The sequence below is a fragment of the Humulus lupulus genome, chromosome 4 (genome assembly GCF_963169125.1).
Source record: "Humulus lupulus chromosome 4, drHumLupu1.1, whole genome shotgun sequence".
Taxonomy (NCBI): Eukaryota; Viridiplantae; Streptophyta; class Magnoliopsida; order Rosales; family Cannabaceae; genus Humulus; species Humulus lupulus.
Window position 1 is genome coordinate 81,355,120 of NC_084796.1, and position 72,089 is coordinate 81,427,208.

Here is a 72,089-nt window from a genome sequence, read left to right on the forward strand (position 1 = left end):
CACTATGGCAAGGCAAATCCCAACACCGATGCTCACCCAGACATTCGCAAGTCAAGGTAGCATGTGTGGCTAAGAGCCCACCAAGCTGACGTGCCAACACCTCCCATCATGTCCCATTCGATACTATCCGATTAGTTCACGTCATAGACCAAGGACTCCCATACGTCCATGGTCCAATCCTCAAGGCACCATACCATCATGCATGTTGGCAGGCCCTCGAGACTGGCTGCCAGACTAGTAGCACACACTAGACCTCTGTCCTACTCAAGCATAGTGCACCCTCCTATGCTTGCATGCTAACAAGTCCCACGAATGACTTCCCGTGCCATCTCGTGTCGAGATTCGTGGCCATGGCGCACCATGACATCTCTCGAAGGTTTGGGCCACGTTCCATGCAAGCGGCATCCGGGCAAGCCAAGGGAACCGTACCCTTAGACCTCTAGCAGCACACTTCGACGCACTACCGGGGCGCCCCGATAATGTCCATGAGTACTCTTACTCATGGAGACCTATGAGTTCCCTCGTTTTCCTCATATGCCCGCCCTACTAGTCCTACCAACTAGTCGTAGCTCACTTGACGCACCTGCGCCAGGGGGTGGTGGAGAGCTGACACCAGGTGCTCCCCCTACAAAGAGCCTTCTGAGCTTTTAGCCTTCTACTAGGAACACATATGATTTTCTCTTGGGAGACATATTTGGCTTCCAGCTCGCCAATTCTCCGAATCTCCCAAATCCGATCATACCATTGCGTTCATTGACCCTTCAATATGGAACCTACCAAGTCCCGTCTATTTCCGGGGAATATTGAAGATATTTATGAAAATGCCACTGCCGTACGAAAATGATCTTTTGGTATGTGAATTGACTCACTAAAAGCCTATAGATACAATGTAATAAGTAGAGTCTCTCTTCCTTTCTCCTTAGTCGGTTGGCACACCTTCCCTTAGTGAGCATTGAAGCTAGACGAGTAGGTTGGTAAAATGGCTGAGGAAAAGGTTGAGGAATGAATGTTTGGAAAGCAAAGTTGAGAGTTGAGGCTTGGAATGGACAAGTAGCTGCTGAGGGATCAAGCTAGGAGTATGCAAGGACTAGCTCAAGGTTTAAAACATCTCTGAGGTATGGTTTCAAAGTTCTAAATCATTGAATTCTATTGTGTTACTATTAGAGTTTAGAGTTGTAGAAATTATAGGTTGTGACTGGTTATGGGTGTAAGGGAAATGTTTATAAATCTACTTCTGTGTTTTAATGGTAATTTGGGTTGGTTTTTAAGGTTTAGGCTCGAGGGAAACACTAGGAAAAAGGTGGAATTTATGGGTTTGGGGCCTTAAGTCACGGCCCTCTTCTTCAGGCACCACGGCCCGCGTGCAGGAAGAGGCTGGAATGTCTCTGTTTCGCATAGGGTGCTGCGACCTAGGGGGTGCAATTCACGGCCCGTGTCCTCTAGCAGGGAGGGCCTGACCTCTAACTAAGGGGTAGGCCGCAGCCTTTTAGGGCAAGTCGTAGCCCTAAATGGAAAATAAAGGGAAGCCATGGTTTTAGGCTCGGGGCAGCTCGGGGATTCATCTCGGAGCGCTTGGGACGAATTCTACTGCCCAGTTTAGTAGAATTCGAGGTCCCGGAGGCTAGTATTTGTTTAAAACATTTAATTGTTTAGAATCTTATGCTTATCCATTATCTCATATGACAAGGTTTCACCATAAGGGATCATGAATTAAGGGTCAGGCTTGGGGGCGTCGTATGTTTACTCCTCGGGACCAGAGGTAAGAAAATTGCACCCGAGGTGTTGGTGGGGCTTAAACCCCTTGCTTGAATATATTATGAACATGGATATATCAGTTGTTGAGAATATTTGATAGGGCATGCTGGTATGCGTTGCCATTGATTACTTGCTATGCATTGTGCATTTGTGATTATATTTTATTAGAGGGTCTCGCCCTAGCGACCTTCATTCCTCATGCTTAATGTCCATCTCGGCCTTTTGCTTCTACCAACCTTTGTCGTTCTTAACCTTTGTCGTTCCCGGCCTTCGTCGTTCCCATCCTTTGCCGCTGTCGGCATTTTCCGTTCCCAGTCTTTGCCGCTCCATGCCTTTGTTTTTCCTAGCCTTTGCAACTCCCGACCTTCGTCGTTCCGTTACAAACACACATATGAAATAATAGTTAAGAACAATACACATAACACTATGAGTACATACAGTTTTCTTACCTGAGTGACAACTCTCCCAATTAAGCAATAAATAACGACATGTTACCCAATAAACCCCGAATACATGCTAAGTTACTAAAATAACCCTAGGCTAACCCGAGCCGAGCATTCAACCCTGTTGTGACTATTCCAATAATCCACTCACGAGGAGCGCCTCAGACTACACGTCTCAAAATATATCCCCATATCACTAGGGTCTCACTCTTAACGCATACATAATTACATTTATGCCCTCAAGAGGCAACTATAAGCCCCAATAACATAAAAGTGTTGGGGTTTGCTATTTAAGCAACTATAAGCCCCAAAACACATATATATCATAACATATAAAAACATATTATAGCATAATCATATAATCATATAATAACTATCCTATTGTTCTTACCAATACAGGGATGTGAGAACAAGGACAAGATTTTGGAACACTCCTAAAAACCATTAATGAGAAGGTGAGTATTTCTAAAAGAAGGAGATGAAAAAGAAATGAATCTAAACCACCGAGAAGAAGAGCTTACCAAAATGAAACCTCAAGTTCAAAGAACTTAATTGCCTAATCATGAATGGAAAATAATGAGTTAGGATTTGAGTAGAGAAAACTAAAAGAAACTAATGAAACATATAGAAATGAACTAGGGATAGGAATACCTTTGAATGCACTAGAACCGAACTACATCTTTATAGAAAAACACACTATTAACCATACTTCCCAAGTGTTTAATAAGCTTAAGACGATAAAGCTTATTACCCCAACCCAAGTGTTTAACACTCTAAAGTAAGCCTAGCTGCTTGAAGGCTGTGAACTCAGCTTGAAGAATGGAAGAAATGACTGGGTACTAGGTCTTATTTATAGAGTTCAAGAATGAAAAGATCTTCTTTTAGCTTGAATAAAATAATGAATATTTAATTGAAAAATATTTGAATATTCGTTCAGTAGAGGCTTGAAACTCGGTCAAAAATATTAAGAGGCTTGCTAAGAGGTTATGGGTTTAATTTAGCTTGGTTTCAAAATTATTTGAAAAACTTGCCCTAGGGCCGATATATCGCCCATGGTAGGCGATATATCGCTTGAGCTTATATTCCTGAGACTCGTCGAAATGTTTGTGCGAAGTTACGTGTAACGCCCTACTACCTCAAAGATGTTACTAAGTGAGTTTATAATGTGCAATTAACTATCTAATTGAGGTTTTAGGACAAAAGTGTAATAAAACCATAATCAGAGTCATAAATTTGAAAATAAACGTTTCATTGAAAATTATAAAGCATTTAACATTTGGGATCCCAAAAACATTGTTTAGAAATATTTACAATTCAATATAAAACCAGAGTGGACTAAACGACAAAATTTAAGTTTAGTACAATCATCCCCCAAAGGTACCCCTGGCCGTGGCAGCGAGGCAAACCAGACATGTACACGCCGCTCATCATGCTCACCATACTCAAGGTTGATCGACTTTCCCCTTGCCATTACCTGCACCATAGAGCACCCATAAGCCGAAGCCCAGCAAGAAAACCCTCATAAGCAGAAAATATATATATACATATTAAACACTTAACATAAAATCAAGCCATCATCACGCTATACACGTACGACCGTGTCGTCTCAGGCGCTTTACCAGGCCTTGGGTTCGCGGTATATACAATAAGGATATCCCAGGTATCCCTTGGGTTCTCGCCCTGGCAACTCGTACTCCGCGTGCTAAACGCTGCTCCCGGTCCCTTGCCGTTCTCGGCCTTCGCCGTTCCCCGACCATCGTCGTTCATTCAACTATATGAACACATAATATAACTAGACAGATACTTAAACACATATAAATTTAATCAAAGGGCCCTGCCCAGCAACATAGACATATAGGACCGAGCCCTGAAACCAATCATATAGGGCCAAGCCCTGCAACTCAAGCTCTATGGGAACAGTAGTTTTCTTACCTGTGTTCCAAGCTTTTCAAGCACCAATGTCACGAGCACAGTTCCCTAGTTCGAGCCTCGCCGAAACCCTAGTCACAACGCATTAACAATATCCACCCATCAAGTTCTTATCCATTAAATTGCTTTGGGTCATAATTCTAATCTCCAGAACGTTGAATTCTATCAATCCGGGTGACAAAATCCATCCCGAGCCTTAGCTATTGAATTCCCGAGCCTAAAACCTCTCCAGAACCCAAAAATACTCTAAGCGCCGCAGTCCTAGGGACTCATGTCGCGGCCCCCAGCTCAACCCGAGGCCCTGCCTCAATTTAGCCTACACTCGTCGCGGCCCTTCCTGAAGGGCGCCGTGGTGTGCCTTCAATTCCAGATGCCCCTTGTTCTAAGGGGCCGCAGCTCAGCAAGAACAGCACTGCGGGCTGACCCCTCGAGCCCGAAATAACTCACCATTTTTACCTCAAAAACCAGTCCAATTAACCCCAGAATCAAGCCAACAATCCAAACTAATCATCACAGAGGTTATAATATAGATTCAGCAACAAAACCCAGCAAGAACTTAAGCCAAAAACCTTATCAAACTAAAAGTTAATCCTTCACCAACACACATGCATGCTCTAAGAAAAATCAGCAGTTACTCAATATAATTTTCTGAAATTAAAGCTTACCTTAAGCTGAAGTGAATCCCTAAATAAATTCTCTAAACTCCAAGCCTCTTGCTCCCAAAATCCCAGCTGAATTTCCTTAGTTTTTGAGTACTTCTCCAAGGTTTCCCCAAGCTTCCAAAGGGGAGAAGTCAAAAGAGAGATAGAGAAGGAGACAGGGTCGGTTTAGAGCTTTCTGTGGGTTTCCCATATTTATTTTATTTAACTTAAGTCTATAAGGTTACCTCAAGGCTCGGGGCACCAAAAACGTCCCCAAGGGCAACATGGTAAATTTCCCTCATATTCTTTTCTAAACATACTAACGTCAAATATATCTCCAAATATTTATTCCCATATCCCGATAAACCCTAAAAATTTCTAATACTCGAAACTCCTCTCGACTCGCCACGAGGAGGATATTCAACCCCATTGTGACTTTCTACCTAACCGCTCCCTAGAACTGTCTCGGATCGTGTAACACAGATATATCACAAGTATATCACACTTATCATATCTATACCCTAAATGGCCTAAAATTACAATCATGCCCCTAATAACCAGACGGGGCCCACATGCATATTTAATTCACCTAAACATGCATCACTAACCACATATTCACACAAATTCACATATTATATCAATAATTCACTTATTGCCCTCCAGGCACGCTAATCAAGGCCCTAAGCCTTGTTAGCAAATTTGGGGCGTTACATTACGTGTTTTTTGTATTCCCCGATTGGTGATATATCGCCCCTTAGAGCTGCGATATATCGGCATACGTTGAAATATTATACACGTAATTGAACTTTTTCAGCCTAATTTGAATTGAGTAAATAACTTTAATTGAGTTGTAATATGATTTTAAAGCTGCTGACAGATTCTGGGGTTTTCAAATATATCTCTTATAAAAAATTTCATAAAAAATGCTTAATTTCTCAATAAACATGCACATGACAAGTGTCATGATCTTATTGTTTCTATCTAAACCTTATAGTATAATTAAATAACATATTTATAATATGTTATATTAATCAAACCTTACATTATAATTAATATTCTTAAACTATAGGTTAAACTTATAAAATCTATAAGTGTTGATACGAGTGTTCAACAAAGTCCCGGCTTGAACCAAAATCCACGGTAATAAACATACTATAACTTACTACTAGCTATTACTACTACTACTACTATTACTACTATCTAACTAGCTAAGTAAAGTTCATGGGCTCTACAATTCTCCCCTACTAAAAAGAATTTCGTTCTCGAAATTTACTTACCAATCAATTCCGGATACCGGGCTTTCATGTCCTCCTCCAACTCCCACGTCACCTCTCGTTCAGAACTATTGCTACATAGGACTTTGACTATTGGAATAATCTTGGACTATAACCGCTTCATCCCTCTATCTAGGATGCTAACCGGTCGTTCCTCGTAACTCAAGTCTTTCTGGAGTACTATCGCATCGTTCTTGAGGACGTGAGATGAGTATGACACATACTTTCGTAGCATCGAGAGGTGGAACACATTGTGGCTATCTGCTAAAGCTGGCGGTAGGGCTAATCTATATGCAACTGCTCCCACATTGTCCAATATCTCAAAAGGACCTATAAAATGGGGACTAAGCTTGCCTTTCTTCCCAAATCGCTTCACACCTTTCATAAGAGATATCTTCAGGATGACTTGATCTCTGACCTTGAATTCCACATCACGCCGCTTGGCATCTGCATAGCTTTTCTGACGGCTTTGAGCAGCGAGCATATGCTTTCTAATTTGCGCTACTACTTCTTGAGCTTTTCTAACAGCTTCAGGACCAAGGAGTTGCCTTTCTCCTACCTCGTCCCAATGTAACGGTGATCTGCACCTTCTTTCATAAAGTAACTCAAAAGGTGCCATCCCGAACTTTGACTAGTAGCTATTGTTGTAGGATAATTCTCTCAGCGGTAAGTACTTATTCCATGATTCTCTGAAATCAAGTACACAAACGCGCAACATATCTTCTAGAATCTGTATGGTGCACTCGGATTGACCGTCAGTCCGAGGATGAAATTTCGTACTAAGACTTAACTTAGTACCCATGGCTTGCTGTAAGCTTCCCCAAATTCTCGATGTAAACACCGATCCTCTATCGGACACTATTGTCTTAGGGATTCCATGCAATTGTACTATCTCTTGGACATAGATGTCTGCGTATTGATCCGCTATGTATGTAGTCTTAACAGGAAGGAAATGAGCTGAATTGGTTAGTCTATCTATTACTACCCAAGCCAAATCATGCTGCTTATATCTTCTAATAGATTTGACTGGATAAACAAATTAGCCAGCTTACCGATGACTACTTCTATTATGGCACTGATCAGCTTTTGCTGTAGCGGCTTTTCTATTTCGGCTAGTGCTACTAGACTTCCATAACTCTTCCTACTTAGCACATCGGCAACGACGTTTTCCTTTCCTGGGTGGTATAGGATTTCACAGTCGTAATCTTTCACTAGCTCTAACCACCTGCGCTGCCTCATGTTTAGCTCCTTCTCAGTGAAGAAGTACTTTAAGCTTTTGTGGTCCATATAAATCTCACACCATTCTCCGTAAAGATAATGGCGCCAGATTTTCAATGCAAAGACCACCGCTACCAACTCCATATCGTGAGTTGGATAGCGCTGCTCGTAGTCCTTCAACTACCTTGAGGTGTAGGCTTTTACCTTGTCATTCTGCATCAGCACGCAACCCAACCCTTGTTTCGACGCATCGCAGTAGACTACAAACTTGTCGTTGGGTGTCAGTAAATAGAGTACTGGTGTTGAGCACAGCTTATCTTTAAGCAATTGGAAGCTTTCTTCACACTTATGAGTCCAGTAGAACCTCTGCTATTTTCGGGTCAGGTTGGTGAGTGGAGTGGCTATCTTATAAAAGCACTCTACAAACCTCCAAAAATAACCTACTAATCCCAGAAAGCTCCTTACTTCTGATGCGTTCTTCGGTCTTGGCCAATCCTTCACAGCCTCTACTTTAGATGGGTCTACTACAACTATGTCCTTGGATATAATGTGCCCGAGGAATGCTACTTTCGAAAGCCAAAACTCGTACTTCTAGAACTTAGGGTAAAGTTGATGCTCCTTTAATTGTAACAAGATCAATCTTAGGGGCTCCTCGTGCGTAACTTCGCCCTTGGAGTATACTAAGATGTTGTCGATGAACACTACGACGAATTTATCCAAGTATTCCTTAAAGACTCTATTCATTAAGTCAATAAACGTGGCTGGAGTGTTGGTAAGACCAAAAGACATAACTAAGAACTTGTAATGTTCATAATGAGTTCTAAAAGTTGTCTTAGGAATGTCCTCTCCCCGCACATTGAGCTGATGGTACTCAGACCGTAAATCAATTTTTGAAAATACGGTCGCACCTCAGAGTTGATCAAACAAAACGTCAATCCAGGGTAACAGGTACTTATTCTAAATCGTCACCTTATTCACCTCACGGTAATCTACGCACATCCGCATGCTTCTGTCCTTTTTCTTAACAAATAACACTGGTGCTCCCCATGGGGAATGACTCAGTCTAATGAAACCCAACTCTAAGAGTTCTTGTAGCTGCGTCTTTAAATCCTTCAGTTCGGTAGGTGCCATCCGATATGGTGCCTTGCAGATTGGCTCGAAGCCCAGTACTAATTCGATTGTGAAGTCAATTTCCCGAGTCGGCAGCAATCCTGGCAAGTCATCGGGAAATACTTCTAGAAATTCTCTTACAATGCGGACATCCACAACTTTAAGTGGTGTTTCCTTTACCACAACTTTAAGTCATCGGGAAATACTTCTAGAAATTCGCAGCGAATCAACTCGTAAAGTCTGAAGTATGTTTCAAGACTAGACATCGAGCCTGCAAAGCTGAGACGACTTCGAATATGGTAACCTCGAAATCCACACGATCTCGAAGGGGAGCTCCCGAGATGCATCTACCCTCAGGGATGACCTCGGATCAGGGGTTCCGAGCCTGACGCGCGAATGATCTCGAAAGCCATGTGACCTCGGGAGATGTCATTAGCTCGAACGTTGATGAGAGACCTAGGAGAATAAGGCCTTGGAGATATATGATAATAATCTTGAACATCTACAAGTGTTTTCCATAAGAGACGTGGTCTAAATTTATCACTGTAAATCCCCTAAAATAATGGGATATTATTTGATTAGTTATACGCCCCCTGGTCTTCAGGGGACGTTTCCTTTTATATCGGATTATAGGCATTTAAAGCCATTTGATTTATTTGCACAAAAAGAGTAACTACCCAAAATATGTGGGATAGTATTCTGCAATCTTCTCTATAAATAGACAGGTCATGCACCATTGTAAAGGACCGAATTTTTGAATCTTGAGAGAAAACTCTGAAGATTTCATCCTTGAAGAATTTTCATAGATCATCTTGAGCTTAATAAAAAAGACTTGTGGACTAGGCAGATTTAACTGCTGAACCACGTAAAAAATCGTGTTTTGTATTATCATATTTTTATTGGCCATTACTAGTTATTGTTTATGTGCTCTTCTTTCACTGTTGACGAAAAATGGCGTCAACAGTTTGGTGCTTTCATTGAGAGCCTTATGCATTCATTCCTGAAAAAGTCATGGCCACTAATAATCAGAACACACCTGAAGAGAATTATCCAAGACGTCCTGGGAAACAGCCAATGGAAAACCCGGATGTTGAAGAAAGAAGTGGATCTTCCGATTCCCGGGGACCACCTGCTCCACCAAGGGATGAGGATATGTATTACAATTTTGAGCGGTATGTTCCCATTGTGGAACTTGAAAACCGGCAATTGAAGCAGCAGTTGGCAGAGGCCAACAAACAGAATGAGGAGTTGGCAAGGATAGCCGCAGAGGCGCAGGTGGCTCAGCCCCCGCCTTCGCGCGAAAACCAAGTCCCTCCTCCAAGGGACGTACACGTTCCTCCCCGTAGACCCCGTGGGCGTCCACAAAAAGATGCTGCCACAAGGAGGCCGGCTCAACCTCCGGCACCAGCAGAGCCATCCGCTCCACCTAGGCCTCAGAGGAGTACTCGGGCTCGGGCCCCGGCTAACTCGCCTGTGGAACTACCTGCAGGAACTGAGAACAACCGAACCCCTGCAGAGGCTCGGACTCAGATACCTGGGAGCGCACCAAATGCGACTGACCCATCTCGGGCAAATTCTGGACCGTCTAGGCCGCGACATGGATGGCAGCCACCGTCGCCTATACGGTTTCCTCCATCACCTATAAGATATCCTTCGCCCCCCCGCAGGAATGCTCAATCCGTTCGAGACCAGGGCGAAAGGTGTGCAGGAGGAAGAAAAGGAAACGGGGAGGCTTTCCAGGAGCGGAGAGGCGCCCCATCTGAAAAAAGTCAAACATCTCGGTCTCGCACGGTGGAGACGAGGTGACATGGAAAGAATCCATCACGAAATAACCAGGCGATGAGTTTTACCAGTGATGAATCTGGAGATACCAGGTCGGTCAGCAAGCATGACCGAGGTCGTAAGAATACTGGAAACCACAGAAATCGTCCCGACCTGCGAGAGCACCTAAATCAAAGTCGGGGTAATGGTGACCCAATAAATCCGGACCTGAGGGATCGCTTGAATAGGCGTAGAGATCCCTTGCGGAGACGCAAGCCTGGGATTATGATCGATGACAACCAATTCCAGACAGTGCCTCTTGCGGACCCAATCCAAGAAAGAATCGACCAGCTTGAAAAGGCTTTTAGGCTTTTGAAAAACGAGCAAGAGAATGATCGATATGAAGACTCTGACGAGGAGCTCGAACCATTTGCTCCCCATATTTCCAATACTCCATTTCCTCAAGGGTTTCGGATCCCTCACGTCCCAACGTTTGAAGGAAAGACCGACCCGTATAGTCATTTGAGCACGTTCAACACCATAATGAGAGCCAGTAACGTGGGTTACGAGCTCAGATGCATGTTGTTTCCGGCATCATTGATAGGACCTGCCAAAAGCTGGTTCGAAAAATATAAGAGACACTCAATAACTTCTTGGGAGCAGTTGTCTAAAGACTTTAAGAAGCAGTTCAGAGAAATGATGGGGGTCAGACCAGAGGCATCAACCTTGACTAACGTTCGACAACAGCCGGGCGAAACACTAAAAAGTTACTTAACAAGGTTTAATCTGGAAGTCGCCCGAGCTCGGAACGTGGATGACAGTGGGCACCTAATGGCTGTCCAAGCCGGCATAATTCCGGGGAGTGCCCTTTGGGACGACATGCAAAGAAAACCAGTGAGGTCCATAACCGAGTTTAACAGACGAGCGCAGAGGTTTGTCAATGTAGAGGAAGTGAGGTCGACACTTAATGTTACTTCCCAGCCCGAAACTACAACGATAAACGTTAACTCTACCTCAACCTCGGCGGACCCAGTTGCTCCAGAGCCTGTCACGGAAAACCCCTCCAAGAGGAAAAAGAACGAAGGGAGTAACCCTGAAGCCGAGGGAGGAATGAAAAAGAAAGGGGAGAGATATTTCTCCGTGTATAGAGTATACACCGAACTCAATGAGTCTCGGGAGAACATATACCTGACTAATGAAAACCAGGTCCCCTTTAGGCGTCCAGACCCGATGAGAAATCAAAAATCCAAGAGGGACTCCAGTAAGTATTGTCGATTTCACAGAGACACCGGGCATACAACCGATGAATGTCGACAACTGAAGGACGAGATCGAATGATTGATCTCAAGAGGTTACTTTCGGCAATATGTCAAAAACCAAAGTACTAGTCAGGCGACCGTGAGCCAGAGAGTAGCCGCGCCTCCGTTGGCACAAAACAATAATTCCCGAGCTCGGGAAGAGGATAGGCCCCTACCGATAGATGGAGAGGATGTAATAACCATCTCGGGAGGGCCTCATCCCACAGTAGTAGGCAGGAATGCCCAAAAGAGATACGTTAATGAGCTAAAGACTGGGGATGGGTCTCCGTATGAACCCGAACCTAGGGCTCCAAAAATCCAGAGGATTGAAACACAACCAATAACCTTCACTGAGGATGACGCGTCCCATGTCCAGTTTCCTCACCATGATCCTCTGGTCATCACTCTCCTGCTGGCCAATAAAAGGGTCCACCGAGTTCTCATAGACAATGGGAGCTCATTCAACATTCTCTATAAAGAAACCCTTGAAAAGATGGGACTCTCCCTTCGTGACCTGAAAGCGTGTGCAACTACTTTATACGGCTTTTCAGGAGAAGGGACTGCCTGCATGGGATCCATCGAGCTCCCCATGACCTTGGGAGACTACCCAGTCTCGGCAACCAAGATGATGGAGTTCGTGGTAGTAGACTTACCATCAGCCTACAATGTGCTGCTCGAGAGACCCGCCCTGGTCGGGCTGGGGGTAGTTTTATCAGAAAGGCATCTAGCCCTTAAGTTCCCAACCCCTAGCGGAGTCAGAACATTGAAGGGAGATCAATTAGCAGGGAGGGAATGCTACAGCATCTCCTTGAGAGGAAAGAAACAGACGAGTGCACAAACACTCTCCATCATTCAAAACAAAGACGGAACGGTCTTAGAGATTGACGAAGAGATTGATCCAAGGATTGAGGAGAAAGTTGACCTCGAACCTTAAGAGGAACTCGAAGAAATTCAGCTCGAGGAAACCGATCCCTCGAAAAAGGTGAAGGTCGGAAAACACCTCCAAGATGAGACAAAATAGCAATTAATTTTCCTTTTGAAGAAAAACCAGGATGTCTTCGTGTGGTCGCACTCGGACATGGTGGGAAAAAGTCCAAATATAGCAAGCCACGCACTGAATATAGACAAGAGCTTTCCCCCGAAGCAACAAAAGCGAAGACAGCTAGACGAAGATAGAAAGAAAGCACTAAAGGAGGAGATTGATAGGTTAAAGGCAAACCGATTCATTAGGGATGCCTTTTACCCCGACTGGGTAGCCAATCCGGTATTGGTCCCAAAGCCCAATGGTACATGGCGAACCTGTATCGACTACTCAGATCTCAACAAAGCTTGCCCGAAAGACTGTTTTCCGTTGCCGAGGATTGACCAGCGAGTGGATGCCACGGCGGGGCATGGCCTGATGTCCTTCATGGATGCCTATTCTGGATATAACCAGATTCTCATGCATGCCCCCGACCAAGAACATACGAGCTTCATCACGGATAAGGGGCTATACTGCTATAATGTCATGCCATTCGGGCTCTAGAATGCTGGGGCCACATACCAGCGGCTCGTGAACATGATGTTTTCAGAACAAATAGGGAACAATATGGAGGTTTATGTTGATAACATTCTTGTCAAGTCTCAACTCAACGAGAACCATGTTGATGAACTCGAAGAGTGCTTCGGCGTGCTCCGAAAGTATAACATGAAGCTAAATCCTCAGAAGTGCACTTTTGGGGTATCTTCAGGAAAATTTATGGGCTTTATTGTGAACTCTCGTGGAATCGAGGCTAACCCCGAAAAGCTCAAGGCCCTGATTGACATGCCCTCACCTCGAAGGCATAAAGATGCCAAAGTTTGACTGGCAGGATGGCAGCCCTAAGCAGATTCATCTCGAAATCTACGGACCGTGGTCTTCCATTTTTCAACTTATTGAGAGGAGGTAAGAAATTTGAATGGACGGAGGAATGCGAGCTGGCCTTTCAGGAGCTGAAAAAGCACCTTGCGAAACCACCCGTCCTGTCAAAACCTGAAATGGGAGAAATACTGTACCTATACCTTTCAACCACCGAACACGCAATAAGCGCAGTGCTCGTTCGAGAAGAAGAGAAGATGCAAAGACCTGTTTACTACATCAGTAAAAGATTACTGGGGGCAGAGTCAAGATACCCATTGATGGAGAAACTCGGGCCCAGTTTAATTCATTTGTCTCGTAAACTCCGCCCCTACTTTCAGGCGCACCCATCCATGTGCTGACTGATCAACCACTTAGGCAAGTCTTATCTAAACCAGAAGCTTCAGGTCGACTTCTTAAATGGGCTGTTGAACTCGGACAGTTCGAGATCACCTACCACCCAAGAATGACCATTAAGGCACAGGCATTGGCGGACTTTATAGTGGAATGTACTGGCATAGCCGAGGACGAGGTAATAACCCCGGCCCACGAGCTGTGGAAACTTTATGTTGACGGCTCATCAAACGAAAATGGAGCGGGGGCAGGGGTCATTTTGGTTACCCCTGTAGGGAGCAGATTTCATTCTGCCTTAAGATTTGGTTTCAGAGCGTCGAATAATGAGGCTGAATACGAGGCTTTACTTGCGGGACTTCGTATAGCAAAGGAGCTCAAGGCTAGGGCTGTACATTGCTACAGTGATTCCCAGCTCGTGGTAAATCAAATCTTCGGAGAATACCAGGCTCGCGGCATAAGAAAGGCAGCTTATTTGGAAAAGCCAAAATCTGCATTGGAGTGTTTTGAATTTTATACAATCGAACAGGTTCCCCGTGAGCGGAACTCAAATGCAGATGCCTTAGCTCGGCTCACCACATCCGCTGAAAATGAAGAACTAAACGTTGTGCCCATAGAACACCTATCGACACCTAGCATTAATGATCCAGAGGAGGAAGATGTGTGTATGATCGAAACAGAACCTACCTAGATGACCTTAATAGTTGAATATCTCGAGAACGGAGTCCTTCCAAGAGACCGGAACCAGGCTCGAAAGTTGATGTATCAACTTCCCCGTTACACCATTTTGGACGGAAAGCTATACCAAAGGGGATATTCCATGCCGTTACTTCGGTGCGTAACCCCGCCGGAAGCTAAGAAGATCATTGAAGAAATCCATGAAGGGTTCTGCAAAGATCACACCGGGGGGCATAGCCTGTCCAAGAAGATCATACGCCAAGGATATTTCTGGCCAACTATTAAAACAGATTCTTTCGAGTACGTGAAGAAATGCGACAAATGCCAGAGATTCACTGCAATTTCCCGAGCTCCACCATCCGAGCTGACCATGTTGACTTCCCCATGGCCTTTCGCGGTATGGGGCATCGACCTCATAGGCTCTCTCCCGACTGGCAAAGGCGGAGTAAAATATGCTGTAGTCGCCATGGATTGCTTCACGAAGTGGACGGAGGCTGAACCATTGGCAAATATAACTTCAAAAAAGATCCTTGATTTCGTAGTAAAAAGCATCATGAGCCGATATGGGGTGCCGAGGAAGATCGTATCCGACAACGGAACACAATTCGATTGCGACTTGTTCACCAACTTTTGTGAAAAGAATGGCATAATAAAGAGTTTTTCATCAGTAGCTCATCCTCAAGCGAATGGCCAGGTCGAGGCTGTGAACAAAACTCTCAAAAGTTCTCTGAAGAAAAAGTTGGAGGAGGATTAGGGACGGTGGCCCGAAGAATTGCTCCAAGTCCTATGGGGATATAGGACCACAGCTCGAACATCAACGGGACATACCTTGTTCTCTCTAGCATATGGTTGCGAGGTAATGTTGCCCATTGAGGTCGAAATCCCAACGATCCGAACTCAGATTTACGATCAAAGTTCAAACCACACTCAGCTCCAGGAGACCTTAGACTTGATTGGAGAAAAACGAGAAGAGGCCCAGTTAAGAAACGCTGCCTACCAGCAACGAGCTACCAGGTATTTCAACAAGAGGGAGATCGAAAGTTCGGAATGGGAGATCTGGTGTTGAGACGCGTATTTATTTCAACGCGAGATCCGGCAGCTGGAGTGCTCGGGCTGAATTGGGAAGGATCGTACCAGATAGAGTCAGTCATTCGGCCCGGCGTGTACAAGCTTGCGAGATTGGACGGGAGCCTGGTACCGCGAGCATGGAATGGCGAACTGCTTAGACCTTACTATCAGTAGTATAAGAAAAATGTTGCCTGTAACCATGATTTTCTATATGTATTAGTTTATTTGCTTTTGAATTCCATCAAATAAAGATCTATTTCATTCAATATGTTATCTCTTTTTATTTTTGCAAATCTCTCTTAATTTAATAACCTATGGTCACACTCATAGGATATTAAGGGGGCATCATCGGTATATATACCATTGATATAAAAAATAAAAAACATTAAATATTTGGATGTAACCAGATATGCGAGCTTAGATAGTTTGGACAACCAAATTATCAAAAGATAGTAACGTTTGGATTCAACCAAATGTGCAAACTTAATAGGTCTGGAACAAACCTGCTAAAACTAATCGACGAGTTGGAATTTAAACCTACTTCGAAATAAGTCGAGATCGAGGCTGGAATATCTTAAAGAAAAATAGTTTCGAACTCATAACCTCGGGGAGATAACCGAGGATGAGAAAAAGTAACTAAGCAATAAGATATAACTAAGCCCTTCACATTACATACCATACAAGTACTTTCGAGTTCATGGTTAAAGTAATATCCGACCCTGATGAATAACGAGATCGGAAGCGGATAATTCGAACAAACTATGCGTGAATGCATCGAGTTTCAAGTCTAAATCCAAACTATGTTTGTATGAAGAAATAAACATAAACTGCTCATTCATATAAAATATGCAAAATATTTCGAGCCAAGAAGTGTAAAGCATATAAAGGTCAATATAAAAAAAAACAATTGTATCAGCCCTACGGGCATAAATAAAAATAGTTACAAAAATAGAGGGACCATCCCCGAGGTAAGAATCAGGAAGGAGCAGTTCCCTTGGCTTTGCCAGCGTCAACGGCACTAGACCCCCTAGAACGAATAGCATGACTATCCTTCTGAGTAGCCTCTCGAGCGGCTTCACTCGCCTCAAGACGGGCACTCCACCGCTCTACATACTTGGCCTCGAGAGGACCCTGGAAGCTGGTATCGAGGTCGGCATTGTCAACCCAAATTTTGTACATGGCCTGGTCGACCGCCTTCTCCTTCTGCTCTTTGAACTCGTTCAGGAGGCGGGCCTTCTCACCTTCCATGATGTCGAAAGTAGCAGCTTTCTCCTCTTCGAGCTTAGTGTTAGCCTTCTCCAGCTCGGCAAGACGAGTCTTCGCTTGTTCAAGCTCGGCTTTTGTCTTCTCCAGCTCCGCGAGACGGGTCTTCACTTTCTCAAGTTCGGACTTCGAGTCCTTGAGTTCATCAGCCATCTTAAGCCGGAGATCCTTCGACTATTGGGCCAGAGACATACTCGTGTGCACCTCGTTGGTCAGCTTATAATTAAGCTGTGCTGAAACGACAAGGGCCTGAAATACAAAGAACGAATTAGATCGCGAGCTAAGACACACACAGTTAAAGGAGAGTTGCGAAGGCTACCGCGGCAGTGAATTTGATACTCTTATCATAAAGAGTATTACAGTCTGAGGCCTTGTGCACAAGGTCCCAATGGTCGGCGCCGAAGCCTGAAAAACTCTAACCCACTCGAGAGAGGACGTCCGAGCTAAGCACAGCCCCTTGGGTCCCAGCGGCACCGTCAAGCACGAACTCCTCAATATGAGTTCGGGCCATCGGCAGTCGAACCTTGGTGATGGAAGGTTTCATCGGGGGTTGGCCAACTGTTATTTGAGTGTCGGTCGGAGGAAGCGAGATGGGCACAGTTGAACCAGACGCATCAACCTGGACAATCGGATCCTCGGTTGTGCTCGTAGTAACCTGAGCCGTTGGGGTCTTCTCAAGGCGTCTGGGGACCTTGGATGGTCGGTCGGACCTCCGCGAGGCTCTCGGGCGTTTACTCTTCTGAGCTCTAGTTCCCTCATCACTAAAAAGCACAGCGTCGAGATCGGGATCCATGGCACCTGCACAGTTCCAATCGAAGTTAGACATAATGATAATGAGCATGGAAAATAAAAAAAAATAAAAAACCAAGTAAAGAAAAGACCTAACTAGAAATCTCCCCCGAACTAGAGCTCGGGGACCATGAAATTCCCCCATCTTCAAAAGAGGCGGGGGGAGTACCTTCCCTATAGGTGGACGTCAACCTCGAAAGGACCCTATAATCGTTGGTCCCATATTGGACAGCTATCCCGTTCCACATCTCATCAGAAGTATACATGGTGTCATACTTCCCGAGCCAACTATCAAACCTATGAACACAATCGTCTACCCAACTCCATATGTAGAAGTGGTATCTATCATACGGGCATGAAACTAACCTATCGGGTTTATGCTTTAGTAAGGTGGGGGACCACATTATCGAGGTAAGGATGGCTTTACCTTCATCCGAGTCTGAACTTGAGGCTTCATCATTAGCCTCATTCCCCGATGGCGGACTCCTTCTGCGAACTGGAAGTGGGGGCCTCACCTCTCTCCTCGGAGGAAGGACGCCTGTGGGAAAAGGCACCTGCTCCCAATGTTCATACTTTTTATTGGACCAGTCAAAGGTGGACTGGCCCTCTCCCAAAAGTCTGCAATCTCGGAGCTTATCTTCGTGTAAAAGGTACAAGAGAGACCTCCTGCCATGAGGGAGTTGGAGCAGGGTCTCTATATGCCCCTTCATTGCTTCATCAGGAGTAGGACATTGAAAATTGGCTGGAAAGCAAGACACATTTCAACTAAGTACGGGTCTTACAGCTAAAATCTTGAGCACAGAGATAAAGAAAGCTAGAATACTTACGAATCCGCTTGAATGAGTAGTATCGAGACGGGGACAGGCCATCTGTCCAGAAGAAGGCTTTTTGAAATCAGGTGGATGATTAGGGAGATCTTCAAAGACCTTTTTCTCTTTGGGATAGCTCGAAAGATAGTAAAAGCCATCTCCTCCCCGAGCTCGGGAGGGGTTGCTTTTCAGACAAAAGAGATATAAAATCTCCTGAGGTGAAGGCCCTTCCCACTCCAGCTCGTGGTATAGCGACCTCAGGGCAGACAGAACCCTGTAAGAATTGGTGTTGAGCTGGAACGGAGCCAACCCAAAAAAATCCATGAAGTCCTTGAAAAAAGACTTCAAAGGCAACAGCGCCCCTGCCTTCATGTGTTCCTAGCTCCATGTCGCGTATCTCAGCCTGTTGTCACGATCCCCGGGGGCATAACAGCTACTTTCGTGAGCGGCCAGAGCTCTACACTTCAAAGAACTTGACAACCTGAGGCCATGGAGGGCCAGAATGTCAGTTATCTGACTTGTCGAGGTAACCGAGCTCCAATAGTGCTCGGCCTCGAAGATTTCTTTCCTCGGCTGCGAGGAAGAAGGCTCCCCCATCAATGAAAATTGAAGTTCTCCTGGACTATACGCGACGGTGACCTTTAATGTGGGATCGAGGGGGATCGGCCTAGGCCCTGAGTTGGACTCTGGATAAAGGGCCTCCCGAAGAGTTCTCCTCTTCTTCTCTATGACCTCGTCTATTTGGCGGCGATAATGAGCTCGAATATCCTCCTGCTCGCGCGCAAGCTCGTACTCACGAATTCGACGTTGATTCCGAGCAAACAACGATTCCAGGCTTAGGGTTTTTGGCGAGTAAGGGATTGCCAGCAACGACCCCCACCGTCTTTCCAGATTCTGTGACATCTAGCGAGAAAGAAAAAATGATGAGGGCCATGCATGCAAGAATACGAGCTCGATAGGATGAGCTCGGAGTTTAGGAACAAAACAAGCTCGATACTAAGACCCTTATTAAAGAGTCAGAACGTGCGTTCCACGAGAAAAGGAGGAGAGTAGACAATTTTTTTTTAGAATCCCAAAAATCAGGGAAAAGAGAGTGGCGGATAACCAGAAAAGGTAACCTTGGGTATCGTGCATTTTTCAAAGCCAAGGTTTTATACCCGATATCTTGGTGTACAAGAAACGTCTTTTAAAATTTTAAAACCCAGAAAACTGAAATCTTGCTCAAACATCACAACTGGGTATGGACCAGTGATGTAAACCCAATATGGAAACTTAAAACATAAGAGCCTACCGGACAAAAATTCCCTAATGTATTGTACTAAGAAAATAAACTAGTACATTCACGGAAATAACAAGAACAATATGAACAAAAACTGGGATAAGGGAAAATAAAGATTGGACACTTACACAATAATGGTGATTGCAGAGAAATTGCTGACTGAAGGAGAGGCTGCAAATATGAGCTCACGGACTCGAACAAACCGGAGGTCCTTTGTTTTTTCGGCTGAGAGAACATGCACGAGAAAGAGGTTCTCTGGGATGGCCTCTGGTTTCGTCCCTTCCCTTTTTTGTTTCTGATGCATGTAAAATAAGAGGAAGGAGAAGACCTTGAATATATAAAGGGAGAAAAGTGATAAAAAGGATTAATCTGGGCCATTGGCCAGAATCCTCATGAAATCCAACGGTCAGGGATCAATTACATGATGGTACCAAAAAGGTGGCAGACGAATGATCGTGGGCAGGTTTCCAAGGTACTCAAGTACCATAAATGAGCAATATCCAACCGACGCGTGTCCATTCTCAAGTGTGTGACGGTACGGTTCCCGAAGAAAGTAGTTCAAAAGTTTCCTTCTCTTAGGATTCGAACAAATACTTTTGAGGGGGCAAGATGTTATACCCAGATTTCGAGCCATGATAAATGTGACCTAGAAAGCTGGATTCGCAGCGAATCAACTCGTAAAGTCTGAAGTATGTTTCAAGACTAGACATCGAGCCTGCAAAGCTGAGACGACTTCGAATATGGTAGCCTCGAAATCCACACGATCTCGAAGGGGAGCTCCCGAGATGCATCTACCCTCAGGGATGACCTCGGATCAGGGGTTCCGAGCCTGACGCGCGAACGATCTCGAAAGCCATGTGACCTCGGGAGATGTCATTAGCTCGAACGTTGATGAGAGACCTGGGAGAATAAGGCCTTGGAGATATATGATAATAATCTTGAACATCTACAAGTGTTGTCCATAAGAGACGTGGTCTACATTTATCACTGTAAATCCCCTAAAATAATGGGATATTATTTGATTAGTTATACGCCCCCTGGTCTTCAGGGGACGTTTCCTTTTATATCGGATTACAGGCATTTAAAGCCATTTGATTTATTTGCACAAAAAGAGTAACTACCCAAAATATGTGGGATAGTATTCTGCAATCTTCTCTATAAATAGAGAGGTCATGCACCATTGTAAAGGACCGAATTTCTGAATCTTGAGAGAAAACTCTGAAGAATTCATCCTTGAAGAATTTTCAGAGATCATCTTGAGCTTAATAAAAAAGACTCGTGGACTAGGCAGATTTAACTACCGAACCACGTAAAAATCGTGTTTTGTATTATCATATTTTTATTGGCCATTACTAGTTATTATTTACATGCTCTTCTTTCACTGTTGACGAAAAACGGCGTCAACACATATACATAAACTATATCATAAACATATACTATAAACATATATCGTAACTCTAACCCATGTACATGGTAAACATTGGGGTTTTCTACCTAAGCAACTATAAGCCTCAAAATACAATGAGGTTTGCTAGCTAAGCAACTATAAGCCCCAAGAACATAAAAGTGTTGGGGTTTTCTATTTAAGCAACTATAAGCCCCAAAACACATATATATCATAACATATAAAAACATAATATAGCATAATCATATAAGCATATAATAACTATCCTATTTTCCTTATCAATACCGGGATGTGAGAAAAAGGACGAGATTTCGGAACACTCCTAAAAACCATTAATGAGAAGGTGAATATTTCTAAAAGAAGGAGATGGAAAAGAAATGAATCTAATTGCCTAATCATGAATGGAAAACAATGAGTTAGGATTTGAGTAGAGAAAACTATAAGAAACTAATGAAACATATAGAAATGAACTAGGGATAGAAATACGTTTGAATGCACTATAACCGAACTACACCTTTATAGAAAAACACACTATTAACCTTACTTCCCAAGTGTTTAATATGCTTAAGATGATAAAGCTTATTACCCCAACCCAAGTGTTTAACACTCTAAAGTAAACCTAGCTAATTGAAGGCTCTGAACATAGCTTGATGAATGAAAGAAATGGCTGGATACTAGGTCCTATTTATAGAGTTCAAGAATGAAAATATCTTCTTTTAGCTTGAATAAAATAATGAATATTTAATTGAAAAATATTTGAATATTCGTTCAGCAAAGGCTTGAGACTCGGTCAAAAAGATTAAGAGGCTTGCTAAGAGGTTAGGGGTTGAATTGAGCTCCGTTTCAAAATTATTTAAAAAGCTTGCCCTAGGGCTGATATATTGCCCATGGTAGGCGATATATTGCATGGGCTTGTATTCCCGAGGCTCGTCAAAATGTTTGTGCGAAGTTACGTGTTTTTCGTATTCCCCGAGTGGCGATATATCGGCATAAGTTGAAATATTATACACATAATTGCACTTTTTCAACATAATTTGAATTGAGTAAACAACTTTGACTGAGTTCTAAGACGATTTTAAAGCTGCAGACAGATTCTGGGGTTTTCAAATATATCTCTTATAAAACTATTCATCCAAAATGCTTAATTTCTCAATAAACATGCACATGACAAGTGTCATGATCTTATTGGTTCTATCTAATCGTTATAGTACAGTTAAATAACATCTTTATAATTACTTATATTAATCAAACCTTATTTTATAATTGATATTCTTAAACTATAGGTTAAACTTATAAAATCTATAAGTGTTGCTACGAGTGTTCAACTAAGTCCCTGGTTGAACCAAAATCCACGGTAATAAACAAATTATAACTTACTACTAGCTATTACTTCTTCTACTACTATCTAGCTAGTTAAGTAGAGTTCTTGGACTCTAAAGATGGGCAATATGCAAGGACTATTAAGATTTTAGAAGATATGTTGAAATGTTGTGGTTTGGAAATTTGATGTCTTGGAGCCGATACCTACCCCTTGTGGAGTTCTTGTATAAAAATAGTTCTTAGTCCACAATTGGAATGGCTCACTTCGAGATGCTTTATTGGCGCAAGTGTAGATATCCCTTGCACAGGGATGAGGTTGGGGAGAAGCAGATATTTGGCCCCGAGTGTAGTGTCTCGAAATTTTACTTAGCTAGATAGTAGTAGTAGTAGTAGTAGTAGTATAGTAATAGCTTGAAGTATTTTAGTTTTCGTGGTTATTGGTACAAGCCGCGAATTAGTTGGAAACCGATAGAAATAACTATCGATTTTATAAGTTTAACCTATAGTTTAAAAATATTAATTATAACATATGGTTTGATTAATATAGCTGGTCCTAGAAATATTATTTATTATAACCTAAGGTTTAGATAGAATTAATAAGAACGTGACACTTGTCACAAGCATGTTTATTAAGGATTTAAGCATTTTGGATGAATAATTTAATAAAAGATAAATCTAGAAGCTCTAGAACCTTCCAACAACTGTTTGGATCACGTTATACTCAGTCAAAGTTGTTTAAATAAATTCAAAATATGCTGAAAGAGTGCAAAAATGTGTATGATATATCAACGTATGCCGATACATCGCAGCTATAGGGGCCGATATATCACCTACGTGATATACGGAAAACATGTTGACTTCGCACTAACAAAAGCACGAAAGTTCAGGACTTGGGTAGGGGCGATATATCGCCTAGGGTAGGCGATATATTGACTCCTGAAGCCATTTTTCAAATTTTGTGGATTTTAATTATAAACAGCCTTCAACCACTTGGACTTGCTCTTGAACGTTTTTGACCGAGTACTGGGTGTCCATTAAAATTAAAATTCAAATATTTTCAATTTATATTCATTTATTTATTAATTTTAAAAGGGGTTAGTTTCACTCCGTGAACTCTATATATAGGTCCTAGTACTCAGCCATTTCACTCATCATTCAAGCCTTCTTCAGAGCCTCCAAGCTGCTAAGATTACTCTATAGAGAAAACACTTGGGTTTTGGGTTAAAAGCTTTTCCAATCTAAGCTTTTCTAAACACTTGGGAAGTAAGATAGAGTGACTTTTTGGTATCGAGGTGGAGATCAGAGTTCTAGATCATCAAAGGTATTCTTATCCTCAGGTTCAGCTCCTCATAGTTCTTTTATTTTCTTCTATTTTTCTTTCAGATCCTAACTCACTATCATGGCTTTCGGTTAGGTGTTTAAGTTCCTTGAAACTTAAGGTTTTTCGTAAACTTTTATCTTAATGGTTTAGTTATCTTTTTCTTCTCCTTTTCTTTAGAAACCTATGATTCTTACTGTTGATTTAAGGAGTTTTCAAACCCCGTTCTTGTCTCAAATATCCCAGTTTTTGGTAAGGAAAATAGGTTAGATTGTATGTGTTATGATATTTTATGCAATATGTTATGTTATGATGATATGTTATATATGTAAATGAATATATGTTTTATGTTATAGTCGCTTGGGGCTTATAGTTGCTTAGATTGCAGACCCCAAGATTTTTATCATTGTCGTGGTTTAGAGTTATGATTTACCCTACCTCGATTGGTAGACTGAGGACCTACTTGGGTTATCATATACTGCCTTGTGATCTAACCTGCCTCGATTAGTAGACTGAGGACCTAGATGGTTTTATCACATGCTATGGTAATGAGTTAATGGCCATTAATATTGTAGTCCTATATGATATACGTTTTTACGTCATATTTTTTATGATATAGTCTTGTTATTTATGATATATGTTTTAGTAGATTTTCCTTGCTCGACATTAGGCTCATTCCTTTTATTTTAGATAGTACAGGAAAATGAAGTTGGAAGGAAGGACAGATTCATGGGAGCTTAGCATGTGTATTGGGGATGGATGGATTGAATGGACTGTGAGAAGATCGAGGATGACGTTGTTTAAAGTCATTTAATTTATGTTTTATATATTTACAGACATAGAATTTAAACAATTGATTAAAGTTTATGTTTTTATATTTTATGTACTAAATAATGGGTGCCCATACCTTATTTTGTATTTCATACCGTATTTTGGATTTTAAAAAAAGTTCTAATATTTTATGTATGTATGTATTCCAAAGTAGTAGTTACGTTTAGTAGTTTTTAATGGTCTGAGGACTAGAATTATTCGGGGCATTATAGTTGGTATTAGAGGTACAATTCATATGGATGAAGTTCTCCTTGATACACATGCATAAGCTCCGGATCTACTCGCCAATGTAGGTTCTTATGTTTTGATTATTATGTTTATGTTAATAGCTAACGTTTTAGCCATTATGTTTTTAGTTAAAATTGATGGAGCCTTAACCTATCATGATATTCAGGCCATTAAGGCATTGCTGATGATGTCTCTACAAAGGCCTTCACGTACGAATGGTAATGCCTCCAGCGCTGCCAATAAGATTAATGAAGACCCTCCAGTCCGAAGAAGGGGAACACGTGGTACCAATGTTGCTGCCAACAGAAATGCATCACCTCTAATTGACAACACTACTGGATTGTCAGGCTATGTCAACAAGTGGAAGAATTGCTGCAGCAACAACGACAACAGACTCAGCCACAGCTTCAAACTCAGCCCCAGCCTCAGCCGCAATAGCAGCCTCAGCCAGCGGCTCAAGCGCCCTAGCAAGAAGGTCCATATGGGGGATGGCCAATGGCGAACTATGTGCCTTATCCAGCTCAATACATAGAGCCAGTCTATGAGCGTTTCCATAAGCAGCACGCTCCAAACTTTGAAGGGACAACCGACCCCTTCGAGGCAAAATAATGGCTCAGGAATGTGAGTCGGTCCTAGCACATGTGAACCTCGGCAACGCATAATGCATATCCTACATTTTTTCTCTTCTAAAGAAGGATGCCAGAATCTGGTAGGATTTATTACAACAAACTCACGACGTCACCACCATGACATGGACTAGACTTGTGGATCTCTTTCACAAGAAGTACTATAACTCGGCAGTAATCGCTACGAGGGTAGAAGACTTCACCAGTCTGAACTAGGGAAAATTAACGATAGTCGAGTATGCTCGACAGTTCGATCAACTAGCCATGTTCATGCCAGAATTGGTCCCAACTGATTTCTTTAGGGTCACCAAGTTCACCAGGGGGCTCAAACCAAAGATTGAGCTAGGAGTCAAGCTTGCATATCTTGGAACCACTTCCTATGCCGATGCTTTTGAAACAACTATAGAAGTGGAAAGGCTTCAGGAAAATGTTAGTAAGGAGGAGGCTAGCAGCTCTGAACCTAAGCAGTAGAATCAGATGCAGAATGGTCGGAACCACAACAACCACCAACACAACAATAATGGCCAAAAGAGGAAGCATCCTGATAGTAAGCAGGCCGATGGTGACAAAATATCACGGAATAGCAATGGGAATAATAGGTCGGGTTATGTAGAACACATGCAATGCTCCAAATGCAAGAAAAGACATCCTAGGGAGTGTCGTGCGAACACCAAAGGTTGTTACAATTGTGGCTAGGAAGGTCATCGGAAGAAGGAATGTCCATAGCTCAAACAAGAAGAAAAAAGGGACAACAAGATATTTCCAGCCAGAGTCTTTGCCTTAACCAAGGGAGAAGCCAAAGCTAGTAACAAAGTGGTCACAGGTCAGATTCCTATCATCGATAATATATGTTCAGTATTTTTTGATTCGGGAGAAACACACTTGTATATCTCATTAGGAATGATAGAGAAATTAGACAAACCTTGTGAAAGATTTAGAACTAGGTTTATGACAGAATTGCCTTCAGGCGAAGTAGTCCTATCATCACGAATAATACGAGGTGTACATATAAAAATCGAGGGCACAGAACTAGAAAGGGACCTGATAGAGCTACAAATCAATGACTTCGACGTAATACTAGGCATGGATTGGCTAGCAAGGCATGGCACAACCATCAACTGTAGGCATAAGAAAGTGACGTTCGAAACTCTTGACGGTCGGAAACTATGTTTTATGGGAAGATTTCAGGACTACGAACACCACTTATCTCATCTCTCAAAGCTCAAAGGATGATAGAGAAAGGATGTCAGCCATTCTTAGCATGTGTCACGGATGTGGAAATGGAAACACCACTAAAGGTTGGAGATGTCTGCATTATAAAGGAATTTCTAGAAATATTTCCTGACGACTTATTAGGGTTGCTGCCGACTCGGGAAATTGACTTCATAATCAAAATAGTATCGGGAACTAAGCCTATCTAAAAGGCACCATACCGAATGGCACCAACCGAACTCAAGGAGTTGAAGACGCAGTTGCAAGAACTCTTAGACTTGGGTTTCATCAGACCAAGTCATTTGCCATGCGGAGCAATGGTTCTATTTGTGAAGAAGAAGGATGGAAGTATGCGGATGTGTATAGATTACCATGAGCTGAACAAGGTGGCGATCAAGAACAAGTACCCGCTACCCTGAATCGATGACTTATTTGATCAACTTCGAGGAGTGACCGTGTTTTCTAAAATTGATCTATGGTCCGGTTAGCACCAGCTCAAGGTACGGGAAGAAGATATACCAAAGACAACTTTTAGAACTCAATATTGACATTACGAGTTTCTAGTTATGTCATTTGGTCCTAACAACTCTCCAACTGCATTTATGGACTTAATGAATCGGGTCTTCAAGGATTACTTGGACAAATTATTCGTAGTGTTTGTTGACGATATTTTGGTGTGCTCCAAGGATGGAGTTGAGCACGAGGAACATTTAAGATTAACTATGTTGCAACTAAAGGAGCATTAAATTTACGCCAAGTTCAAGAAGTGCAAATTTTTGCTATAAAAAATAGCATTCCTCGGCCATATAGTATCCAAAGACGGACTCACAGTAGACCCAGCTAAGATAAAGGTTGTGAAGGATTAGCCAAGACCTAAGAATGTGTCAGAAGTTAGAAGTTTCCTCGGGCTAGCAGGCTATTATCAGAGATTTGTAGAAGACTTTTCTATGATAGCCACTCCACTTACCAACCTGACCTAGAAACAACACAAGTTCAACTGGACGATAGATGAGAAGAGAGCTTCCAGTTGCTCAAGGATAAGATATGCTCAGCACTAGTAATTTGTGTACCGATACCGAATGACAAGTTTGTAGTATACAGTGATGCGTCGAAGCAAGGTTTGGGTTGTCTGCTGATGCAAAATGACAAATTGATAACCTACGCCTCAAGGCAGCTGAAGGAATACGAGCAACGCTATCCCACTCACAATATGGAGTTGGCAGCGGTGGTCTTTGCATTGAAAATCTGGCACCACTATCTTTATGGAGAACGGTGTGAGATTTATATGAACCACAAGAGCTTAAAGTATTTCTTTGCACAGAAGGAGCTCAATATGAGTCAGCGCGGGTGGTTAGAACTAGTAAAGGATTATGACTGCGAAATCCTATACCACCCAGGAAAGGCAAATGTAGTTGCAGATGCGCTAAGTCGGAAGAGTTACGGAAATCTAGCATCATTATCCGGAATAGAAAATATGCTACAACAAGAGCTGATCAATGTCGAATCGGATCAGACAAGTTTGTTAGAAGATATATGGATCAGACAAGGGCATGATGACACATTCATAACATATTTGGCTATTGTCAAAGAAGGTAAGGCCACTAATTTCTTTATATCTAGATAAGGGTCGGGTATGCGTGCCCAATGACCATGGAATTAAGATGAAGATTTTTGAAGAGGCACACACTACCCCATACTTAGTTCACCTGGGATCGACCTTAAGGCACTATATTGGTGGTCAGGAATGAAGAAAGACGTAACAGAATATGTGTCCAAATGCCTAGCATGCCAGCAAGTAAAAGCGGAACATCAGCGACCCGCATGCTTATTGCAACCACTTAGTATTCCATAATGGAAGTGGGAAGATATAGCAATGGATTTCATTATAGGATTACCATGAACAAATAAGCAGCATGAAATGGCTTGGGTAGTGGTAGATAGACTAACCCTGTCAGCTCACTTCCTGCCTGTCATGACTACGTACACTTCAGACCAATACGCAGACATTTATGATCGAGAAATTTTACGACTGCATGGAATCCTTAAGACCATAGTATCAGATAGAGGATTGATGTTTACATCGAGATTTTGGGGAAGCTTGCAGCAAGTCATGGGAACAAAGTTAAGTCTCAGTACGACATTTCATCCTCAGACACACAGTCAATCCGAGTGTACCATACATATTTTACAAGATATGTTGTGCGCTTGTGTACTAGACTTCGAAGGATTGTGGAGTAAGTATTTTTCATGTATAGAATTCTCCCAGAACAATAACTACCAGTGAACGATCGGTATGGCACCCTATGAGTTACTTTATGGAAGGAAGTGCAAATCGTCGTTACATTGGGATGAGGTAGGAGAAAGACAACTTCTAGGACCCGAAGATGTTAGATAGGCTCAGGATGTAGTGGCGCTGATTAGAAAGCGTATGCTCGCTGCTTAAAGCCAACAAAAAAGTTATGTGGATGCCAAGAGGCGAGATGTGGAATTCAAAGTTGAAGATCAAGTCTTCTTAAAGATATCTCCTATGAAAGGACTGAAGTGCTTTGGGAAGAAAGGCAAACTTAGTCCCCGGTTTATAGGTCCTTTTAAGATACTGGACAAGGGGGGAACAGTTGCATATAGATTAGCCCTACCACCAGCTCTAGCAGATAGCCACAATGTGTTTCACATCTCGATGCTACGTAGATATGTGTCAGACCCATCTAACGTCCTCAAGTATGATACGATAGCACTCCAGAAAGACTTGAGTTACAAGGAACGACTGGTTAGCATCCTAGAGAAGAGGATGAAGGAATAGTTTAGAATGAGAGGCAACGTGGGAGTTGGAGGAAGACATCTTAGCACGGTATCCGGAATTTTTTGGTAAGTAAATTTCGGGGACAAAATTCTTTTAAGCGGGGGAGAATTGTAGTTTCTTAGAATTTTACTTAGTTAGATAGTAGTAGTATAGTAATAGCTTGTGGTATTTTAGTTTTCGTGGTTATTGGTTCAAGCCGGGATTTAGTTGGAAACTCATAGAAACAGTTATAGATTTTATAAGTTTAACCTATAGTTTAGAAATATTAGTTATAATATAAGGTTTGATTAATATAGCTGATCCTAGAAATATTATTTATTATAACCTAAGGTTTAGATAGAATTAACAAGAACGTGACACTTGTCACAAGGACGTTTATTAAGTATTTAAGCATTTATAATGAATAATTTAATAAAGGATAAATCTAGAAGCTCTAGAACCTTCCTGCAGCTGAAAGGTTATTTAAACAAATTCAAAATATTTTGAAAGAGTGCAAAAATGTGTTTGATATATCAATGTATGTCGATATATCATAGCTATAGTGGCCGATATATCACCTACAGGAGATACGAAAAATACGTCGGCTCCTGAAGCCATTTTTGAAATTTTGTGGATTTAAATTAGAAATAGCACTCAACCACTTGGACCTTCTCTTGGGAAGTAAGATAGAGAGACTTTTTAGTATCGAGGTGTAGATTGGAGTTCTAGTTCATCAAAAATGTTCTTGTCCTCAGGTTCAGTTCCTCATAGTTCTTTTATTTTCTTCCATTTTTCTTTTAGATTCTAACTCAATATTATGGCTTTTGGTTAGGTGTTTAAGTTCCTTGAAACTTAAGGTTTTCGGTAAGTTTCTATCTTAATGGTTTAGTTGTCTTTTTCATCTCATTTTCTTTAATAACTTATAACTCTTACTATTGATTTTAGGAGTTTTCCAATCCCGTTCTTGTCTCCAATATCCCGGTTTTTTATAAGGAAAATAGGTTAGATTATATGTGTTATGATATTTTTATGTAATATGTTATGTCATTTTTCGCTTATAGTTACTTAGATAGCAAACCCCAAGATTTTTATCATTATCGTGGTTTAGAGTTATGATTTACCCTACCTCAATTAGTAGACTGAGGACCTAGGTTGGTTATCATATACTACCTTGTGATCTAACCTACATAGATTAGTAGACTGAGGACCTAGATAGTTTTATCACTTTCTACAATAAACCATATCATAAAATTTCATAAAATTTCTTCGCATTCAACTAGATCGTTAATCGCTCATGGACACCCCACGTCATACATGCCTAAACAACGGAGCTCCCCACATCAATGTGCCTGCCAAAAGAAATCCTATTAAGTACAAAGAAAATATTAGAATCAACAAGAAATACAAAGCAATCTATATACATATAGTAAACTCATAGCATAGCATAATAAATCATAATCATGTCATAATCATATCATGTTAGGAAAAATTAGATTTCCTCAATGGAAATGTTAAAAAGACCTTACAACTCTAAGCAAAATATACAAATAAAGAAGATTGATTAAATAATGTTATAACTCTATGATTGAAAATACAAATAGAATAAGAAGAAGTAGAAGAACTGAATAGAAAATTACAACTCTAAACGAAAGATACAAATAATGAAATAGTGTTTATATCAAAAGAAATGAAAGGATTACAGTTGTAAACAAGAAATACAAGTAAATATAAAAGAAGAATAAGAAGATGAAAAGCAATAGAATAAAAGACAAGAACAATAACCATAAACAATGAACTCTCACTCACACAACCATTCTGAAGAGTGTTGGGGATCACTAACATCAACAAGGTTTGAAACCTTTCCCCAAAAGCTTATTCCCCCCTAACTCAAGCACTAAGGCATCTCTCTCTATTTTTGAAATAACTTTCTAGAATTATCAAGCATCTAGGTGTTTTCTAGCCAAAATTTTGTCTTACAAGTGAGCAAGAGGATCCTATTTATGGAGTTTTGAGACACACATTTAATTTCCAATCCCAACAACCCCCATGGTTGTTACCAATGTTTAATTGGATGTTTATGGAATTAAAATGAAGATTTGAGAGTTACTTAGAAGGTTAGAACCATTTAAATTGGAAAAAACTGAAAAACCATTTTGGTTGTCACCCACACTGGCCGCGGCTAGGAAGTATCAGTGCTCGTGGCCACTGGTCTCTGTCCCCTAGGTCATGGCCACCAATACCTCTGGCTGCGGCCACTGGCCATTTTCAACACATATTTTTGTGCTATTTTTCCAAATGGTTCCAAACCACTCCCAATAGATTTTGTAACCCCCAATCACATTATTGATGTTAAAATCATATCTCTAACAGCCATGCACACGTGGCATATGTTGCGTCTCAAACATTATTACAAAATCACACATTAAATCATAAAAGGAAAAATCTCAATCTTACTAACGTAATCGCAAAGAATGTCAATAGACAAATGTACATTTAATTAAAAATCTTATTTTTGAACATAAAACTAAATTTCCATGTGACCTGCGTACGTGGGGAAGGTTCTTAGAACGCGTGTAGCAGTTCGTAGATTTTAGTCGCTTTATTTTTTAGTAATCTCATAATATTCTATTAAAATAATATGACCAACTTCATTTATATCGCAATGTTACTTTAAAATTATACTCAAAATTTTAATAAAAGGGTTATTTTGTTTTAGTTTCTATTATGCAAGCATTAATTCCATTTATTATCTTAAATGAAATAAAACAAAAGACATGAACCCTTTTTGATTTCTTTTTTTCACAAAATAAATAATTTAACAAAATTAATTAGTATTGAATACGTTGCCACTCACTCACTTTAACAAGCAGATAAAATAAATAATAATTAAATAATAACTTTTTGAAGACATTAATATCTCAAAGTTACCACATTTTTCGTATGAGTCATAATTAATAGGTTGGGAAAATTTATTTATACTCAATTTTATTCAAAAAAAGATTACTTAGTTTCTTTTAAACAAAATATAATGTCACTTAATTAATTATTTTACAAATGAATACTGCATTTTTAAGATTAAGAATTTACATTTTTCAAATCTCTAGAAAACACATTCTTCATGTATAAATTCTAGGACTTAAGAAATTGTATGATATACTTTTTATTTTTAATAAAAATAAACATTCTTTACAGAAACTAAAAATCGCAGCATTAATTTTATAACAATTTCATTTGTAAGAATTTTTAAAAACAAATTGTTTCCTTCTCAAATTATAAATAAAAAATAAATATCTGCATGCATTTGATGAAGGAAAAATACATATTTTTCATGTGAAACGTAACCCTTGTTCTTGTCTTTGTTTTCAAAATGTGAATTACAAAACATAATTTGTTCTCTTACAAAATTATATATATTTTCCCATAAGGCATAAAAAAATCAGAAGGGCATAAAATTTAAACACATGCTTATATACACCTCACATGACATTTATACATGCAAAAGTAACAACCTTAACTCAAATAAGTGTAGGACACAATATACACCCATGGCCGAAACCCCTATGATGACTTTAGCATCAATGTTTGCAACTTTTATCATAAGACTCCATTGTCTCTTTAAACCACTATGCTCTAATATTAATCTTTCATATAGATATGTTTAGATAATTAAATAAATACATACATAAAACTCTTAACAATTTACAAGAAACGTTAGGTTACAAAATATGGAAATAACACATATTCTACTCTAACATGCTTCTTAATAAAACAAGGATACTCCTATAACAATAACATGCAACAAGATCATGATTTCCAAAGCATGCTCTAGCCTATATCAATATGCTCAAAACAACAACTAAATCTTCAAAATCCATAACAAAACAAAGAGATCCTTAGCATGTTTCTAAAATGCAAGTATCAAACTATATATACCATTTCATTATTCAATATAAAATCTCTAATCTACAACAATGCAATAACTCATACAATACTAAAGATCCAACATGCATATATCTTGTCAAAATACAACCAATATTATAAAGCTACAATCAAAATATAACAACAATCAAACAACAAAAAGGTTAGGAATTCTCATTACCTCTCTTGATAGAAATCAAAAACCCAAAATATATAGCCACTCTCTTGAGCACACCTAGGGTTTTTCGAAACCCACATTAAGAAAAGAGAAGAAGATAAAGAAAAAAAAAACTCCTAGACTCATTGGAAGAAGAAGGCAAAGAAATCAACTCTAAGAACAAATACTTACCGTTAGGGATTTCGAAATCCCTAGATACCTCTGCCTCTTGCTTTCTTCCTTTCTCTACTTCTTTTCATCCTTCCCACATCCATGAGCTCTCTCTCTCCTCTCTCTTTATCTCTAGGTGGGCGGATGTGGTATAGAGAAGAGTGCTCTATAGGATTCTAAGGTTCTACTTATAGGGTACTAGGTTTCCCAATGTAAAGAAAAGGCAACCTAATTTCTATTAATCCTTTATTTCCGTTAAACAACAAATCAAATAATAATTTTAATCATCCAATCAAATCCTTTTGACAATTTAAAGCACAGTAACTTCCCTCTTTCCTTCCTTGGCACAACACACTAATAAGGAAATGATACATTTGCGTTGTTGTAAGGTCCTGCCACTTGCGACTCAATTTTTACTCTAATTCGTTGGGTTTGAGGAAAACGATATTTTACAAAAGTTGTAGATGATTTAATTACCTTTCTAACGGTACCAATTTTTTCTAAATCAGACATTTCAGCTAAAGCTATGACTGTTTTACTAAGGCTGGGTCCAAGGTTTTGGGAACTAAAACAAATGGAAAATCTCTTCTTACCATTTGTTTCCCATTTCTCACTTGTGTGAACACATGTCTTCTAGAGTTTTGCCTATTTATTTCTCCCATTGTATCCATTTCCAAATTAATTAAAAAAAGTTATATAATAAATAAAAGAGTTAATTATTGCATGCTCACCATGTAATCTTGCACATGCACACACACAAGTGGTAGGGTGGTGCATTTCTTCTAACCATGCACCTTGGTGCACCCAATCAACTCTCATAAACAATTTCATAAAATAAAACAATTAAAATTTCAGTTAACATAATTTCTACCAAACATTTCATATAAATTATAATAAATTTCTAACAGTTCAAAGTTAACAATTAATTTAAAATAAACAAACAATTAAAAACAATGGTGCACTACAGTATACCCTCCTTAGAAGGAATTTCGGGATCTTAGCAAAGAATTCGGAGTATCTTCCTCTCATGTCTTCTTCAAGATCCAATGTTGCCTCTATTTTCATATTATTCTTCTAGAGGACCTTAACTAATGGAATCTTTTTGGATTTCAGTTCCTTGACTCCCTCTTCGATGATACGCTCAGGCTGTTCATCGTTAGCCAGGTCCTGCTTCAACTGTAATGACTCATATCTAAGAACATGGGAGGGGTCCTCCTGGTACTTACACAACATCGAGATATGAAAGACATTACACATTTCAGCTAGTGCTGGGGGTAGTGCGAAACGGTACGCAACTTGCCAAAGTATGTCCAAAATATCAAATGGACCTATAAATCTCAGGCTCAATTTCCCCTTTTTCCCAAAATGCATAACACCCTTCATTGGCGAAGCTCTTAAGAACATAAACTTGCAAACTAAAAACATGATGTCCCTTCTCTTATGGTCTACATGGCTCTTATGCCGACTTTGAGCAATAAGCATCCTTTGGCGAATTTTCTCAATCACCTCACTAGTTTCCTTAACATCCTCGTGGCAAAAAATCTTCTTCTCCCCAACCTTATCCCAATGCAAGGGAGATCTAAATTTGCACCCATAAAGCATCTCATAGGGAGCCATCCCAATAGGAGACTGGTAAATATTGTTATAAGAGAAGTCCATCAGGGGTAGATATCAATTCCAAGAATCTGAAAAGTCCAAAGTACAACACTTCAATATATCTTCTAAAATCTGAATAGTCCTCTCAAACTGCACATCGGTCTAGGCTGAAAAGAGGTACTGAATTTCAACCTTGTACCCATTGCATTCTCCATTCCATTCCAAAATTGTGATGCAAATACTGACCCTCTCAAAGATAATCGAATTTGGTACCCCCCTGAAGTCTCACTATCTCGCTAACATACAATTCTGCGTACTGCTTCGCTAAATAGGACGTCTTGACCAGTAAGAAAATGAGCAGACTTAGTGAGTTTATCCACTATTATCTAGGTAGAGTCTTGTTCTTTTGTGGTCCTAAGTAACCCTACCACAAAATACATTGTTATTTCCTCCGACTTCCATTGTGGAATGTAAAGTGGTTGTAGTAACCCTACTGGCCTTTGATATTCTGCCTTCACTTGGTTACAAGGTAGGCATTTGACAAAAAACTCTTCGATACCTTTCTTCATCTTAATTTCATCATCATTAGGCGCACAAATTCTATCCTTTTATTACAACAACCCTCCCTTTGACATAAAGAAGTCACTGTTACATTTTTCTTTGCAAAGACTCTTGCTTCACTAGGGCTTCATCTACTTTCTGCCTTTCTCTAATCTGATCTAGCAAGGTGGACTGTAGGGTGAGATTCACTGGGCCTCAGATTACCAACTCTGTTCCAAAAGTGATGATCTGTCTCTGCAATGGTGCCTTTATTATACTCTGGGAAAAGACACTTCCATGTCCCCACTTATTCAATGTGGCGGCCACTACATTGGCATTGTCGTGGTGGTATAAAATTTCAAAATCATAGTCTTTTACTAGTTCTAACCACCTTTATTGCCTCATATTCCATTACTTCTAAGTAAAGAAGTATTTCAGACTGTTATGATCGATATAAAGTTCACACTTGTCTCCATATAGGTGTTGTCTCCATATCTTGAGTGCGAAAACTACTGCTACCAGCTCCAGGTCATGTGTAGGATACCTCAATTCATAATCCTTGAGCTATCTCGAGGCATAAGCCACTACCTTTCAATTTTGCATCTGCACACATCCAAATCCATTCTTGGGGATGCATTCACATTACACCACAAATTTTCCCCCTTCGATGAAAACACAAAAAATAGTTTTCGAGATCAATTTATCTTCCATGGTTTGAAAACACTCTTCACATTTTTCAATCAAGGAGAAATTCTTGTGCTTGCAGGTCAGATTCCTCAAGGGCGTTGCGACTTTCAAAAAGCCCTCAACGATCTTTGGCAATAGCCCACTAACCCTAAGAAAATTCGGTCCTTAGAGGCATCCTTGGGATGTTGCCAATCCCTTTTGGCTTCAATCTTAGATGGGTCCACTCTATTCAATATTTGGACAATATGCCTTTGGAAAGTTACTTGTTCTAACTAGAATTCAAATTTAGAAAACTTAGCATAAAGTTGATTTTCTCAAAGTCTGTTGAGCGTCTGTCTCAAATCATCCTCATGCTCTTCCTTAGTCTTAGAGTAGATTAGGATGTAATCTATAAACACCACTACATACTTGTACAAGAATTCCTTGAATACTCAGTTCGTCATGTCCATGAATGTCAATGGGGCATTAGTTAGTCCAAAAGACATCACCAAGAACTCATAGTGCCGATAGTGTGTTTTCAATGCCGTCTTGGGAATATCTCCCTCCTTCACCTTTGAGAACATCGCTCCATCTTGCAGTTGATCAAGAAGTCATCTATCCTAAGCAGATGATACTTGTTGTTATTGGTGACATTATTGAGTTCTTGATACTCGATGAACATTCTCATACTTACATCTTTCTTGTTCACAAACATAATTGGTGCTCCATATGGCGAATGACTAGGTCCTATGAACGCTGTGTTATTTTAACTCTACAGGTGCCATTCGGTAGGGTGCTTTGGATATTATTTATTTTTCTAGTGAAAACTCGATCACGATTTGATTTCTCTCTCTGGGGGTAAACTGGATAATTCCTCAGGAAATATATCTGAGAACTCACAAACAATGTGAACATTCTCAAGTTTTAGCTCGGTCTCTCTAGGCATCTCAACTCCATTTTCCAAAAATTTTGAACACCCATGTTGCATCATGTTCCAACCATCTAGCGTAGACATGATGGGTGTGCAGAATCCCATCATTATTCCCTTAAAAGAAAAGAGCTCCTCTTCCTTAGGTCTAAACTATACTTTCTTTCTCTGGCAATCTATCGCTGCTCCATATTTGAATAATCAGTCCATGCCAAGTATAACATCATAATTGGTATCTCTAACTCTATGAGTTTTCTGGGCACTCTTTGTCCTCAACTACTATAGAAGCTAACTGTAAGAACCTAGGTGATGACATAATGTCTCATGATGGTAAAATGGTGCTATAACTACGCTCAAATAATTTACAAGGAAATCCTAGTTTATCAATTACATTTATAGGAAAATAAGAGTTAGTTGCTCTTGAATCAATGAGGTAACTATATTTCATACCAGAAATAGGAAGCTCACCTTTGACGACGGTATTACTGTTGGTTTCTTCCCCTTGAGACAATGCAAAGACTTGGGTCGGCACTAGGTTTCAATTAATGCCTTGCCCTGCTTCCGCTCTCCACTATGAGTATTCTTTTTTTTTTCAAGTGAACTGCCTGACAGTCCCCTAAGTATTTGCGTGAACACATGGGGAAATTTTGGAACATGGTCCTATAGTTCTGGTGGTTTCCGCAATTCTGATTATTGTGGTGGTTGTTGTGATTACCATTGGGAGCTAGACCTTGGGCCTTTCTTAGTGTAGCTGTTTTGACACTCTTGTGCCTTCCTCTTGTTACTCTCTTGAAAGGATTTACTCTTGTTAGCCTCTTCCTTGCAATAGCGTCCTTCCATATACATTTCTTCATGTACTCGGTGTCTAAAGCTTTGACCAAAATCTTAGCATAGCTAACTAGCATTGTACTGGTCATTTTGACATCCCTGGCAATCATAGGCTTCAATCCCCTTATGAATCTCTGAACTGTCATGACCTTTGTTAGGACTACCTAAGATGCAAACCTTGCAAGTCTCTCAAACTTCTTGGCATACTCTGTGACTGGAAGTCTACTTTGTACTAGTGTCATAAACTCATTAACTTTTGCTGCTAGTATTGCAACACTGTAGCAATTTTTGCTAAAGACTTGTACAAAGTCAGCCTAGTTCATGGTGTCTAAAGTTTGTGTCTACTTAACCTTGTCCCAAAAAATTCTAGCATCCATCTTTAGAATTGCTAATTACCTTATTGTCCCTAGAAATCCTAAGCTTGTACTAGTATCCTTTGTCTTATTTTGTCATGTTGCAACTCATTACTTATCCTCGTTGTTGCATCGATTCGTAGCTTGTCATTGTCTATGTTTATCTTCATTGTCGTGGATTTACTCGCCTCTCTACCTCCATAGTCTCCATCCACTCCATCTAGGTTTTGTTTTTGTTTGCAACCAAATGTTGTGACATGTCCACTTTGTATTCTCCTCTGCTAAAGACTCCTTAGCGACTATGCGTATCCATCTAGTTAACAACATCACCTCGCAAGATATTGTAGTGGAGTAAACTCCTTAACTTTTGTCTTCTAACTTATTAACGATTGTGTCATAAATCATGCATGTCCTTTGATCTTGATAGTGTACATTTATATTATCATCATTGTATTCCATTCATTACTTTACTTGAAACTTGATAGTTTCATACTTATGATGCATCTCATCCATTAAATACGTTCATTCACAAAACCATCTTTTGGGCAGCTAATATGCACTCATCTCGACCATTTACGTTGTCTATATGAACCCTGCAGATCCCACTGATCTCTTTGAGAAGTTTATTTCTAGAAACCCTAATTACTAGAGGAATACTTTCAACAATGCAGTCACAAAACTAAATACTCAAAAGAAAATAATACAAATAACAATTAAGAAAATACTTACGACATGATGCGTTGAGATTTCCTGTCTTTAGCATGTATGCGGAGGGTCCTTTAAACATGAACAAATGAATCTGATACCATTTGTAAGAATGCCCAAAACTATTTACTTTGTAAAATCGTCGCTTAGTTCATATATATTAGATAATACAATTTTAGAGAAAAGGTTTAGTGGAGCCTTGTCAAAACATACAATTTGTGATAATTTAAAATAAAAATACAGTGTCTCTATGTAATCTTGAAAATAAAAATATAGGTCCCAAAGTGACAAATGAAAGACATAAACCATAACAATGGAACACCCCACATCTCTGTGCGTGCCAAAATAAATCCTATTGCCTACCTAAATGGGGGAAAGTAAGGGGGTGAGATAAAAGCCTAGTAAGGAAGTACAACAATATACAACAATCATCAAGAAACACAAAGAAATCTACGTACATATCGTAAACTCATGGCATAGCATAATAAATCATAATCATGTCATTGTAGTGTCCCAGAATATTTACTTAGCTAGCTAGGTTGTAGTAGTAGTTAGTATTAGTTTGTAGTATGTTAGATTCTGTGGATTTTGGTTCAAGCTGGGACTTAGTTGGAAACTCAGAGCAATAGTTATGGATTTTACAAGTTTAACCTATAGTTTAGAAATATTAATTATAACATAAGGTTTGATAAGTATTGCGGGTCCTAGATATATTGTTTATTATAACCTAAGGTTTTGATAGAACCAATAAGAGCATGACACTTTTCATAATCATGTTTATTAAGGATTTAGGTTTTTTTGATGAATAGTTTTAATAAAAGAAAGATCTAGAAGCTCTAGAATATTCAAGAAACGGTTTGGATCGTATTATGACTTAGTCAAAGCTAATACTCAATTCAAAATATGCTAAAAAAGTGCAAATACGTGTTTGATATATCAACGTATGCCGATATATCGTAGCTATAGGCGCCGATATATCGCCTACAGGAGATACGGAAAACACGTCGACTTTGCATGAACGTACGAATGGGGCTCGGGATTAGGGTGGAGCCAATATATTGCCCATTGTAGGCGATATATCGCCCCTGGTGATGTATTTTTGAATGTTGATGATTTTTAAATTTAAAAATACCCTTAACCACTTGGACTTGCCTTTGAGCGATTTTGACCGAGTTCTGGACATTTGTTGAACGAAAATTAAAATCTTTTTCATTTTATAATCATTTATTTATTCAAATAAAAGGTATTAGTTTCACTCCATGAACTCTATAATTATGTCCTCGTACTCAGTCATTTTCTAAATTCTTCAAGCAGTCTTCAGAGCCTCCAAGTTGCTAGTGTTACCATAGAGAGAAACACTTCGATTTTGGGTTAAATATTTATTATTCTAAGATTTTTCTAAACACTTGGGAAGTGAGATATAGTTAGATTTCTGTATTGAGGTTTAGATCAATTCATAAGATCATTCAAGGTATTCTTATCCCTATGTTCAGTTCTTTATGATTCTATAGTTTTCTTTTATTCAGATCCTATCTCTTGCTTATGATTCTTGATTAGGTATTTAAGTTTCTTGAAACTTAAGGTTCTTCCTGGTAAGTTTCTTCTTGATTGTTTAGTTTTCTTTCCATCTTTATTCTTTATAGATACTCACCATTTTTACTGTTGGTTTATAGGAGTGTTTTAATCCCGTGCTTGTTCCCAAATATCCCAGCTTTCGGTAAGGAAAATAGGATAGATTTTATGTGATTATATGTTTATGTTATGATATGTTTATGTTATTATATGTTTTATGTTATGATATGTATATATATATGTATAAATATGTCTTGTAGTCATTCGTGGCTTATAGTTGCTTAGATAGCAAACCCAAATCTTTATGTTGCTTGGGGCTTATAGTTGCTTAGATATCAAACCCTAAGATTATTTATCATTTTCATGGTTTAGAGTTATGAATTACCCTACCTCAACTAGTAGAGGACCTAGATGTGTTATCATATACTACCATGTTATCTAACCTACCTCGATTAGTAGATAGAGGACCTAAATGTTTTATCACATGCCATGTTAATGATTTAATGGCCATTAAATTTGTAGTCCTATATGATATATGATTTTTTTTATAATCATATATTTTATAGTATATGTTTATGATTTAGTCTTATGATTTATGTGTTTAGTAGATTTTCCTCGTTGGGCATTAGGCTCACTCCTTTGTTTTTAGCTTGATGCAGGAAAATGAAAATGGAAGGCGGAAGGATTCATGGAAGCTTGGCTTGTGTGTTAAGGATGAATGGAATGAATGGGCTGCGTGTCGATCAAGGATGACGTTATTTAGTCTTTTAAATTATGTTTTTGATGTAATTCTACAATTAGTATTTAAAGTTATGTTTTATGTTTTATAAACTATGGGATCCCATACAATATCACATTTTATTTTATATTTTTACCTTATTTAGTATTGGTACAATATTTTGGGTTTTAAATAAAGTTATGTTCTTTCTTATGTATGTTTCCCAAAATAGTAGCCATGTGTAGTAGTTTTAATGGTCCAAGGTCTTAGAAATATTTGGGTCATTACAGTTGGTATCTGAGCAACGGTTCATATGCATGAAGTTCTCCTTGATACACATGCTCAAGCTCTGAATCTAACTGCCAATGTAAGTGTTTACGTTATAGTTATTCTGTTTATGTTATTAGCTAACGTTTTAACCTTTATGTTTTCAGTTAAGAATGGATGGAGCCTTGACCTATGAGGATATCAAAGCCAGTAAGGCATTAAAAAGAATTAGAGAGGCAAGGAATATGATATGAATGTTAGAAAGAATCACTCAAAGATTAATCTTATTCCACAAGGAGATAGTTCACCTCCAAACTACCAAGCGAATTATGATGAGAGCTATGGAGCAATATGTCTTAGTAATTAGGCTTTTTAAAGATTATACTTCTGTAATTTCAGCATTAGAAGAAATATGGGAGACTATAGATGATGAAGATGATTTATCGGTAGCCATGAGATATTATTTTCTCGTACTTAGATTCATCTCTAGGATGGAATTTCAATTCACTAATGAGCAAAAACATAGAATCTTCATGAATCTTCCCCGAGGAAATTTTGAGGCTCAAGATTATGATGATTATGAGGAGATAGTTGATGATATGTTAGATGAAGGGTCAGATGTAGATAATCCTGATTTTTAGATTCACCCTAGTTATGTTAGTATAGTTTATTTATTTATTTACTTTTGCATTTATGATTGTATTTAGTGAAAAACTTTTCCCAAATGAATATTATTGTTATTTTGAATGACATGTATGAGTTTGATTTTTTTTTTTACAATCATATAAATAAATAAATAATGACTGAGTTCGGTAAGGGTGGATACAAATCAATGGACTCGGTTCTATATTGAGAGTTAGGGGGCCATAGTAGTGGGAAAGATATTTTTGATCCCAGCCATCCATCAATATGGTCTGAGTTATGTTGGCTTATATTATGTTTTTTCCTTAAAACCTATTAGGGTAAGTTCTAACATGTTTTTCTCGACTGTTAGAACTCTATTGAAGATGTCATTAAGAAGGTATGCACGCACAAACTCCAATGCCTCCAGTGCCGCTCATGAGACTAGTGAAGCCCCTCCAGTTCAAAGAAGGGGAGCGTGTGCTACCAATGCTACTACTAACAGAAGCGCACCGCCGCTGCTGGTTGACAACATTGCAGAAATTGTCCGATTACGACAACAAGTGGAATTACTACTTCAGCAACAGCATCAATAGACTCAGCCGCAGCCTCAGCCTTAGGCACAACCGTAGCCTCAACTAGCGGTTCAAGTACCCCAACAAGTAGGTCCTTATGGAGGATGGCCAATGGAAAACTATGCGCCTTACCCAACTTAGTAAATGGAGCCAATCTACGAGCCGTTTCATAAGTAACATGCTCCAAACTTTGAAGGGACAGCAGACCCCTTCGAGGCAGAAGAATGGCTCAGAAATGTAGAGCCGATCCTAGCGCACATGATCCTTGGCAATGCGGATCACATATCTCGTGTTTCTCTCTTTTAAAGAAAGATGCTAGAATATGGTGGGACCTAGTTCAGCAGACTCATGACGTCGCCACCATGACATGGATGAGATTTATGGAGTTGTTCGACAAGAAGTACTACAACTCTGCAGTCATCGCCACAAGGGTAGAAGAGTTCACAAGTTTAAAGCATGACAACTTATCAGTAGCAGAGTATGCTCGTCAATTCGATTGACTAGCCAAGTTTACACCAGAGTTGGTTCCAACAGACTTTTTGTGGGTTACCAAGTTCGTTAGAGGACTTTGACCAAAGATTGGGATAGGGGTTAAGCTAGCAAACCCTGGAACTACTACTTATGTTGATGCTCTAAAAACGACTATAGAAGGAGAAAGGCTTCAAGCGAATGTTAGTAAGGAGGAGACTATTAAGCCTTAGCCTAAATAGCAGAGCCAACCTCAGAATGGTCGGAACAACCACCACAACAACAGGCATCAACATAGCAACAATAATGGTCAGAAGAGAAGGCATCCTGACAATAAGTAGTCCGACAACGATAAAAGAACATGGACAAAAAATGGAGGTAGTAGGTCGGGTTATGTAGAATACTCGCAGTGCTCTAAGTGCCAAAAGATACATCCCGGAGAGTGTCGTGCAAACACCAAGGGATTCAATAATTGTGGTCAGGTAGGACTTCGGAAGAGGGAATGTCTCCGGCTCAAGCAAGAAGAGAAAAGGGACAACAAGATGGTTTCTGCCAGAGTCTTTCCCTTAACCCAGGGAGAAGCTGAAGCTAGAAATAAACTTGTCACAGGTTAGATTCCTATCCTCAATAATGTATGTTCAGTATTATTTGATTTGTGAGCCACACACTCCTATATCTCATTAGGAATGATAGGGAAATTATACAAACCATGTTAGAGATATAGAACTAGGTTTGTGACAGAGTTGCCTTCGGGAAAAGTAGTCCTATCATCACGGATAGCACGAGGCGTACCGATCAAAATTGAGGACGTAGAACTAGAAGGAGACCTGATAGAACTAGAAATCAAAGACTTTGACATAATACTGGGAATGGATTGGCTAGCAAGACATGGCGCAACCATTGACTGCAGACGTAAGCAAGTGACGTTCGAGACTCCTGACGGTCAAAGACTATGCTTTATGGGAAAGGTTTCAGAACAACGTACACCGCTTATTTCATCGCTTAAATCATAGAGGATGATAGAAAAAGGATGTCACACATTCTTAGCCAGCGTTACAGACGTGGTAAAGGAAACACCACTAAAGGTTGGAGACGTCCGCATTATAAAGGAATTCCCAGAAGTATTTTACTGATGACTTGCCAGGGTTGCCGCCAACTTGGGAAATTGACTTCACAATCGAGCTAGTACCGTGCACTGAGCCTTTCTCCAAGGCACCATACCAGATGGTACCTACCGAACTCAAGGAGTTAAACATACAATTACAAGAACTCTTAGACTTGGGTTTCATTAGACCAATCCATTCGCCATGGGGAGCCCCGGTTCTATTTGTAAAAAAGAAGGATGGAAGTATGCGGATGTGTATAGATTACCGCGAGCTGAATAAAGTGATAATTAATAATAAGTACGTGTTACCCCGGATCTACGACTTGTTGGATCAACTCAAAGGAGCAACCGTGTTTTCAAAGATCGATTTACGGTCCGGGTATCACCATCTCAAGGTGCGGGAAGAGGATATTCCTAATACATCTTTTAGAACCTGATATGGAAATTACGAGTTCTTAGTTATGTCTTTTGGTCTTACCAATGCTCCAGCCGCATTTATAAATTTAATGAATAGGGTCTTCAAGGATTACTTTGACAAATTCGTCGTAGTATTCATCAACGATGTTTTGGTGTACTCCCAAGACGAAGTCGAGCATGAGGAACTTTAGGGATGACCATGTTGCGATTGAAAGAGCATCAACTTTACACCAAGTTCCTTGACCACATAGTATCCAATGATGGAGTTACTGTAGACCCAGCTAAAGTAGAGGCTGTGAAAGTTGGCCAAGACCGAAGAATGCATCAAAGGTAAGAAGTTTTCTTGGGCTAGCAGGTTATTATCGGAGGTTCGTAGAGGGATTTAATATGATGGCCACTCCGCTTACCAACCTGACCCAGAAACAACAAAAGTTCAACTGGACAGAAAAGTGTGAAGAGAGCTTCCAGTTGATTAAGGATAAGTTATACTCAGCACCAGTACTTTGTGTACCGACACCCAACGGCAAGTATGTAGTCTACTGTCATGCGTCGAAGCAAGGTTTGGGTCATGGTTATAGCCTACGCCTCAAGGCAGCTGAAGGAGTATGAGCAACGTTCTCCAATGCATGATATGGAGTTGGCAGCGGTGGTCTTTGCATTGAAAATCTGGGGCCATTATCTTTATGGAGAATGATGTGAAATTTATACGGACCACAAAATCTTAAAGTATTTCTCCTCACAAAAGGAGCTCAACATGAGGCAGCGCAGGTGGTTAGAATTAGTGAAGGATTATGACTGTGAAATCCTATACCACCCGGGATAGGCAAATGTAGTTGCTGATGCATTAAGTAGGAAGAGTTATGGAAGTCTAGCAGCGTTATCTAGAATAGAAAAGCCACTACAGAAAAAGTTGATCAATGCCGGAATAGAAGTAGTCATTGGTCAACTGGCTAAATTGTCCATCCAGTAAAGTCTGTTAGAAGATATACGGATTGGACAAGGGCACGATGACACATTAGTATCTCACATAGCTACAGTTAAAGAAGGCAAGACCACAGATTTCTCAATATCAGGACAGGGGTTCTTGAGATATAAGGAACAGGTATAAGAAATTAAGATGAATATTTTGGAAGAAGCGCACAATAAACCATACTTAGTTCACCCAGGGTCGACCAAGATAACTCACGACCTTAAGGCATTGTATTGGTGGCCAGGAATGAAGAAAGATGTAGCGGAATATGTGTTTAAATGCTTAGTATGCCAGCAAGTGAAAGCAGAACATCAGCGTCCTGCAGGCTTATTGCAACCGCTTAGTGTCCCAGAGTGGAAGTGGGAAGACATAGCCATGGATTTCGTGGCAGGACTACCACGAACAAATAAGCAGTAGGACTCGGCTTAGGTAGTAGTAGATAGACTAACCAAGTCAGCTCACTTCCTGCCTGTCAACACTATGTATATAGCAGATCAATACACGGACGTTTATGTTTGAGAAATAATACGACTGCATGGAATCCCTAAGACTATAGTATCTGATAGAGGATCGGTGTTTACATCAAGATTTTGGGGAAGCTTGCAGCAAGCCATGGGAACCAAGTTAAGTCTTAGTACGACATTTCATCCTCAGACCAATGTTCAGTTAGAGCGTACCATTCATATTTTAGAGGATATGTTGTGCGCTTGTGTACTTGATTTCGGAGGATCATGGAGTAAGTATTTCCCGCTGATAGACTTCTCCTACAACAATAGCTACTAGTCAACAATCAGGATGGCATCCTATGAGGTAGGAGGTAGGAGAAAGGAAACTTCTTGGACCCGAAGTTGTTAGAGAAGCTCAGGATGCAGTAGCACTGATTAGAAAGCGTATGCTCGCTGCTCAGAGCCGACAGAAAAGTTATGTCGATGCCAAGCAGCGTGATGTGGAATTCAAAGTCAAAGATTAAGTCTTCTTAAAGATATCTCCTATGAAAGGGGTGAATTGGTTTCAGAAGAAAGGCAAGCTCAGTCCCCGAATAATTACTTAGCAAACTAGGTTGTAGTAGTAGTTAGTATTAGTTTGTAGTATGTTAGATTTCGTGGATTTTGGTTCAAGCTAGGACTTAGTTGGAAACTCATAGCAACAGTTATGAATTTTACAAGTTTAGCCTGTAGTTTAGAAATATTAATTATAATATAAGGTTTGATTAATATTGTTGGTCCTAGATATATTGTTTATTATAACCTAAGGTTTAGATAGAACCAATTAGAGCATGACACTTGTCATAATAATGTTTATTAAGGATTTAAGTATTTTTGATTAATAGTTTTTATAAAAGAAAGATCTAGAACCTCTAGAACCTCCCAGAAAATGTTAGGATCGTATTATGACTCAGTCAAAGCTATTACTCAATTCAAAATATGCTGAAAAGTGCAAATATGTGTTTGATATATCAACGTATGCCAATATATCGCAGCTATAGGGGTCGATATATCACCTATGGTTGATACGGAAAAAGCATCGACTTTGCACGAATGTACGAACCGGGCTCGGGATTAGGGTGGAGCCGATATATCACCTCGGGTAGGCGAAATATTGCCCCTGGTGATATATTTTTGAATGTTGATGATTTATGAATTTAAAAATATCTTTAACCACATGGACTTGCCTTTGTAGAACGAAAATTAAAATCTTTTTCATTTTATGATCATTTATTTATTCAAATTAAAAGGGGTTAGTTTCACTCCTTCAACTCTATAAATAGGACCTAGTACTGAGTCATTTTCTTCATTATTCAAGGAGTCTCCAGAGGCTCCAAGTTGCTAGAGTTAGTATAGAGAGAAACACTTGGGTTTTGGGTTAAATCTTTATCATTCTAAGCTTTTCTAAACTCTTGGGAAGTGGGATATAGTGAGATTTCGGTATTGCGGTTTTGATCAAGTCGTAAGATCATTCAAGGTATTATTATCCCTATGTTCAGTTCATTATGATTCTATAGTTTTCTTTTATTCAGATTCTAACTCTTGTTTACGATTCTTGATTAGGTATTTAAGTTTCTTGAAACTTAAGGTTCTTCCTAGTAAGTTTCTTCTTGATGGTTTAGTTTTCTTTCCATCTTTATTCGTTAGAGATACTCACCATTTTTATTGTTGGTTTATAGGAGTGTTCTAATCCCGTTCTTGTTCCCAAATATCCTGGCTTTTGGTAAGGAAAATAAGATAGATTTCATGTGCTAATATGTTTATGTTATGATATGTTTATGTTAATATATGTTTTATGTTATGATATGTATATATATGTATAAATATCTCTTGTAGTCATTTGGGGTGTATAGTTGCTTAGATAGAAAACCCCAATCTTTTATGTTGCTTGGGGCTTATAGTTGCTTAGATAGCAAACCCCAAGATTATTTATCATTTTCATGGTTTAGAGTTATGATTAACCCTACCTCGACTAGTAGAGATTCTATATGGGTGATCATATACTACCATGTGATCTAACCTACCTCGATTAGTAGACAGAGGACCTAGATGGTTTATCACATGCCATGTTAAAGATTTAATGTCCATTAATATTGTTGTCCTATATGATATATGTTTTTTTTATAGTCGCATATTTTATAGTATATGTTTATGATTTATAATTTATGTTTTAGTAGATTTTCCTTGGTGGGCATTAGGCTCACTCCTTTATTTATAGCTTGATGCATGAAATAGAATATGGAAGGCGGAAGGATTCATGGCACCTTGTCTTGTGTGTTAAGGATAAATGGAATGAATTGAATGCGTGTTCATCAAGGATGACGTTATTTAGTCTTTTAAATTATGTTTTTCTTGTAATTCCGCAATTAGTATTTAAAGCTATGTTTTATGTTTTATAAACAATGGGATCCCATACCATATCACATTTTATTTTATATTTTTACCATATTTTTTATTGGTACAATATTTTTGGTTTTAAATAAAGTTATGTTCTTTCTTATGTATGTTTCCCAAAATAGTAGCCATGTCTAGTAGTTTTAAATGTCCAAGGTCTTAGAAATAGTTGGGTCATTACAGTCATAATCATATCATATTCATATCATAATCATAATACTTTATAAACATACGCATAATCATACATCATGTGATCATGGTATCACTATGTCCATGTCACATCAAGCGGTAACCATCAAAAGAATAATTTGGTAAAATCTCCTCAAAGAGGTAAACAGGAACTTCGATCGTCGAATAACCTCGATGTGTCTATCCTATGAATTGCGTCATATCTTTAGTATCTCCTTTGTTGAATCACGTTCAACACGCTAACAACCTACTGCTTTTCATACAACATACAAGCACATATACAAGCAACTTATCTTATAACATAATAACTCAATATCATCTCATAACAGAATAGATTATTCATCTGATAACATAATACCTCATTTATCTCATAACATAATAGCTTATACCTTTCATAACATAATTCATAGAAATTCTAGCTAACTTCCTTACCTCAAGTTCAAATAAGCAGCTTATCTCATTATATAATAGCTCAGTCATCTCATAGCATAATAGCTCATTCATCTCATAACACAATAGCTTATACCTTTCATAACATAATTCATAGAAATTCCAGCTAAATTATTTTATTGATGAGTAATCTGGTTTATTGGAGGTTAGTGTTATAGTTCAATGGTCCCCGAGTCGCCTCTATACCACACTACCAGCGGTATGGATGTCACAAAATAAAATAGAAAGGATAATTTAATATGCAAGGGAAAAATAGTAATTAATTTTTTTTATATTAAATAAATTAGGAAAACACCATTGTCTGGACAAGATAGATGTGGGCGCCACCTACATTTGTCTGGACAAGGTGGTGCACCACCTATGCTGTTTGGACAACAACATTGACACATTTTATTAGACTAATATATATAAATCATAGGATCGTATATATAAAATAGTTTTATAAATAAAATTTTTGTATTCTACTACGGCCATAAATCGCATTCCTCGGTGCACTCGGAAAATCTGTTTCTAACAAAATCGCCTTCTATAAGGATTCCCGTTGTCATTGCCATGAACTAGGAGCTATCATCAGCGTCTCTAGTTCTTGCTGCAACTTTGGTAAACCAGCTCAGATATGCTTTTAAGGACTCACCAGGTTGTTGTTTTATGTTTGCCAATGAGTCAGCCTCAGCGCATGTTTCCTTTGAAGCTCGGAACACTCTCATGAACTCAGAAAACAACATCTTCAAAGAGATTATCGAATGCCTTTTGTTCTTTTTGAACCACTGTCTTGCAGGTCCTGTTAGAGTTTCAGGGAACAAAATACATCTTAGGTCAAACCCAACATTGAGGTGGTTGGATGGATCTGTGTTTCCATCAAACGCAGCCATTGTCGGCATCCTGAAGCCAATAGGATACAAAGCTGCTACAATGTTTGGGGAGAAAGTTTCGAGCTCCTCATTAGAATCACAATCATCAATTCCTTTCGTTGATAAGAGCTTCTTCATTTGTTCCTCCATCAAGGCTAGTTGTTCAAGGGTTTGATCTTTGGTCTCTAGGTTAGCTAGGAGCTGTTCGCCAGCCCCCATCCTATTGTACGTGTTGGATGGGTTATTTTCCCTCCAAGTTTGAGCTTGGTTAGGTGGCTTGTTCCCATTGTCATGTACGATATACAGACCTCCCCCATGCTGAGTATAACTAATATCATCATTATGAGCATGATACCTCCTTTGTGAATTCAGATGGTCATGCAAATCAGGATGTGGATCAGAACGAGGAATTTGCGTGAAACTAAGATGATTGCTTAGGTCATTTTCAGACATGCCTCCACGCTGGCTCCCCGTCCAGTAACTTCCATTTGCAAAACTTACGACCCGTGGCTGAGATTGAGGACGTGGATTATCAGCACGTGCTCGTGGGATGTAAGTGTCCATTAACGGGGGAGGATTTCTTCTATTATTTCCACGAACTGGAGCATCTCTCTGTGAGCATGGTGGTGTAGGATGTCTAACCGATGATGGCAGATGTCTTATTAGTAGGGCTATCATCGTCCCATCAGGTTGGACTAAATTTGCCAGTCTTGGTTCTCCGAAGACCGCCCGAGTTCTCTGTGCTTGTGCTTCTGATCGCGGCGCAGGTGGATTCGCCATGGCATTTTGTCTCCGTGAATTTTTCCCAGGTTGCCCTCTAGGTTGTTGTGAAGATTCCTTGGAATCTGGGTGGATGACACGAAACTGGGAATCGTAGTTCCAACAGATCAACTAACATGTGGATGTTGGTTCCTATGATGATTAGCAAGCTGAGCTCTCTGCTAATTTCGCTCTGAAGGCACAAAGCTCAGAGTTGTGGTTCTGAAAAAACGATTGGGGTTAGGTCGGCTATTCCTGTGGGACCTACGAGACCCAATTTTCCTCTTTTTGACATTAGCATCAGTCGTAAGAGAGGGTAATTCCCAGCAACATCTTGTTTTCTAGGATGATGTTGAATGTCTGGGCCCTTTTCAGTGGGAACCGTTGTATGATGCGCCTCTTGCCCACTAGGCTGCTCCATTTTATTTTTGTGCATCGATCAAGTAACCACCATGATGAACGTTGAATAAAACTTGTAAAGGATTAAGCATAAAGGACCTCTCAACGAAAGAACCAAATAGTTGACGCGGTTTTTCACGAACAGTAGATTAAGAAATCCAACAAGTAAGATATTAGTGTTTATTTGTAAACCGTAATGAACTGTATGAACAACTTCTCTCACACAAAATTTTACGTGGTTAAGTGGTTAAAATACACCTATTCCATGATACAATATTATTACTCTTTCACAATTCTTGCAGTCTTTTTGTGTTAAAAGAGGTAGTCCCCTTTCTTGTCCATTATCCCTGGTATTTATAATGGAATTTCCTGAACAGGTTTGGGTAACCGTGAGGATAAATATGGCAAGCATTTCATCAAGATAATTCCAATTTATATCGAGATATGATTGCCTATGTAAATTACTCCATTTATCTCCGACAATAAATGTGAAATACAACCTGGTCCTTAATGAGCGTATAAAGTGCCTCCAAGTCTTTCGTGATCCTTCACTATGCGTCATGACCAGGTTTTCACGAGCTGAACATCTTCATCGAGCTGGTGATCAAAGAGTATCTGTAACTTAGTTCAAATTAAGCTCAGAGCATCCTAAAGGGGATCTGGCCACTACATGTCAGGAATTGGATCATCATCCTATGAGGTGACCTGAAAATTATCTGCATGTTGTACTACAAAGTCCTAACTCGAGCTGCTCATATCATCATTTGCTAGATGTTCTACTCGCCTCCTTTTTCTGCATGTTTATCTGCCAATTGTACCCTTAGCTAAGTGGTTGAATCCATGATAATTTTTAGGCTACAACAGAAATGTAAGAACTAATATGTTGCAATAGCAATTGTGTTATGAAAAAGTATAGGCTCTGGTAAGATAATGTGTTATGAAAAGTATGAGCTACTATGTTATGATATGAGTTGTTGTGTATCTGCTTGTATGTTGAATGAAAAGAAATACGTTGTTCGCGTGCTGCACGACACAAAAAAGGAGTTACTAAGGCTATGACAAAGAGGAGGTTTTACCAGTTTATGCTTTTACTATTTACCTCATGATGTGAAATGGACAATAGGGGTGTCATGATCACATGATGTATGAATATGCTTTTTATTATGATGTTCTATTATATGAATATGACATGAATATGATATGATTATGACTTATTACGATATTCCATGAGTTTATGATGTGTATGTACATTGCTTTGGTGTTTCTTGTTAATTGTTGTATTTTATTTGTACTTCCTTACTAGGCTTTCAGCTCACCCCCTTACTTTCCTCCTTTCAGGTAGGCAATAGGGTTTCTTCTTGGCACACACTGTGATGTGGGGAGTTCCAATGTCTTGGCATGTATGACTCGAGTATACATGAACGAATATTGATCTATTTGAACGTAAAGAAAGTTTATGAACTTGTATGTTATAGTTTATGATTACGGGACCTATATTTTTATTTTATGGATTGCTGTGTGTTTGTGTAACACCCTAAACTCTAGGGACCATTACGGTGTGCCTTTTAAACAGTGTTAAACTCTCTAATTAAGTCATTTGGCCATAATCGTGTAACTAAGTATGATTAGCGATTTAGGTTTAAAAATATTGGTTAAGATATAACGTTTTACTAAAATGTTTACTATATACATTGGGATCCCAAAATATAATTTAAAGGTTCATTACAAGAAAATATTTACAACTAGCCAATCTAAGCGACAAAACATGGTTTAACCCAAGTTCCTCTTTTAACCCTTGGCCGTGGCGGTCGAGCAGCCGCATATGTACACATCGTCACATAAGCTCAAGGATGGTCCAGCTTTCTTTTTCCTTCACCTGCACCACATAGCACCTGTGAGCCGAAGCCCAGCAAGAAAACTCAATATGCACATGATCAGTAATATAAGGTCATCAAATCATCAAGTGCATACCTAGCAATAATAGCCTTAATCACGCATGCAAATAAGTTCAAATAATGATGGGTATCTAGGATAAGGAATCCTGCCCTCATGAATGGATGACTATCAAGTCAATCCTAATCAGATGAGCTATTTAACACTGGTGGTTCTGATAACCATGCTGGGCTTATAGCCCTAAACCGAAGAGTGACAGTTGTAAAAGTCACTAAGGTAGGTTCCGTTCCCTTTACAAATAAGTGATCACGTCACTAGCTTAAACAGAATAAGTGATTGATAAGCAAGTCATCAATGCAAACCAAGCAAGTGACCATATAGTCACTACTGTGGGTTCCGTTCCCTTTAGCCATGTGATGATATGGTCACCTGGGCCTTCTGGCCCCGACTCTAAGTAACTAGTCATAGAACTAGGCAAGCCACCAGTGTAATCAAAGAGAGTGACCATAGAGTCACAACTGTGGGTTCCGTTACCTTAGCCATGTGATGATAAAGTCACCTGGGCCTTCTGGCCCTGGCTTTGAGTAACTAGTTATAGAACTAGGCAAGCACTTTTAGTTTTCATCGAACATAGGGTCGGTCCGGCATTAATGCTCATAATGAGTCATTCAATGCAGATGTTGATTAGATCTAATCTTTTATCGGCTCTACGTTCATGACGTTTATGTCGCTTCTAACTCTTAAGTCAGTAACACACGACCAGTGCCCAGTACCGTTGTTGAAATTGACTAGTAAGTCACAGCTTCACAGACAAATCTGACACCATTGTAGATTCTGACTAGTTAGTCAGTGCCACGCACAAGTAAGCAATGCTACCACGCATATATCATATGTCAGATATCCGAATATAGGGCATTCAACATGCTTACTTAATAATTGCTAGCATAATTAGGATCATGCACAAACACAGAGACTCAAGCTCTCAATCTCATATTTAACATTCATGGCATGCCCTAACCACATGTTTCTCGTGCATCACATTTAAACACTCGACATGCCTCAATAACAACCATGCATGTCATATACGGGGTGCAGTTTTCTTACCTTTAGTCCAAGCACAGGTTACCAATAAACAAGACACAAGCACGATTCTGATTCCAAGCCCCTAGTGAAAACGTAGTCACAACCATAACATAAAATCTCATCAAAATGAGTAAATAAATACTTCCAAACCCTCCGGGACGTCGAATCCCACTCAACTAGGTAGTAGGATCGATCCCAGGCCCTTAGAGTTAAGTTCCCATGAAAAAAACACAATTCTGGGAAAAAATTCTGTTACGTGCCGCGGTGAACCATACCCCATGTCGCGGCCCCCCCTCCCCCCCCGCCTCAACCCCCCCTGATAGAGCCTACCTCCTCCATTAGAAAGCTTGGGCTGCGATGCCCAAGAACAGGGTCGCTGCCCAACCTCGAACCAGCCATTTCTCCTCGTTTTTAACATTTTAAAACCTTCCAAAAACCTACCCAAACATCTCCATGACCAAAAACCCACAAAACCCAAGCTTCATTTAAATAAAAAACTCATCAAAACACACAGTCCAATTCAAGTTTAAAAACTTAGAACTTAAAACTTGGATTACCTTTGATTGAGTTGTGTCCCAACTAAATCCTCTGGCTAATAAGCTTCTAATCTTCCCTAGGATCGCTTTCCTCGATTCTCCCTTGAATCCGAGTCCTCGTAGTCAAGATTCCTTCGAAAATGCGATCAGGAGACGAAAATGGAACTTTGAAGGAGAGAGAACGTTCTTTTTATTTCTCAACAAGTTACTTCAAGCTTAAGTAGCCTCAAAAAAATCCTAATGCTTGGGGTCCTAAAAACGTCCACGGGGGAAAATAGTCAAAACCTCCATAATTTCCCCCTGATCTTACTAACTCCCAATTTATCATCAAAATCTTATTCCTATTACCCAATAACCCGGTAATGCTAAATACCCCTTGACTCACTCCAAGTCAAGTATAAATCCCGTTGTGACTTTCCCACTAGCTTACCTCCTAGGATCGTCTCGTGCTGAGTAACCCTAGCATAACCAAATAATAATAAAGCACAACACACAAATCACATATATGCCAAATATGCCCGAAATGGCCAAAATATGAAAATCACCCAATTAATCAAAAATGGGTTCACAAGCATATTTAATAAACCTAAACATGCATATTATCATTTAATAACATAATAAATCAATTATGGCCCTCCTGACCTCCTAATCAAGGTCCTAAACCTTATTAGGAAATTTGGGGCATAACAGTTTTCTTGTGTGATGTATGAAAAAACAGTAGGTTGTTAGTGTACGGCACCAATTTTTTTTTTAATTTAATTTTGGCCTTTATTTGATAAATTGTTAAGTGTTAGAAATTTATTTTTTTAATTTTTTGGAATTTTTGGTAGATATTATGTGAATTAAAATTGTTAATAGTTTTATTTAATTATTCTATTTTGTGAGTTCTTGAGTTTTGGTTGTGTGCATTAAGGTGCATGAGTAGTAGAGATAGTCACGAGCACTTATGTGTGTGTATGTGCATGGTGAGCATGCATTAGTTTCTAAGTATTTGTTAGCATTCTAGGTGGATTTGTGCTTGCTGAATTTGTTGATTCTAATATGGTAATTTGTGAATTAATTAGTAAGAATGCAAACTAATGTTATATTATTTTATAATATAATGTTTTAGATTAAATAAATGTGACAAAGAGTGTCACATATTGTAACATATAATAGAGAGTTACAATATTTAGATATAGGTGAATATCCAAATATGTAACATATTTGGTGTTACAAATTCAGTTACAAATTTATAACTTCCAATTATTGCCCTTTATTGTGTAGATTTGTTGTTACACAATTTTGAATTGAATTTCCTAAAGCCATATGTGAAATGGCTGTTAGAGATACGATTTCAACCCCAATAATGTGTTTTGGGGGTTACAAAATCAATTGGGAATGATTCGGAGGCGTTTGGACAAACATCACATTTATATGTGCCAAAAATGATCACTGGCCATGGCCAGGGATGTTGGTGGCTGCGACCTGAGGAACAGAGACCAGTGGCTATGCCCACTGATACTCCTGGCCATGGCTACAAATGCTGACTGACCAATTTTTCAATTTTTTCCAACCTTTTTGAACGGCTCCAAAAATACAAATAACTCCCAAATCTCATTTTTAATTCCATAAACATCTAATTAATCATTGGTAACAACCACGGGGGTTAGTGGAATTTTAAATTCAAAGGGTGCCTCTAAACTCTATAAATAGGAGCCTATTGCTCACTTGTTTGACACAATTTTTTAATCTATTAGAGCGCTTGTCTAGAAAACACTTAGAGGCTTTATTATTCCAGAAAGCAATTTACAAATCTGTGTGAGATTCCTTAGTGCTTGAGTTAGGGGGAAATAAGCTTTTGGACAAAAGTTTAAACCTTGTTCAAGTTGGTGATCCCCAACACTCTTTACTTTGGTTGTATGAGTGAGAGTTGTTTGTTCTTTGTTTCTTGCTCTTACATTTTCTACTATTGCTTTTCATCTTCATATTCTTCTTTTCTGTTTACATGTATTTTTTGTTTAGAGTTGTATTCCTTTCTTTTCTTTTGTTACAGACACTTTCACTTTATTTGTATCTTTTGTTTAGAGGTGTATTTCTCGATTCTCTTCTTCTAATTCTTCTCTTATTTATTTGTATCTTTAGTCATAGAGTTGTAACAATCATTTAATCAATCTTGTTTATTTGTATTACTTTGTCTAGAGTTGTAATATTTCATATCATTTCCATTGAAATAACATATATTTTTCTAACATTCAGAAGCTTACCCCTTCTTTTGTTTCAATGGAAGGTGAGACTATCAAGATCATGAATCAAGACGTAGTGAGGTTGGATAGGTTTGATGGATCCAATTTCACTAGATGGCAAGACAAGGTTACAATTCTCTTGACCACTCTCAAGATCGCTTACATCCTAGAGTCGACCCTAGAACCTCTTCCAACCCCATCCAACAAGGACACTCCCGAGGTGGTGGAGAAAAGAAGGAACACGGAGGAGGACAATCTCCTTTGTAGGGGTCCTATCCTCAATGCCATTTTTGATAGGCTCTATGACCTCTACACCAAGACCAAGTCGTCAAAGAAAATATGGGATGCACTTGAGAAAAAATTCAAGGCGGAAGAGAAAGGTACCAAAGAGTTTTTGATATCTCAATATATTAATTTCATGTTTTTTGGTGATAAACCTATTTTTCCTCAAATACATGAATTGCAAATAATTGTTAGCAAGTTGAAATTTTTGAAGATTGAGCTTCCCAAGGCCTTTCAAGTTGGTGCTATAGTGGCAATATTACCACCAACTTGGAGGAGCTATTGGAAAAGAATCATTCATTAAAAGGAGGATTATTATTTGGAGGAAATCCATTAGCATTTACAATCGAGGAGGAATCGATATGTAGAGATAAACTTGTGGACGGGTCTAATGGAGAGACTATCAAAGCAAATGCGGTGTCACAACCAAAACATCCCAAAAATAAAGGGAAAGGAAAGAAGGGTAATGAGATATCCTTGGGTCCAAGAACCAACCCAAACAAGTTTAAGGAGAGAAAGGTCCTTGCTTTTCGTGTGGGAAAAAGGGTCACTATGCAAGAGACTGTAGGCATAGAAAAGACCAACAAGGACCTAAGGTAAATGCAACTCAAGAGGAGAATATAGTTGCTACCCTTGGGGAGTTTAATCCGGTCCAAGGCAAGGTAAAGGGGTCGTTGTATGATACATGTGCCACCGTCCATGTCACCTATGACAAATCATTGTTCAAGACCTTCGAAAATTCAAAGGGCAACCATGAGATTCAAATGGGCAATAAGGGCAAATCAAAGGTACTTGTCAAAGGTACCATTGAAGTATTTTTCACCTCCGGCAAGAAAGTAAGATTAGTGAATGTACTTTATGTTCCCGAAATGAGTAGAAACTTGGCAAGTGGTGATTTGCTTGGCTAGCCCAGCATTAAAGCCATTTTTGAGTCTGGTAAAGTTATTCTTACCAAATCCAACGTATTTTTGGGAAAGGGGTACTCTTGTGAGTGTATGGTTAAGTTATGCACCAGTGATATAACTTTCAATATTATCGATAAAAATGCTAATTCCGCCTATATAGTTGAGTATGATTCTTTATTTTTATGGCATCATAGACTATTTCACATAGGTTTTTCAACCATGAAAAGATTAGTAAAATGTGGTATGATTGCATGCATTATTAAAGACAATTGTAAATATGAAACATTTGTTAAAAAAATGATTAAGAAACTATTTCCTAGTGTAGAAAGATCATCTAATTTACAAGATTTAATCCATAGTGATCTTTGTGAATTAAATAGTGGTTTAACGAGAGGTGGTAAAAGGTATTTTCTTACTTTTATAGATGATTTCAGTAGATATACCTATGTTTGTTATCCCTAAAAAATACAAGGAAAATGTGGCGAATGAGAATGTGACACGTGACATCACAAATCAGGGAAAAACAACAAAGTATTGAGAAAAGCCCAAGGGGCAAAAAGGATTGGTCCAGGACCTATAGGAAAATTGACCAAGCCAGTACCCCTAGAGGTGGTCGGCCTGACCCCTAGCCCTAGGGGTGTTCAACCCAAGCAGGCCCTATACCCACTAGGGGTGGTCGGCCCATGCAAGCCCTGTACCCCCTAGGGTGGTCGGCCTGACCCTACCCCAGGGTGGTCGACCCAATATGCCCAAGGACCTTAGGGGTGATCGCCCTGACCCTATCATCCATAGAGTGGTCGGCCTACACCCCCAAGTACACTTCATTGAGAAGTAATTACTCATGTTCAAATTGAGATCAACAGGCCTAGTACCCCAAAGATCAACAGGCCTAGCAACCAGAAGGTCACAGGTCCAGCACCCAAGCATTGGTCATCGGGCCTAGCACTTAAGTCTGACATACCAATAGAGACATAATATCTCCCAGATGTTTCTATCGTGCATTATCAACCACAATCAACAGAAGGCAACAGGAAGACCGACAATCTCACAATCATGGGAAGGTGGACACGTATCTCCACTACCTAATAATCGTGTGCCAACCCACGATCCCAATATCACTGGTCGTGTAACAACTCTTGGGTACTATATAGAAAGGACCCAGGTTTTCATTAAGGAGGGTCATTTTTACTGAGAGCTTTTTCGCTAGAATTATGGGCGAGTGATAAATGAGTGAACACTTTTGTTCATCATTGTAATTGTCGAGTGACTCAATACTAAAAGCAAAGTGGATTAGGTTATTACTGTTCATCTGAACAGGGTTGAACCACTATAAAATTCAAGTGTGTTTATTTAAGATAATCGTACTCTGCCATTTATTTCATTTATTTCGTTCAAAAGTTGTCGTATATTGTACATACGAGAGTTGGCCAATTTCACAGATCAACATTTTGGTGCTTTCATTGAGAGTACAAAATTTAGAAACACACTTTGTCATTTTTACGATGCCTCCTTAACCCAGTCAGACTAAGAAGAATGCTCCCAGGGACTCCACCACCCAGGATCCCATAGATCCCGTTTACGAACCTTGGGTGGAGGTTGGAGATCAACGTAATGCAGAAGATCCATAGGACGCTCACCAGGAGGAGATGGAAAAATTTATCGCGAGGCAGGAGGCCTTTGCTGCAGAAATTGCCCTTCCAAAGGCGACTATGGAACCACAACGACAAGAGATTGAGGTCTAGAGGATGATACAGAGGGAACGGGAGGCTGATCGGAGGCACCAGCATGCCACTGTGGCAGCTACTCATTTAGCTCAAGCTAACGCTGAAGTTGTTGCTCAGGCGGTGACAGAGGCTCAGGCGAAAGCAGCAAGAATGCGAGACCACAGTAACAGAGAGTCCCATCAAAGGAGCAGGACCCCAAGGATACTCTCAGAACCACTTATCCAGGATGAAGAGGCACAGTCCAAGACTATCTCCTCCATGATTAAGAAGAATCACACTCCATCTAGGAGTAGGAGTATTACGAAACCAAAGGCCCCCTCCCAGGGGAACCGACGAAACAACGCTAGAGATGACGGTCAAACATCTGAGAGGCGTGAAAGGAATGGAAATGGATGCTCCAAATCTCAAAGTAATGTAGGAGGAGAGGCTCGGGGGCAGGGTCGCACCGACAAGGGCAAGGCAAACCTACCGCCCCCACACCCTCAGTCTCGCAAGGGAAAGGAACCGATGAAAAACACAAGTACTGTGTTCGATAGGCTTAGGAAAGGTGTGTGACCTCAGGATGTGAGGGAGGTTATCAACAGGAGGACTAGTGCTCAAGAGGAGGTACGAGGGATATCCACCCCACCTGGAGCAATGATCCCACCAGCAGTGTAGGCTCAAATAGATGCACTCGTCATGGTTGTTCGGTGGCAGTGGGGGCAACGGTAAAAAGAGGAATACCTCACGGGCCGAGCTGGGTGGAGAGAATAAAGCAAAGTTAGCACCCGCCGACAAATCAGCTAAGCATCAACCCTACCAACCAAGGTTCACCAATTATACCATCCTAAAAACTTCAAGGGCTGAGATTTACTTGGCAACATAACTGGAGGTACCGTACCGAAAGCCACCACACTTGCGCTCAGAAGGAAAGAAGGACAAAAATAAGTTTCGTCATTTCCATAATGATTATGGGTACGACACAAAGGAGTGCAAACAATTGAAGGATGAGATAGAGTTTCTTCCTCGATCAGGAAAACTCTCGAGGTACCAAGCCAAGACCGAGACCCCAAGTAGGAATCCAAGATTTCAAAGGCAGAAGAGTCCACCACTTGAGCCGGCAGCTGTAGACTTCACATTGGATACCATATGTGTAGGACCTCACATAGTAGGTAACAATAACAATGCTCGTGAATGATATGCAAGGACCCTCAGACATGAGGTAGGGGAGTCTTCCCATTGTATGGTAGTCAAGGAGCGGTCTCCAAAGAATCAAAAGTATGAAAGTGAAACTTGCACTTTTATAAAAGATGATGCCAAACACATGAGGTACCCTCACAATGACCCTCTGGTCCTTACCATTCAAATCGCCAATGCCAGAGTGAAGAGATGCTTGGTGGATACACGAATCTCGGTAGATATCATCTATAAATCATCCCTCGAGAAGATGAAGCTCATGGTCAAGGACCTGACATCGTGTTCCCAAGTGATATATTGGTTCAGGCAGAATGCCTAGCACCAGCAGAACCTATTAAACTACCAGTCACAGTGGGGGATGCTCTCAGGCACGAGACTGTGATGACAGAGTTCTTGGTGGTAGATTGCTCATCGGCCTGAAATGTGGTGATGGAATTACATGCAGCAATATCTTTCTGGCATCTATCTTTGAAGTTCCCCACCAGCACAAGGCAAGGATGCGTAAAGGGTAACCAAAGGGAGGCACGAGAATGCTACAATACGTCAGTACCCATGGCAAAGAAAGGACCATGCGTAAACAACATGAAAGTAACCTGCTGCGAAGAGGGTGAAGGAACCATTGAGGTTATCAACATGGAAGTTGACGTTTAGAGAAACATTCTACTGGAGCCGAAGGCTCCATTTAACAAAGATTTGTTATTATAGAAAGTTTCCCAAAGCGAGGGAAACGACATCAATCCTCGCTTTGAGGATGACGTCATGGGGGTAGGGCCAGTCGAAGATCTTGACGAAGTCCTACTAGATGAGGAGGACCCAACTAGAGTAATCAATGTCGGGAAGGAGTTAAAGGTGGAAATTAAAGCAAAATTGGTGGAATTTTTTAAGAAAAACCAAGACGTCTTTGCCTGGTCACATAAGGACATGGTTGGAATTTCTCCATCTGTAATAAGTCATGTCCTCAATATAGACAATAACTACCCACAAGTGCAACAAACAAGGAGGCTACTTGAGAAAAATCGATCTCAAGCCCTAAAGGAGGAGGTCGAGCGGCTCAGGGAAAATGGTTTTATAACCGAGGCATACTATCATGATTGGGTATCAAATCCCGTGTTGGTCCCAAAACTAAACGGGAAGTGGAGGGCTTGTGTGGACTTCACAAATCTAAACAAGGCCTGCCCCAAAGACTGCTTCCCATTACCTAGAATAGACCAACTGGTCGATGCAACGGCAGGACATGAAATAATTTCATTCATGGATGCGTGTTCCGGGTATAATCAAATAAGTATGCACCCTCTCGACGAGGAACATACCAACTTCCGGATAGACAAGGGATTGTACTGTTATATGGTGATGCCATTCGGCTTGAAGAACGCAAGAGCCACCTACCAGCATTTAGTGAATGGCATGTTCCGAGACTTGATTGGAAAAAATGTGGAGGTATACGTTGATGACATGTTGGTCAAGTCAAAAGAAGATGGAGGGCATGTTCAAGACTTAGCAGAATGCTTTGCAATACTTAGAAAGTATAGCATAAAGCTAGACCCTGTCAAGTGCTCGTTTGGAGTTTGTTCTAGTAAGTTTCTTGGATCCATAGTCAATTCATGTGGAATCGAGGCTAACCCCGAGAAGATCAAAGCATTGATCAACATGAAGTCACCTACCACACTCAAAAGAAGTGCAAGGAGAGTAGTTGCCCTCAGTAGGTTCATATCAAAGTCTACGGACAAGTGTGTCCCTTTCTTTAACTTACTGAGGGGCGGCAAGAAGATCCAATGGACCGAGGAGTGTGAGGAGGCTTTCCAAGCCCTGAAGGAACACCTCGCCCAACCTCCCATCCTAGCGAAGCCAATATATGGTGTAGTATTATTTATCTATTTGGAAATCATCGAGCATGCAATCACTGCTGCTTTGATAAAGGAAGAGAACATGGTACAACACCCTGTATACTATTCCAGTAAAAGGCTATTAGGTTTGGAGTCTAGGTATCCCCCTCTTGAAAAGCTAGCCTACTATTTAGTAATCACCTCTCGAAAGCTGCATCCATATTTCAAAGCTCACTCGATCCGAGTCCTGACTGATCAACCATTGAGACAGGTTCTATAGAAACCAGAGGCCTAGGGACGATTACTCAAGTGGGTAGTGGAACGAGGACAATTCGATATCACTTATCTTTCAAGGATCGCGATAAAAGGACAAGCATTGGCAGACTTCATATTCAAAGGCACCAACCTTGAAGACCCTTCCTACTAGTCGGAGAATGGAGATACCGAGAATGAAGGAGATACTCCTGTGTGGAAGTTATATGTTGATGGAGCATCCAATGAACAATACACAGGCGCAGGAATCATACTGATCACTCTGGAGAATAACTAAATCCATTGTGCTCTAGGATTTGGACTCAACGCTTCAAACAATGAGGCTAAGTACGAGGCATTATTAGCTGGATTATGCTTGTATCAGGATGTACATGCACAGTACCCGGAGATATTCAGCGATTCCCTACAAGTGGTGTATCAAGTACTAGGGGAGTATCAAGCCAAGGGACTTAGGATGGTGCAATACCTGAACAAGGTGAAGGACTTGTTGGCATAGTACAAGAGATACTCAATTACACAAGTCCCAAGAGAGCAGAACGCAAATACTGATTCCTTAGCCAAACTTTCCAGTGCCAAAGACGCAGACACCTTAAACGTTGTTCCCATCAAGTACTTGGCAGAAAGAAGCATAACTGAACTGGAGGCACTACCTATTGAGTTAGGAGATACATGGATGACCCCTATTATTAACTATCTCAATCAAGGAGTAGCACCAAGTGATCGAAACAAACCAAGGAAGTTGGGGAGATAAGCTGCACGGTATAAGATAGTGGAAGGGGTACTGTACCGACAAGGGTACTCCCTACCACTTCTAAGGTGCATTACACTCGACCAGTCAAAGCTATTGATGATTGAGGTACACGAAGGGTTTTGTGGAGATCACGTCAGGGGGCAGAGCCTATCAAAGAAAATCCTAAGACAAGGATACTTTTGGTCGACGATGAATGAAGACTCGATGGAGTATGTCAAAAGATTCCATAAGTATCAAATGTTCTCCAAGATACCCTGAGTGATACCTAACGAATTAACACAAATGTAGAGCCCTTGGCCCTTTGAAGTATGGGGGATAGACCTAATTGGAAAGCTACCCATGGGAAGGGGAGGAGTCCAATTTGTTGTTGTAGTTGTGGACTACTTCACCAAATTGACTGAAGCAGAACCGCTCGCCACCATAACCTGAAAGAAAGTCTTAGACTTTGCGGTGAAGAATATCATATGTCGATTTGGCCTACCGAGGAAGATAGTCTCGGAAAATGGGACTCAATTCGACAGTGATATGTTCACCAAATTTTGTACGAGGCATGGAATCACAAAGAACATTTACTTGGTAGCACACCCTCAAGCCTGGCCAGAATTACTTCCTCAGGTCTTATGGTAACATCGAACGATGACAGGACATACACCGTTCTCTTTCGCATTAGGATATGAACCCATTTTGCCAGTTGAACTCACTCCCCCATCGCATAGACAAGAGAAATACGATCAGGGGAGGAACCATCAACTAATAGAAGAGTCACTCGATTTAATCGAAGAGAGACCAGAAAAGGCAAGTCTTAGAGTAGTAGCACATCAACAAAAAGTGGCCAGATACTTCAACTCCATAGTGAAAGATAAAAAAATTTAGGTTGGGGACTTAGTACTCGAGGGTGTTCCTAAATACTAAGGACACTACGGAAGGGGTACTAGGACCTAACTGGGAAGGGCCATACCTTGTGGAGGAGGTGATCCCACTAGGGACGTATAAGATAGCTCGACTGAATGGAGAACTAATAAAAAACTACTGGAATGGCGAACACCTCCGCCAGTACTATCAATGAAGACTGATCATCAGCAACACAAGTTTTAATTTGCAAATGTAGGATTTACGAATTATCTATGTAACAGCCATTGCGCTTCAATTAATGAATTTAATTTATAAAGTTTCTATAGTTCTTTAAATTTCGTTCAATAAGGGACTTGTCCTAAGGACCTATCAACCCCATCGGATAATGTTTGATTTTGGTCCTTGAGGGACCTATCGACCCATAAGATCCAAATAAGAGACAGGTCCTAGGACCTTGTCGCCCAAATTAATGGATCATGTTCGATCTTGGTTCTTGAAGAGCCTATCAACCCATATGATCCAAAAGAGAGACGGTCTGAGGACCTTGTTGCCAAATATTGGATCATGTTTGATCCTGGTCCTTTAAGGACCTATCGACCCATACGATCCAAACGAGAGACAGGTCTTAGGACCTTGTCGGCCAAAATATTGGATCATGTTCGATTCTGGTTCTTGAGGGACCTATCGACCCATACGATCCAAACAAGAGACTAGTCCGAGGACCTTGTCGCCAACTATTGATCACGTTCGATCTTGGTTCTTGAGGAACCTATCGACCTATACGATCAACAAAAGAGACTGGTCTGAGGGCCAGTCGCCATTATTGGATCATCATTGAATGTGGTCCTTGATGGACCAATCGATAATTTTATCTAAGCCTCATTACAGGCTCGATTAGCCCATCTAGACCCGATTGGTCCAACTTAGACATTTTTGCCTACAATCATTATAACTTGTACATGAGAGATTACGTAGATAATGATTGACACTAGCTAAACAATATGCATCTGTGTATAGGTAGCATTACTACTGAGTATGAAAAACCAAGAAGACTAACTAGGGCAAGGAGTATCGTTTGATAGACTACCCTGAGCCTCGGCAGGCTCACAAGCCAGACACTTCCTAAGCTTTTTCGCTCGCGTCTTCTCAAGAAGGAAATCCAAGTTCAGATCATTGTTGGACTTCCAGATCAAATAGAAGCAAGAGAAAGCCGTCTCTGAATAGTCCTCTCTAGCCTTGTCCCAAGCAGCTTTGACCTCTTGCTCCTTCTCAACAAGAGAATCCTTCTGCAATCAACTTCTCTTTCTCCACTTCAGACTATTGGAGCTAATCGGCAAGTTCCCCCTCCATCTGGGTTATATTGAGAATCAACTCGATCACTTCCTTTTGTTTGAGCTCCACGGTGCTATGGAGGGTGTTGATTTCTTCATCCTTTGAGGCAATGTCTGCATCCCTAGAGCCAAGAACGCGTCTAAGGTGCAATACCTCTTGGCTGACAACTTCAAGCTCAAAACGAAGGTTGGAGAGCGTAGAAGTACACTCTACAAACCTATCACGGACATGAGAGACCAGCATCAATGCCTACAAAAAACATACAAGTGTTAGATAAACGTTAGAACACAAGCTAAATAGACAAGAAGTAATTTGTGAAGGACTCACACTCTGAATGTCTAAGAGTGGCTTCGTGAGAATGGTGTTCAGGTCCTCATTCTTGATCACATTAAAGGCTGTTGTTGTTTGCTCCAGATGCGATGCTCAGTCCATGAGGGCGCTTAATTTCCACATAGAAAACTGATGTGGCTCAGATAAGGGGGCGGGCGCAGAGTAAGAAGCACCCACATCATTGAATGTGGGAGGAACTGGTTTAGAAAAAGATGGCTCTACCTCTGCAACAGGGCTAGACTCAAAATGAATTTGACTAGATGCCAAAGGAGTAAGAGGAGACACCTCAAGAGGAACCTCCATGACCGACTCAGCCTCCACCATAGCCCTTTTTGCCGCTCCAATAGAAGGATTGGCCACAGTGGGAGTCGACCTTTGCTGGGTATGAACAAAGCTAAACATGTCTGAGCCTGCAAAAGAAGATCAAATCTTAGAAGGATATTAAGCACAGATGAATCATAAAATAAAGGTTATGAAATGAAGTGTTGGACCTTCTGAATGTGATTCGAGTTCGAACATAGCCTCATCAAAATCGTGCGAAGCAAGCGATGAGTATGCAGCAGATGCACCCACCTCATCACCTCATGCCTGACTAGCACCAGTGAAGAGGGTATCTCCTCGACATGAATAGGTCCCGAGGAGTCTATGGCTATCACGGGCTCGAGACCATCGTCATCCAGAACATCTGATATGGTAGGAGGAAACAACCCCACCTTTCTAAGGTTCTCTGGAGTAACGAGAGTCTTGACATTCTTCTCTTCTGGGGTCATGGAAATCAATGTCTTGGCCCCAACTGTCATGTCTTGAGTCGGGAGTGGTCTATAAAAGGGCTCAACATGCTTAAACATGGAGTAATTGGCCTCTGCGTCCTTAGTAAAGAAATAGTTGTCAGCATATTTAAATGCCTTGCTATTTTTGGAGATCTCTTCCAAGAAGGTGTTGGTACCCTTGCTCATATAATGGTGGAAATGGAAATACCTCAAGTTACTCTGAGAAGGGTTTGTCTTCAGGTCAAATAGTAGTGAATCTCGTGAGGTACTATAGTAACCCATTTTCTGCGGTAATAAATAATGTACAATAGATAGTGGATCTCGTGAGGTACTGGAGCTAGTTGAGAATAACTAATACAAAAATAGTCTGCTACACTTTAGAAGTATGGATGAAGAGGAGCAGAGCCCCAGACCTAATGGCGGAGCATGTCTAAGCGCACATAACCAGAGAGGGGTCCTCAGCTCTGTCATCTGGACCAGGGATATTGATGGAAATCCCAGAGAGATCAAAGGTCTTCATCAAATTATTTTCCTTCTCCTCAGTCATGTCAGAGGCCGTCCCCTTGAACCAAACAAACTCATAATCAGCAGAGCGAGGCTTCTCAACCGGTTTCCATATGATCTCACTGGCGATGGTGACTCGAAATCTGATGAATGGAACTCCTTTTTTCATCTCTTCTCCTGCTGCTCAGCTGGCGAGACTGTTTTGCCCTAGGAAGGAGGCCGAACTACCTTAGGACGGAATTTGCGATTGGGACACTCTTGACGATGAGCAGTGTGGCGACATGAGCCCTCGGTATAATCTTGCCCAGAAGAAGATCGATGGAGAACCTAACTAGTTTCTCGATGCAAAGGGTGTTGCAATGGTTCTCGCTGACCTCACCTATCCCGCTGAGAAGAATGACTCTGCTGAGATGTGCATTGGGAACCTTGGGAGGCGCGGGTGTACTATGTTGAGAAGTAATCTGAGGAGAGCTCGGCGAGGAGCCCTCAGTGATATGCCTGGCAATCTGAGGATAATCTTCAGAGGGTTTTCGTGTAATGACCCAAAATTACTAATAAGGCTTAAGGGCCTTGATTAGTGTGTCGGGAGGGCATAATTGGAAGTTATGTGAACTAATGGTGAAAATTCATGATTATGTGTTATGCATGATCCCATGATTATATGAATATGTGGAATGCATGTTTATGAGTTTTAGATAAGAATGCAGGCCCTGCTCAGCTTGTAAGGGCATAATTGTAATTTTGGCATGTTGTGGCATAAATGTTATAAACTCTTGAGACCACATAATTATGTGGATATATATTTTCAGCGTTCGACACGAGGCGATCCTAGGGAGCAAGTAGCGGAAAAGTCACAACGGGACCTGGTACTTGACTCGGGGTGAGTCAAGGGGTATTCTGGGTAATGGACATTTATTTAGGTTATCGGATTATGGAAATAAATAATTGGAGAAATATTTGAGGTTAGGAAGCTTAGGTGGGAATACTGGGGAATTTTACCACTTTTCCCTCGGGGACGTTTTTCGTACCCCGAGCCTCGAGATTGGCTTAATTGCTTAAGGATAGACTAAGTAAAAATTACAAAACGGTAGAACAAAGCCAAACCGACCTTTCTTCCCCTTCTCTCTCTCTCTCTCTCAAGGGAAACCACAAGGAACCAAAAAGAGCTTGGGTCGAACTCAGAGAAATTGAGCTGGGATTTAGGAGAAAGCCCATGGATTAGCTAACGATTTAATCAAGAGTTAATGTAAGTTATGAGTTTTGGAGGTTAAATTCTGTGAATATGGCTGAGTTCTAAAGTGACTATGGGTTTTTGGCATTCAAGGTTGAATTAAGGCAGAAGGCTTAAGAGTTAGCTCTGTAATTGTTTGGAGGATTGAGTCTTTAGTGAAGGTAAGCTTCAATTTATGAAATAGCTTTTGAATTCTGCATTTTTTAGACTAGTTTTGGTGTTCTTGAGCATGTGGGTTTCAAAGATTGAAATGTTGTTTTGATGAGTTTTTAGACTAGGTTTCTGCTAGGTTATGTCATTGAAATCTTGTTAGAATATTTGTGATAATAGGATTATATCATTAGGGTGGTTATGGGTGGTTTTGAGTGAGGTTAGGGTGTTAAAAATGGTGGTTTTTCTTGGTTCGAAGGGGTCGGGCCGTGACATAGTTCATGGTGCGCCGCGGCCCTCTGAAGCAGATGAATGCTGGGGAAGAAGGGCAGGCCGCGACTTGGGGAAGGCTGAGCCGCGACCCATGTCTATTTTTGGACGAGACTGGGCCTCTGGTTTGGGGTATGCCTCAGCATGGCATGCTTTGGTCGCGGGCCTTAAGGGAATTTTTGGAGTTTTTAAGCACGAGATCGATCCCACTACAGTGTTTGGTGGAATTCGATGTCCCGGAGGTTAGAACTCTATCCAGAAACCTTTATAAAATTATTGATGGAACCCTTTATCATGGTTGTGACTAGGTGTGCGCTTGGGCTCGGGGCAGGATCGTGCTCGGTGGTCATCTTTCCTAATCAAAGCACTCGGAATTAAAGGTAAGAAAACTACACCCGTTTATGTGGATAGGTTGGGGCTAACTGTTCCCTATATTTGTATGCATTATTATATGATTGTGATAAACCATGTGAATATGTTGGGACTAAGAGCTCCCTATGACTGTAAGAATGTCATTGGTGGTATTATGCCATGGGGACACGTTATAAACGACCTAAGAGTGCCGAGGTAAATACTTGCGCACAGGGCGCGACTCTTCCACTGGTAGCTGAGGACAACTTAATAATCATTGAGCTCATTTTAAGCGGGCTAGAGTCAGTGGGGTGAACACTGGGCTTGGCCTAAGCGAGCCAAAGACAGTGGATTAAATAGAGGGTGTGGCCTACGGGCGTCGACCCTATTTGTTGGTTGACATATACCATTGCTTAAATGATGTATATGATATACTGAATGTCTGGAAATTGGATCATTGGTTATTTACTGATGTCTTGGATTGAATGAATGTTATGGCTTGCTGGGTAATTGATTAATGTCTTGTAAATCATTTGGTTATGCTCTGTGAACTACTTGGTTATTGATATTGATTGTGCTAGGATATTATGTTTTCTTGCTGGGCCTCAGCTCACGGGTGCTACGTGTGGCGTGCTGCCCTTTGGCACACCCACATGGGGCCATTTTGTTAATGAGCATGCCTTGGTGCTTGATCATTAGTCAAGTCTTGCACCAAGCAACCTCATGGGATAGGGTAGTGGCAGTTTTGTAATATTGCATATGTCTCCCAGACAAAAATCATATATGTTCTTGGGAAGACTTTATTTCCCTAGAAGGCTCCTTAAAGGGAGGTGACCTGGTGACTTAGGGAAGCACCATGCCCATCAGCAGATAGGGGCCAAAGCTGTGTACTCCCTTGCCCTATCAAGGCTATATATTAATGAAATAAAATTTATCCATACTTGCCCCTGTGTGCTTCCTTGTTGCTTATGTGTTGCTTGTTTGTTAGCTTCGTTGGGCCACTGTGTGCCATTTGCCTTGTTGTGTGCTTTGTGTTGTGTCGACGTTCCTAGGAATGACTTACTGTGTGCTTGCTCATACTTCGTTATTGCCCGTTGCATGTCTGAGATGTGTATGTGGTTAACCGCTGAGTTTGTTTGCCTGTAGGTGTGTGTTGTAGGCTGAGTTGCTAGCTTGAAGAGTCTGCAAGTGCCGCACGTTCCGTCTAGTTGGAGTACCCAAATAGCTGGCCCGTGACAGTTGGTATCAGAGCCAAGTTAGAAAGCGCTTGGAAAAAACACACTATGGTGAGCAACACTCAGAGGATCGAAGCTCTTGAGAAGTGAGTAGGGGAACTAGATGGCCTGGACGAGAGGGTCAGGGATCGTTCCTCTGTAAGTCAGGACTCAGGATCGTTTGATGCAAACAATCGCATAGCTGCGTTGGAAAAGGAGAATGATGTTCTCCTATCATGAATTATCGTGTTGGAGAAAAGAAACACTCCAACAAGTACTTCTGTTACCGCTCGATGGGAAGAGCGCATCGCGGCAGTGGAGCGCATGCTGAAGGAATAAGAAGTTTCCATAAATGACACGACGAAAGATTGCAGGGAGGCAGTCGGTGTGCTCAGAGAAGAAATGGCTTAGCTATCTGCCAAGGTAAACCTGACCATGCGAGCGGTTGGGAATGCCCCTGCAACAGGCCCGATAGGTATGGAGTATGGCCGAGCAAAAGTACCCGAGCCGAGGCCCTATAATGGGGCCAGAGATGCAAAGGATTTGGAGAATTTCCTCTTTGACATGGAACATTACTTTAGAGTCGTGCGGGCCGATTCAGAAGACGGAAAGGTCGCCATGGCTACCATGTATTTATCGGGGGATGCCAAGGTGTGGTGGAGGACCAAGTATGATGACATAGAGAATGGCAGGTGTACCATCAAATCTTGGGCGGACCTGAAGAGGGAATTAAAGATGCAATTTCTGCCAGAAAATGTAGCGTACATAGCTCGTCGCCAGTTAAGAGAGCTTAAACAAGTCGGGACAGTCCGAGAATATGTAAAGAGATTTTCGGGACTCATGCTCGATATAAAAGACATGTCCGAAGTGGAAAGGCTCTTCTGCTTCCTCGAGGGATTAAAACCGTGGGCCAAGGAAGAACTTCAAAGACAGGGGGTGTCTGATCTGGCCACCGCTCAAGCTGCTGCTGAACGCTTAACAGACTACACTCCGGAGAGCAGCCTACCGAAAAGGGCTACTCCTCCAGCCAGCTCAAGTAGCGCCGGGAGTA

At 40.5% G+C, this 72,089-nt stretch overlaps 1 protein-coding gene across 1 annotated transcript; it reads right to left on the reverse strand.

Moving 5' to 3' along the window:
• Positions 1-34,581: 34,581 nt before the first annotated feature.
• Positions 34,582-35,166, reverse strand: LOC133832333 (uncharacterized). Its single transcript, XM_062262693.1, has one exon. The coding sequence runs from the start codon at positions 35,164-35,166 to the stop codon at positions 34,582-34,584; it is 585 nt and encodes a 194-aa protein (XP_062118677.1).
• Between the last annotated feature and the right edge of the window lie 36,923 nt (positions 35,167-72,089).

Excerpts from the sequence above, each read along its gene's own strand:
- LOC133832333 (XM_062262693.1), bottom strand. The coding sequence starts at position 35,166 with ATGGACTTCTCTTATAACAATATTTACCAGTCTCCTATTGGGATGGCT.